Source organism: Pinus tabuliformis, chromosome 8 (assembly GCF_031772625.1).
Source record: "Pinus tabuliformis cultivar Carrire ecotype Pingquan chromosome 8, CPIR1, whole genome shotgun sequence".
In the NCBI taxonomy this organism is placed as follows: Eukaryota; Viridiplantae; Streptophyta; class Pinopsida; order Pinales; family Pinaceae; genus Pinus; species Pinus tabuliformis.
This window is the reverse complement of record NC_142294.1, coordinates 1,306,322,353-1,306,394,441: the sequence shown is the minus strand read 5'-3', so window position 1 is coordinate 1,306,394,441 and position 72,089 is coordinate 1,306,322,353. Positions and strand designations below refer to the sequence as shown.

General features: G+C 37.3%; 1 protein-coding gene and 3 long non-coding RNA genes across 10 annotated transcripts; 3 read left to right on the top strand and 1 right to left on the bottom strand.

The window, feature by feature from the left end:
• The first annotated feature begins 10,920 nt into the window (after positions 1-10,920).
• On the top strand, positions 10,921-11,602 carry LOC149240271 (uncharacterized). Its single transcript, XM_089370123.1, has 2 exons — positions 10,921-11,103; positions 11,226-11,602. The coding sequence occupies exons 1-2, from the start codon at positions 10,921-10,923 to the stop codon at positions 11,427-11,429; spliced, it is 387 nt and encodes a 128-aa protein (XP_089226249.1). The 3' UTR covers positions 11,430-11,602.
• Positions 11,603-21,975: 10,373 nt separating this feature from the next.
• Positions 21,976-39,516, top strand: LOC149240270 (uncharacterized). The gene is made up of 13 exons (XR_016246512.1): positions 21,976-22,183; positions 22,490-22,578; positions 22,803-23,421; positions 23,631-23,729; positions 24,013-24,099; positions 24,188-24,277; positions 24,468-24,540; positions 24,727-24,812; positions 24,988-25,059; positions 25,492-25,574; positions 25,663-25,769; positions 26,005-26,393; positions 38,469-39,516. It is a non-coding gene; the product is annotated as an uncharacterized LOC149240270 (long non-coding RNA).
• Positions 39,517-40,520: 1,004 nt separating this feature from the next.
• Positions 40,521-50,579, top strand: LOC149240269 (uncharacterized). 7 transcript variants are annotated; one of them, XR_016246507.1, is made up of 9 exons: positions 40,521-40,666; positions 42,486-43,840; positions 43,982-44,067; positions 44,194-44,585; positions 47,041-47,486; positions 47,589-47,881; positions 47,994-48,273; positions 48,940-49,252; positions 49,455-50,579. It is a non-coding gene; the product is annotated as an uncharacterized LOC149240269 (long non-coding RNA). The 7 variants fall into 7 exon arrangements; XR_016246506.1 differs by lacking the exon at positions 40,521-40,666 and adding an exon at positions 48,403-48,837 and having other exon boundaries at positions 40,682-43,840; XR_016246508.1 differs by lacking the exon at positions 40,521-40,666 and adding an exon at positions 48,403-48,844 and having other exon boundaries at positions 40,682-43,840.
• Positions 50,580-55,982: 5,403 nt separating this feature from the next.
• Positions 55,983-56,677, bottom strand: LOC149240268 (uncharacterized). The gene is made up of 2 exons (XR_016245514.1): positions 56,144-56,677; positions 55,983-56,033 (listed from the first exon to the last, which is right to left on the bottom strand). It is a non-coding gene; the product is annotated as an uncharacterized LOC149240268 (long non-coding RNA).
• Positions 56,678-72,089: the final 15,412 nt, after the last annotated feature.

Sequence of the window (72,089 nt, the reverse complement as noted above, 5' to 3'; positions counted from 1 at the left end):
TAGAGAGTGCTTGCTAGGGCATTATTTTCTAGCCTCCTTGAAGAAGATTTTGGCTAGATTTCGAATCACATAGACTCCATAGCCCAAGGTCAAGGCACTGATCCGAGAAATCTTTGCGATCACCCTCGTTTTCTTTTTCTTCTTCTCCTTTTTCTAAATTTCGCCCCTAACTCTGTATGGCTAGCTAGGGCTTGATGTGAGTTGCTTTGGAAGGGTGACTTTGGAAAACCATATGTATAGATAACTACATTGTTGTTTCCCCTCTTGATCCTTCAAATTTGAGTCCGTTCCCACAGTCGGACTGGGAGAGAATCAAGCCCTAGTCGTATATCTAAAAATCATCTTCAACATCTTGGTTAGTGGTCTCCTTTGAGGGTTTTACACATAGTGTTCGGTTGAATAAGTCATTCTAAACCCTTTCTCTACCCACCTTGACCTAGTGAGCTCCTTGGAGGACCTCATCCCGCCATTATCCATAAACCCTAGGTCTTGTGTGGACCCAACCTAGGTCTCTCAAATTAGGCAACACATTTCCCAAAACAATTCCTTATTTCTATGAGCTTATTTGAGAGGTCCTATATCATTTGGAGATAGACTCTAGGAATTCCTAACCTTACTATAACATCATAAACTCCTAGATCTTGATTCTTGCCTTTAGCTCTTTCTTGGAGAGCCATTAAGCTTCATTGAAGCAAGAGAGCCTTATATTGAGACTCTCATTTGAATGGCACTTGGAAATCACTATAGACCACATCATTGGTCCATCATCCTAAGTGATTTCCTTAACACTAGGATTCCTCCCATTGGTGAAAATCCAAAAAGAGAAGGGGATGCAAGATGTGGTGACAGTGTGCCTTAGTCCCAAATTCTTGTTGTGCCCTCTAGCTTTAGCCTGCAAACTGGGCCTGCTAGTTTGTTCAACAACAATGACCATCATAATTAACCCCTTGCTGCGGATTGATGACTTATTCGATCAATTGAGAGGAGTAGCGGTCTTCTCCAAAATCGATCTGAGATCAGGATATCATCAAGTGCGCATCAAGGAGGAAGATATCCATAAGATAGCTTTCGGAACAGGTACAAGTACTATGAGTTCATGGTGGTGCTCTTTGAGCTTACAAATGCCCCAACCAACTTTATGTGCCTGCAGCCTAGTGAACAACGTATTGCACCCTTATCTGTATAAATTTGTGATTGTCTTTGTTGACGACATATTGGTGTATTCAAGAACTAAGGAGGGACATGAAGAACACTTAGTAGCAGTACTACAACTACTAAGGGAACATAAGCTCTATACAAATTTGAGCAGGTGTGATTTCTTTGAATCCCAGATCCATTATTTGGGACACAGTCTCCATGGATGGGATAACAGTGGATCCAAAAAAGATCAAAGCCATAATGGAGTGGCCAGCACCAAGAAATGTAGCCGAGGTAAGATCATTCATGGGAGTGGTTTTTTACTATAGGCAGTTTATTAAAAATTTCTCCAAGATTGGTCATCCAATCACGTCTTACAAAAATAGGGGAAGAAGTTTGAGTGGACAACTGAATGTGCAACCAATTTTGATCAGTTGAAATGATTGCTCACCAATGCACTGGTCTTAAGGATTGCTAATCTAGACAAAGACTTTGTAGTTTGCACTGATGCCTGCAAAGGATTCGGTGGGGTCTTAATGTAGGATGGACAAGTGGTTTGCTACGAGTCACAAAGGCTGAATGAACATGAGCTAAATTATGTGATGCATGACTTGGAGCTAGCCGCTATTATCTATGCATTAAAAATGTGGAGACATTACCTCCTCAACATAAGATTTACGTTAATGACTGATCATGGAGGAATGAAATACTTGTTTGACCAACCTAAATTGAATGCGAGAAAGGCTAGGTGGCTGGCAATACTTAGTGAATTTGACTTTGAGATCCAATATATAAAGGAAAGGAGAACATGGTCACTGATACGCTTAGCAGAAAAGTGCAAATAAACCACCTAACTGATCATTAGCTCTTATGGAAGTAACCTTGGAGAACGAATTATAGATGCAAGACAATATGATGAGCAATACCAATAGATAAAGAAAGAGTTGCAACAAGCGGACAAGGGAGAGAAGAGTGAGGAATATGACCTCACAAAAGAGGGTTTGATCAAATTCAGAAATAGGATCTATGTGCCAAATAACAGTGAATTAAGGAGGGACATACTCAAGGAGTTCCATGCCAACCATATTTTGGCTATCAAGGATATCAGAAGGCCCTCACAACCATCAATTTTTTTTATTACTGGCCTAATTTGCAGAAAGAGGTAGCAGACTTTGTTGCAAAATGTATGTAATACCAATAGGTAAAGGCTAAATGCAAACACCCATCAGGATTATTATGGACTATTCCCATTCAAGAATGGAAATGGAAAGTGATATCCAAGGATTTTATTGCAGGATTGCAAGAACATCCTGGCAACATGACGCAATCATGGAGGTAATTGACAAATTGAGCAAGGTGGCTCACTTTTTAGTTGTCAAATTCCTGAATTCAGCGAACAAAATAACCCAAATCTTCATCTGGGAAATTGTGAGACCACGCGATTCCCAAGAAAACCATTTCTAATAGAGACACTAAGTTCACCTCAAGATTTTGGAAGGAACTATTCGTAGGCTAGGGACAAAATTGGTCTTCAACACAACTTATCATCCGAAACAGATGGACAAACATAAAGAACAAACAAGATCCTAGAAGATATGTTGAGGATGTGTGTGATGCCTTAGCCAAAGAAATGGGAAGAATACCTCCCACTCATAGGGTTCGCATACAATAATGGGTATCAGGAATTTCTGAAGATGAGGCCCTTCGGGGCATTATACGAGAGGTGTTGTAACACTCCTATTAGCTGGACTGACCTAGTAAACAAGCTCTTAATTGGACCTAAAATGTTGAGGGAATTGGAACGAGAAATGCAGGCCATTAAGAAAAATTTGAATGTGACACATGATTGACAAAAGAGTTACGCGGATCAACATAGAGTGCATAAGGAATTCCAAGTTGGGGAACGTCTATATTTGCGCATTAGACCCAAAAAGAGCTCACTAAAGATTGGGTTGAGGACCTTTTGAAGTACTAGAAAGGATTGGGCCGGTGGCTTACAAATTGGCCTTACCTCCTTCAGTAAAAATTCGTGATACCTTACATGAATCCTTGGTTAAGAAATATGTGCATGATCCTAATCATGTCATTGATTGGTTTGTTCTACAGGTGGAGCCAGAGGGGGAATTCCATCCAGAACCGTTACACATCCTAGAACAGAGGAAGTTCACGCTCCGAAACCGAGCAATGGAGCAGGTTAAAGTACAGTGGAGACACTTTGGGCCTGAAGAAGCTACACTGAGACCAAATAAACCCATATATGCTTATAGGCATTGATGTTCGTATGGTAAGTGAATATGTAAGTACTCAAGGATCCCTCAAACACATTCGTAGATATTTACGAGATTATTAGCACATGATTGAGGAGATTTTTCTTCACACCTTGCTGATTCTAGAAAAGGCTCTGGGAGGTTGGCAAATGGCAGGAAATGAATTGGCCTACAAAACTCAGTTGTAGTGATAGGGGCACACCTTTGGGTGGTCTAGAGGGGTTAGGCCTTAACCAACCAAGGGGAGTGTTTGGACGGTAGAAAAGAAGGATAGATCAAACCAGGATGTGACACGAGAATACACAAAGAACTAGAAGATTTGAACAATGGAAGCGCAGTAAGAGAGGAAAAGAAGAAAACAATAGCAGGAAAAAAAAGGAGAGAAGGTCAATATTGAATAAGCATCTAAAGAGCATAATTCAGGGCATTCATTGTCAAGGAAGGAGAGGCACGAGTTTGGAATTGGGTGGTCGACTTGATGAGGGCAACAGGGGGAACCTGCAACACTGGAGGTTAGTCACGGTGAACCCGCGGAGAATTATGTGATATTACTGTTTTTGTACCTGAATGCAAGGGTTTATTTTAGCAGACAATATTTTGTTTGAAACTAGGTTAGCCGAGGTATCTATTGTGAATAGTTTAGTGTCTAGAGGCTAGTGTGTATTCTAGGAGACTGCTTTGTTTGAAACTAGGTTAACTGAGAAACAGGTAGTGAATAACACGACTTAAGCTATCAGAGTGATGTCATCCCTTATTGCTATTTTATTCCCTGATGTAACTTGGTTATAGGGTATTCATACCTGCGTACACACTTTGTTAAAATGATTGTTTGATTGTCCTTATCCTTTAGAGGGCGAAAACCCTGTAGTTAACTCCTTTTTGCAAGTAGACTAGTATTAATGCTACTGCTTGACTGTCATTACCATTGAGGGAGCAAAGACTTATAGTCATGTCCATTTGACCTAACTAATTTCTAGCTGGTTTGGTGGGAAAACAATTGGGTCAACTTTTATGCCTCATGACTTTACACTGTTGACTTAAATTCCTTATTTCTGTCGATGGAATTATTGTTTAAATTCTCTGGGGTACTTGAATTGACTGAGGGTGGAGATCTCCATCTTTTGAGTCCCTCGTAGCTAAAGGGCGGAGGCCTTTGGCTGCCCTAGGCTGGTTTCCTTGTTGAATGCTGAAAATTAGCACACTTTGGATTCCCAACATCCCTAAAATAATCCCTGGAATCCCTAAAATAAGTGAGGTGTGGGGATTTTCGTCTCTAGAGTCCCTCATTGGTTGATGGGTGAAGGAGAATTACATTTGGAATCCCTGTACAAGCATACAACTGAACACCTATATGTACGGTCGAGGTGGGACATGTTGATTTTTGTAGCTTGGGAGGTACTCCAAGCCTTGAGGATCGAGGGTTTGGAGGAAGGAGCTCCACAAGTGGCCTTGTGGGCTTGAAACCAAAGCCTGGGGTTTTGCACCCAAAGTTGTTGGGCCAAAACCGTGATGAGTTTGCGACATGTGATGGATGAGGATGATAATAGATGATGAGATGAATCCAACGCATAGAGAATCGTCCAATTCCGAGTTGTCGTTGAAGATAAATTAATTTTTGAAGTTTACATGTGGGTTTGGGCACCATAATACAAGTCAACATTGTTGTTGGAGAGCCCAAGAGTGGGCTAGAGTTCCACATAACACATGTAAAAATTTAAGTCATATCTGAGGTCATTTCAGGCCATCACAAGTGCATAAAATCATCACAAGGAGCTCTTAATTATAGTGCGAGTCTGTGGCAAGAGAGGCTGAGGCAGGTAGTCGAGTTTTTGTGGAGATCATTTTCTGTTTTGGGTGTGAGTTTCTTAGGAGGAGCCGCAGCTCTAAGGCAACTAGTATGGAGGCTTGAGGGAAGTTTTGTGACCACAATGGTGCAATCCTACCTTGCAGATCATATCAAAAAATTTAAGTGAGCTATGTGACTGTTTTGTCTATGTTTTTGGGTGTGTATATCTCTGTTTACATGGCCGTAGTGAGGGGCTGCTACAACAACAGTTGGGAGGTGAAGTAGGGCCGAAAGGCTCTTCTAACCAGGCCGTAGTCTCCTCTAAGGGCAGCGAAGGAAAACATGGGTATTCTCCTATTGTATTGGGCTTGTTTGCAGAGTTGGAGTAGGTATATTAGTTGTGGTCTAAGCTGTGTATTGTAGGAGGCCTTGTGGAGGTGCCCAAGGCCCACAACTACACCTTCGATACCTTGCGACCAATAGCTGAAGGAAATAGCCTGATTGGAGAAGTTTAGGGCTGTTAGCGTGCCCAAACCAGTTTGGTACATGCATAGAACCCTAGGCAAGAGAGCAATAGCATGAGGTTGTAGATGGTCTCTTGGTGATGATTGGATGCTAGGTGGATGGGGGTCCTAGGAGAGGACTGATTGGTGGAGTCTATAGGCAGCCAAGAGGAGGGGTTTCCTAGATGATTGGATGCCCTAACTAGGAGCAGATGCTACAATAGGATTGGTCACTCGTTGTCTGTTCGAGGGCAGCGTGTGAGAGGACCAAGTGTGGACGCGGATTGGGCATTTATGGTTTGTTGGAGGACAACGTGATAGTGCCCAAGTTGGAGCCTGGTGTGCACCATCTTCATGGATTTAGATGGTTTCTAGAGTGGCAGTAGTTGTGCTCAAGGTTTGATCAACCAGTAGTAGTTTGAGTAGCCCAAGACTTGTCGTGTGGAGAAGGACATCTACAAAAGATGATGGGCAGTCCTCCTAGCCCGTGTTCATTGTGGGAGATGGACATCTTGCAGTGATTGGTGGCAACCCTCTGTTCCCTATGTTAGTCTTCATAGTGGGTTGAAGTCCCTGAGTCGCTGAGCAGTGGTCGGCAGATTGAGAGTTGTTCACAAGTGGAGCTGTGAACAACTGGACAGGAGTCTCGATGTGTTGTGCCCTTGATGGACTAAGTCACAACTAGTGAGCAGATTGATAGCCGAGGTTCAGTGGCCAAATGGACTTGGATCGTTGATGGAGGCAGTGTTGCAGATCGAGAGTCGAAGGATTGGGCAGGTACAAGGTACGATCGAGGGAAGCTGTGAAGTCAACTACATCAGCCAGATGGTCAGAGTATCTTGTTGAGGGTAGATTGGTTGTCGATGGATTGACACCAAGCCTAGTTTTGTATTCTTGTACTAGTGGATGTACGAGAGCCATTATCCCTGGTACAAGAGCCCTAGACTGTTGTATTATATGTTGATTAATATAACGAAGTTGGGTTGAAAATTGTTAAAAGTTGTACATATTTTGCGCACTAGTAGATTCACTGCTGTTTACATTCCGTTGTGATCTTTGGTTTGGTAGCGTCAGTGATTTATGATTCTATCCCAGACACCAAGATCGTCAAAAAACAACAGGACAAACCTCTGGAATCCCTGGTCTGGTAATTGGGATAGTTTTCGCAAGCTAAGGGGTAGCAGCTGCATTGTTGGTAGTGTGTCAATGGTTGGGAGGAAAATTATGAACTTTATCCCAATGCCCGTTATGAGGTACCTTATTGACTGTAGTTGTTTGAACGATTCACCATATATTAGGTTTACAAGATTGCAGTGCTTCCTAAATCGTATGGTAGGAGGTAATCAATGGATCTTGTAGTCATGGATAATGCTATACCTTTAGGTACTGTTATTAACCCATATGCCAAAGGTACTTCCATAAGCTGGATGGTTTACTCAACCTTTGGGACATTATGCTTCTTAGGGAACGTTAACATGATGCAAGACCTCAGGTCTCCTTAAGATTGAGCCATCGGGTACCACGATTTGGCACTCTGAAAGACCTCATAATGTCATGGTGGAGTTTCCCTAGTAGCCTGAAATACAATTCATGAGGTTCATATGAAGAATGCCCAGTGTATCGAAGTCATCTAGAGTGACATTGCTTGTCTTATGCACAAATTTGACATATACTATTGATAGTGGATTATTATAGTTCTGTTCCTGGTATTTCCTTGTATATGCTATGTTGACCTATACTATGGCTGTGGCTTATTATAAGTATGCTTCTGGTGTTTCCTTGTATAAGTTATGCTATTACTACCACTGTCCCTAGAGATTATGCTATCATTGTTCCTAGAAATTATGCTATGCCCTCTTTAAGGACGACGCAACTGATAATTTGCTTTGTTACTTTGTTCTATCTATGTACGCTTTTCTAAGGACATTGCAGTGGTTAGTTTTCTCTTGCATATGTGTACAACAGAGTAGAGAAGACCATACCAAATTAGCGTTTGTAGCTATACTTGACTGTCTTACATAGACAACAAGAGAAACTCAAAACTATGCAATTTTTGTAGCCTCAAAGTGCATTGCCATATAGCCTTGGCAGACCTAGACAATGGTTCCAAAGGCCATGCTTGAGGGTTTTAGTGCAACTGCATAAAGCATAAACACACCAGAAAACAAATTATCCTTCACATAGATTTCAGAGCAGTCCCCATGAAATCATATAAAAAATGGGTTTCAAAGGGTTGGAAAGAAGGGTTTGAAGGAGAAGGCAAAGTGTGTGGGAGGTCTGCTAAGGGTTGGAAAGAGGGGTTTGAAGGACAAATTTGCTCAGTGTCCATAGACTTAAAATGCTTAACACATCTAGTCCTTCAAGGGATGGTGTTACAAGGCTCATGAGACATATCAATGAGAAGGACTTCATTGTGCGTGAAGGTTAAAAGGATGTAGCCATAGAGAAACCAAATCTAGAGGTCGAGTAGGGTTGGAAAAGAAGCCAAGGTCTATCCATGAAAGAGGCCAAGGGTTTCTATAGTAAGGACCATGTGTCTTCTGTGCAAGGGAAGGTGGATCCATGGATGAAAGTAGAGGTAGGCCGCAACAAAGTTCAAGATCCTAGCCGCAATTTACAAAGGGCCTGTCTTGTAGCAAAAAGGGGCAAAATGGGTCTAGCTGCGGATGACAAGGGACTTGATTCGAGGCAGTAAATGAAGGGCCAAGACCTACATGACGTAGATCTGTAGGTTGATCTTAAAATTTGGTAGCGTAGGGATGAATTTCTCCTAGAAGAAATTATATCTTTTAGTTTTGTTTGAACCACCTATAATAAAATTTCATATCTGACAATTCTAATATGACTTTCCAAAAGGAGTCACATCTCAATTTGGAAATGACTTTCCAAAAATATAAAGTCATGTCTAAATGATCAAGGATGATCTTGACACAAGGAATCCATTTTAAAATCAAATCGATCATGATTATACTATTCAAGAATTAATATTTTTATCCTTACTAGTATTATTATTATTATGATACTATTATTTATAAAATAGTCTAAAGTCATACACCTTTAATGGATTAATAAAAACGAATTCTCTCATGGAATAAGTAAATTGAATTGAGAATTTCTAACTTGGCAAATCAAATCTCTTTTGGAATAAAATAGTAACTCCACACTTAAGAGAATGTAACTCTCCCTCACTAATTCAATGTTTTTCAAAAGTGTAACTCCTCCTCATTAAATGCACTTGTAACTCCCTCATTTAATTCGATTTGTAACTCCCTCATTTAATTCGATTTGTAACTCTCACAAATATTCTCTCATGTCTAAGTGTAACTCTCTCTCTCCCTAATTCAAATTCTAACTCCTCAAGACAAGCGTACTTTTCTTTCTACTCTTGGGATGAGTTACACTTCTCCTCAAGTAACTTTGCCCTCATGGAATTCGATTCTCCTATTATTGGTTCAAGGAATGAATTCGTTTTGTAACTTCTCTCATTTCTCATCTATTTAAGCAAGAGCAAGTGAGCGTTGAGAGTAGCATGTTCATTGTGAAGAAGGAGAGCTAATGTTGAGTGCGTGCAAGAGAAGTGTGAGAGAAAGTGAAGAGTAAGAGCAAGGGAGATCTTCAAGCAAAGAACAAGAACACTCGATTAAAAGTTGATAAGACATTTGCGACATCATTCATTCTCTCTCTCTCTCTTTGTATTCTGTTGAACAATTGAAGTAATGTAATAGAAGAAGAATCATTTGGGGTTTACCCTTTGTGGGTTTTGCCTAGCTCATGGGACCTAACTCTCAGCATCTCATATTTGTGCTTGGTTGTTTTGATATGATCCTTAACTATATGTTCTATCTACAATTGCTGATTTGAAAAGTTGTGAAGAAGAAATCTGCATTCTAAGTAATCGTAACAACATAGAACAATCCATTTTTTGCAAAGTACAATTAAATTTCTGCAAAGTACATTCAATTTTCTGTAAAGTACATTAAGCTTTCTACAATGTACATTCAGTTCCATTCAATTTTCTGCTAAGTACATTCAATTTTCTGCAAGTACATTCAGTTTTGTATATAGAACTTTCAAGTTTATGCAAAGACTTTTTAAATTTATGCATAGAACTTTAAGATTTTAACAGTTGAGACCTACATCAGGTGTTGAGCACTAGAAAGAGGGGTCTATTGGTTAAGCCGAGGACCTAAGAGAATACAGGGAGAAGGCAATGTCTGTGGGAGGTCTACTAAGGGATGGAACAAAGGGTTTTAAGGACAAATTCGAGGAGTCACAGCTAGTAAGAACATGGCTGAGGTGTGAATGGTAGTAAAGGGCTTGTTCAAGAATGTAATGGAGCCCAAAAGTAAAGCTGAGGCTTGAACAATCCAAGAAAAGTCTACTCGTAGCCTAAATAGTGGTAGATTTGTGAAGGTCAAGGCCTAGAGTTGAAGGTCAAACAAAGTGGGTGCAATCCAAGAGTGGTAAAGGAAGACTATAGTGAGAACAAGGGCAAGGACAAAGTTTGTTGAGATATGTTATGTGCTAGTCTTGTTGAGGAGCTTGCTAAAAAGACTTGTGAGATTGCTAGCTTATGAGGTCTCTCGAAAGTTTGATCAACTCTAGATGTGGAAGACATTAATAGGTAGCAAGAGATCTATGGGCAGAAGGGTTTAGCCCATGTCTAAGAATGCTACCAGGAGAAGTTTAGAAGGATGCTGAGCTTTTCCTAAAGTTTGTTCACAAATGAAGTTGAGAATAGAGTGCATTTCGATGGCTAGTATGCAGTGGGTTGATGGACAATATCTACTGTGAGCAGGGTTGCAGGAATCGCCCCCCCCCCCCCCCCCCCCCCCCAACCCGCGACCCGTGCGGAAGCGTTCCGGAATCGACAGAGGAATCGCGATTCCGATTTTTAGGTTGCGCGCTTCCGCATTTTTGAAACGACTCCTGCCAAATGAGGTTGCGGCCCCCCGGAATCGCGCTTCGGCATGCGGTTCGGGCATGAGGTGGCGCCACGCAACCTGCCCGGAAGCGCACGCCACCCGCACGCCACCCGGGCGCAACCCGCACGCAACCCGCGGATATCAAATTTTTTTTTTAATTTCATTTAAAATCTAACTTAACTAAGCATGAGGGGGTGGGTTAGGGGTGGGTTAGGGTCACTTTAGGGTCACAGGTGGTAAACACTTCTTCTGCAGAGAGGTGTTGGAGCTCTTATTCTTTCATCCACAGTGTTAAAAGGAACATGTTGAATTTAGACCGGGCAGAGAGCTTGGTTTATGTTCATTACAACTTGCGATTGTTGTCCCATTACTGTGAAGATGCAAAGTCTAATAAAGACTTGTTGACTTGGGACAAGAATCCAGAGGAGCCCAATTTGGAGGATGGAGTGTTGCGACTAGAGCAATTAGAGGATTCTCTTATCCAGGTATGTCCATTGTGGTATGAATTTTCCAATTTTCCCTTATAAAGCATTTCTCTAATTCATGTTTTTAATTTTTTTGTTAACTAGTGTTTTTTTTTTTGCATGAATTTTTTGAGCGATTCTAGGATGATGACACGGGTGTTGATATGCCACAACCCCCACCCCCATCTGGTCCCTTGGTTTCTAGGTTCCATGGTTCAACACCAACGGCAGGGGGTTCTTCTTCATCAGTTCCAGTGCCACGACTTACACAGGGACCATCTTCTTCATTGCCACCACGTGGAGGCCCGCCATCACGTTCTATTCGTGGTGGAAGGAGGAGAGATTAGTAGATATATTCACAATCTACTTCTTTTTGTCATAGATTACTCATTAGACTTGTAGACTTGTGAATTTGAATTTTGAACCTTTTTGGCTTGGCGGTGACCAAGTGACATATTTTGTAAACATTATTATTTGAATTTTGGACATGACAAATGTTGACAGTTGCTCACTTGCTAGATAAATCATAATATGCTCTATGTTTTATGTTTTATAATATGCTTAAATGTTTTATGTTTTATAATATGCTTAAAAATTTTATGTATGTTTGTAATAGCTAGAATATAGATGATTGTTGTACATACTAGTAACTACAATGGAATCATGGATGCCATATCTATCTTGATTTATGCAAAAATATGCATGTTTTCATGTCTTCTACAATTAATTTGGTATTTGGGATGTTTGTTTTGAGTATAAATGCAAAAAAATATAAAAAAATATATATATATAGCAGACGCTTTCGCGGACGCTTCGCTTCCTAGATTTTTGGAAAATGACGCTTCCGCGCTCCGCGCTTCCGCTTCGTGCTTCCGCTTCGCTCCCGCTTCGTGCAACATTGACTGTGAGTAAGTTGATTGTTGGAGGGCTAATATTCAGTGATATGAAGGGCAAATCCACTTTGAGTAGAAGAGATATTATGGGTTAATACATAGTCCATTTGATGAATCAAGCTACTATGAGCAGTTGTGTGTAACACAAGGTAATGTGGACCGAAAGTATTGAAGGAGAAAGGATTCTCCAACAAGTAAGTCAGTCAGATTGTTTATCCTTGTACGTTTTGTGGGCATATTGTAGATATGAAGCAACAGATATTCAAGTTGTACTAGCGATCGAGGGCCATGATCCCGGGCATGGGAGCCCCATAATTCTTTTATTGATGGATTAATAAAATAATCGAGCTTTGGGTTCAAATCTCTGTGTACTAAATTGATTTCATTGTTGAAGATTTCCACTATGCAAAGTCCTAGAATGTTGTGTGTTTATAGTGTGTTTGTGTGCGTGATTATCCTCATACCAGATCTAGGGCCTAAGGAAAATTCAACACTCTTCCCCCCTGTACTAATGTTAGTAATTAGCTCCATTCCTTTAACCTAGTAGAATTGATGCTTGCCCTAATACGTTGTCCTCCTACTTTTGTAGACTTAAAATATCTCTTTTCCCTCCTTTGATATCTTTTGATATATTTGCTCCCCTTCATTGACAATTAATGAACACATATGTAGGATACTCAAAGATATTTTCTTTAAGGTTTTCCAATTGTCTTAAAGCTCTCCTCCACATTCTCATACCTCCTTGATATAGGCCTTATATCCTTTCTAACTTTTCTAAAGGTTCATCCCTGGTGTTGAAGATGGACTTGAGAAAGACATCTTTCCCCTCCTCTAAATAGTCCACTAGTTATTCCTTAATTACATCCTCCCCTTTTTGATAATATAATGCACTCCATGCTAATAATTTTCATGAGATTTTTGGTGTATTTCAAATATTTCTCAAAAGATTTTTTAGTTTTGTTTTTGTTTAGTGGATAAGGAAATTAGTGCAGACTCGAACAACTTAGTCGAAGCAGATTTCTCAAGTGAAGGCTAAGGATAAGGTATGTATGATTAATTTATCTCATTTTATTCTACATAATTACATAATGTGTTATTTTTTAAAATTTAGAGGCAATGTAGGGCATTGGAAAGTGGTGTTTTTTTTTTTTTACATTTAGAGGCAATGTAGGTAATGGAAAGTGTAGGAACACTATTGAATCTTTGTGTAAGAGGGTGCCAAAGGGTGAGTTCTCTTTTGTTGCACAATCCATGTAATCCTCCCCATTTCAAATGCAATGGCGCTACTCCCTTCTTACTTTTGCATAAGATTTTTGGTTTGCCATTAAAAATTTCTTAGAATCTTATAGTATATTATAATCTGTTTAATATTTCTCATAAGAATTTTAATATGTTTTAAATATTTCTCATGAGATTTTTATTTTGCTTTTTCGTTAGATTTAAAAGTTGGAGGAATCAAGGTTGGGTGCTAGCATCTGTAAGGGAATGTGGAGGATTAGTGATGAATCTACTAGGTTTGTGCGAGAGAGATCGTAGTAAAGTGTAGAGTTTGAGGAAGAGGTGAGTTCTTTTGGTGCCAATTCCATGTTATGATCAATTGTGTCAACCTCCTTGTTTCAAATACAATGGCTCCCCTCCCTTTTTATGTAGTTAGGGTTTATGATTTTTGATGTTTTTATAAGATGTATTTACTTCTGTATAAGATTGATTATAGAATTTTGGTCTCTATTTAAAATTTCTTGTAGGATAATCTGAGCTCTGTTTCATATTTATTTCAAGATACTTCGTGTGTATTTAGTATTTTGTAGAATTTCCACGAAATCCTGCAACTGCTATGATGACAAATTTGAAACTAATTTTGTTGCATGAAGACACAAGATTTCTCTACGATAGATAAGTAGCGGAATAAAAGAATCACAACGATAAAGAACATAGTCACACAATAACACAATATTTTTCTAGGGAACCCAACAGGGAAAACCCTCTCCTTGCCAATAAATTTTATTGAGAAAAAATGAGCAAACAGAACTCTTTACAAGGCAATATGTTTCAACAGAAAACAAAGCTACTCTTATTGCTAATACTTAGCTCAAAACCTCCCTGAAAGAACTCGACCCAACTCCTATTTGCTTGCGTTGTCTGGCTACTATTTCCTAGCCCTGGAAATCCATATTTCTTAGTGCTTATGTTAATTTTAGGTATGTTCTATGCTTAGAGCAATTTATTTCAATTTTCACAGTTATCTCAATATCTTTTCCAGATTAGCAATCACATCAGCATTAAAGTAAGCTGTAGATAGAACATAAACATAAATCGCAGAAGACAAGCCAAGACAAGAAGACACAAGATGTGGCGCTAGCTAGGGACAAACCCCAATGTGGGGAAACCCTTGATCAATTCTTCTTATATGTTCTTCAATAGTTCAACACACAGAGAGAGAGAGAGAGAGAGAGAGAGAGAGAGAGAGAGTACATTTACAACAGAAGTCAACACTTTGACTTATCTAGATAATAGCATAGATCATCTCTAAGAATATGATACATGAGATCAGTTGAAGACATGCTGCTTCAATTGATTCTCCAAGGTGACTCCTTCACCTATCATCATGCTGCATCTCGTCATCATGCTGCACCTCACCGTGTTGCACCATGCTGCACCCATCATCACAACGCTGGACCTCATGACTGCTGCACCCAATGCTGCAATGCTGTCCCATGTGCCATGGTTGAACTATGTTGTCATACAACATGTCTCATGTGCTTTCCACAACTATCCATGTTGTCCATGCTTGCCATGCTGTCCAAGCTTGCCATGTTGCACCATGCTGTCCGTGCTTGTTGTTCCATTGTGCTACTACTGCACAATGACACGACAGTCCCATCATTGTTTTGTCTCATCATGTTGTTGTCCCATTGAACATTGTGGCACGATATCATTGCTGCTAGTACTGCTCTCCCATCATGGCTTGTTATCTCAATATACTTACAACAACCCAACATTGCTGTTGTCCCTACAACAACATAACATACTTACGCTGGTACCATTGCCTAGATGTCCCAGTTGTACTACTACACTGTTGTACCTAATAGTCATGCCCAAAACACTGCTGTTATGGGCATATGGCAACTTGTTGTCTCGCTGTCCATGCATCATGGTTCCACCATGCTCCATTGCCTAACTGTCCACAACACTGTTGTTCCAATACTGCCTTCACTGCTGCTTATGTGGTGACTGGTTAGGCCATTTGGCAGCCCTTACACACCCAGCCAAATAGCCCCTAAAATCTGCCCACATTTGCCGTTAATTAATGCGGTTGTCCTCCAAGGGAAGGCTGCCCCCTTCGCTATAATTCTAGGCAGCCTTCTAGCCCTTAATAATGGCTCTGCCCTCCTCTCATTATAGTGGCATCCTATAGCCCTTAGAACAGGCCTGCGACAACCTTTCTAGAGGACCGTTCCACCCTCTACGAGCCCTCAAACAACTCCCTTTCTCCTCGGCCTCCTTTCATCCCTTCAGTCTTCTTAAAATGACTTCAGAACAACCCTATTTCACCCACGCTGAATTTCCTCTTCTTGTTGCGGCCCTAGGCTTCAAACTTCGGCCTTTCTCCCTACAAGAGCACCCAAACAACCTCTCTTTCCCACACTATCTAGGGCAACCTCTTTCTTGGCTGCGTATAGGCTAGGGCTTCTTCTTGATAGCGTAGATACTAGGGCTGTCGTCCTTGTAGCGTTAGGGCTTCTCACTTGACTGCGTCCTCTAGATTAGGGCATCGTTCTTCTTCTTGACTGCGGCTAGGGCAACCTCAATCCTCCAACATTTAGGGCTTCCACTCCTAGATTTCCCTTCCACTAAAACCCAAGACAAGTGGAGAGAAATCAAGAGAGAAGTGTGTGTAGAAATGACTATCAAGTCATCTCCTTTTATACTAAAACGTTAAGCACATGTGGGGTATATTTGGTTGCTGGCTGACCTTGACGAATTGTCTTATAACACAAATAAATTCATAACTCCATGAATACTTATCGAAATTGGATGATCTTTAGATCAATCCTACACCTCTCAATGAGAGGGATCCAAGAAAAATATCAGCTGCCATAAATAAGATGACCCACATGGAGTTTGGCCCTAGTTACCAATTTTAACAACTGAGCCCCTATTTCTTAGGAATTTCTACATAAATCCTAGCGCATATCACAAGGAAAATTCTCTCCAAACTACATACAAGCTGCTCCTTAATCGCTTTGCTAGCAAGAATTCTTTCTCACACAAACTCGTGCTCACTATCCCTTTCTGTACATAATCTCTGAGATGATGATACCTGATCTTGATATGCTTTGAGCGATCATGAAACACTGGGTTCTCAAAGAGCTTGATGCAACGCTGATTATCATAGCCTATCACAATAGGCTCCATCCTCCTTCTCAAAAGTCCCACAAGCAAATTCCTCATGCAAATAGCCTCACATGCTACCAAATTGGAAGCCATGTACTCGACATCTGTTGAACTGAGTGCAACTAATCTTTGCTTCCTGCTGTACTAGGAAACAATTGTTGACCCAATGCTGAAGACGCCACCTAAAGTACTCTTCTAATCTGTGGACCTCCTTGCCCAATTTGCATCTGTGAAGCCCTTATGACTCACTCCATCAACCTCTCTATACCACAATCCATAATCCAATGTGCTTTTGAGATACCTCAAAACATGCTTAGCAGCAACCCAGTGAACTTAGGTTGGTTTTGTCATGAACTGACTTCGCTGGCTGAGTGTAAATAAAATATCAAGTCGTGTGTTGACCAATTACATCAACGACCCGATGAGTTGCGTGTATGCTGTGGCATCCACTTTCTCTGCTCTACTAACATCCACCTTCCCCCAGTTTGTGACTAGAGGTGTGGCCATGGGCCTGCAATCCCGCATATGAAATCTCTAGAGAATCTGTGTAGTGTACTTCCCCTTCCCCATGAAGATCTCACCATCACCTTGCCAAACCTCCAATCCAAGGAAATAGTGCATAAGCCCCATATCCTTCATCTCAAACTCCCTTGCAATCCTAGATCAAGTTGTCTACTCCATTCAATATAAGGTCGTCAACATAGAGCACTGGAATGAGCGAAAGCCCTTCAACCATGATGTAGTATAGGTTGGCATCTGCCTCACTCTTAGTGAAGCCCAATCCTCGAAGGTAGCTGTCAATACAAGTGTAGCATGCTCTTGGAGCTTGCTTGAGCCCATAAAGAGCTCTCTTCAGCTTGCACACGTGTGTCTTTACTGAACTGCTCAAACCCCTTTGGTTGCTCCATATAAATCTCCTCCTTAGCCACTCCATAGAGGAATGTTGTCTTCACGTCCATCTGGTGGATCTTCCACCCCATCTATGCTGTAAGTGCCCAAATAGTCTTGATGGATGAATACAATGATACTGTGGCAAAGGTCTCATCTGTTCCATGCTTCACCTTGTACACCTAGCATGAGCGAACTACTGATTTTCCCTTAGGTCGTGGCACAATCTCCCAAAAATCGTTCTTCATGATGGAGGAATATTCCTCTACCTGCCAAACCTACTGCCAAACTTGTTGAGAAGCAACCTCCTTATAACTAGAAGGCTCAGTGGCCTCCACCTCTGTCATCGGTGCCATATAACCTGTGTACCTCTGTGTCTGCTTGCTTTGCCTGAACATGGTGCGAGGAGCTTCATCTAGCTCTTGGGCCTCTTGAATCAACTTCTCGACCCACTTGGATTTCTTCCTCCTTGTGCTAGGAGTCTCTAAGTACCTGTCTGCTCTCGTCCTAGTTTCTTCTCCTCATCATCTTGCTTTGCACCTTGTTGTGGGTTCTGTTGTGCAGGCCTCTTGCCAGTTGGATGAGGCTCCTCCTTAGGAGCGAGTAGCTCCTCCATCTTAGGTACTACAGCCTGCGCTTGCTCTAAGGACCCCCAGAGAGCTCTGGACTACTCAAACTTCACATCCCACCTGAGAATTGTTTTCTTGAGTCTTGGTAGATACACTTTGTATGCTTGAGTTGTCTCACTATATCCCACGAAAATGCCCTTTTCTGTTGTGGGCTCCAACTTCTTTCTGTTGTGTTTGGACACAAGGCAATAGAATTTTGTGCCAAAGATACGAAAGTGTGAAACATCAAGCTTCTTGCCTATGAAAGCCTCCTTCTGTGTAACTCAACCAATAACCTTGTGTGGACTCCTGTTCTGCAGAAATATTGTAGTGTTGCATGCCTCTGCCCACAAGAACATAGGCAGTCCCTGATCATGCAACATGGCCTTGGCTACTCCAACAATACTATGGCTCTACTTCTCAACCACCCCATTCTGCTGAGGGTTATGTGGTGCTATTAGCTCTCTGTGAATGCCCTCCTTTACACATAGATCCTCTAAGGCATTGGAGACATATTCTCCACCATTGTCACTTCTCACTGCCTTGATCTTCATCTTGGTCTAGTTTTATACCAAGGCCTTAAAATCCATGAACTTGGTAAAGACCTCATCTTTTTTTTTCATAAAAAATATCCAAGTTTTTTGAGAATAATCATCAATGAAAGTAACATAATACCTGTCTCATAAGCGACGAAGAAGAGAAGGGCATGCATACATCTAAATTCACTAGCTCCAAAATCCTGTTGGCTCTACTGCCTTGGCCCTGAAAGGAAGTCTTGGCATACTTTCCTATTGTGCACCCCTTGCACGCATAATGCTAGTCAAAACTGCATGTTGGTAATCCTGTGGCTATTTGTTGAAGAATCTTCAACACCCCATGATGCAAGTGTGCCAAAGTTATCCAACATCTCTACTCTGCTCACCACCACCTGCCTTGCTGCTCAAGGCTGCACATGTCTCAACCTGCGACCTATAAAGGTTCTTCACCCTCAGACCTATCTGCTTCACTGCTTCAGAAGCTAAGTACCTGGGGTATGCCTTACCTCTGCTGAAGATGACATCATCTCCCTTGACCTCAAGGGTTGCTACTGAAACAAGGTTCTTCTTCTGTCTTAGAACATAGATGACATCTCTGAGATGGTGAAGGCTCCCAGACTCCCTCTCAAAGCTAACAATACCAACTCCCTTAGATGTGTACTTGCCATCATCTCCCAGCTCGATCTGAAACTGTGTGTACTTCCCCTTCAACTGCCTGAAATACTTCGTGTTCTCGATCATGTGGTAGGAGGCTCCAGAATCAATATATCACATGCTGCTCCCTTTTGAGCTTGCCATGCAAGCTATCATTAAGAAATCTTTCTCGAACTGAGAAGCAAACACATCACCTCAACTGATGCAACCACATTATTCTTCCTGGACGTTGGACCCCTTATTCCAATTAGGACAATTAGTAGCATAGTGCCCAAACTCATGGTAATGGAAGAATTTGATCTTAATAAGATCCTTCTTCTTCTTCTCGTCCTTTTGACTAGACTCCACCTCCCCTTTTTCGTTCTTGCCCTTGGCTTTGCTTGCCAGAGCAAAGTTCTCCTCGTCCTTTGTTTTCGCTGATCTACCATCTCGGGTCCCACTCTAGATCTCTTCTTGAACGCAGTCAGTCCATAACCTTTCTCGATTGGGAAAATTCTCTCTGCCATTGATAATATCCTGGAAACCATACCAAGACTTGTGAAGTCCTAGTAAAGCAAAAGTGACAAGGTCTTGCTTAGGTCCAGTGACATCCATACCACCTAGCTCATCTCAAACCTGAGTGAACTTCAAAAGTTACGTGACGATGGGCTCTCCTTGTCTCATTCGAATACTCCTTAAGAGCAATCTTCCTGGCATCACTGGTATTCTAATATAGATATAAAATAGTTTTGAACATCTCAAAGGTTGTCTTCTTCTCATGGATATGAGGAACTATATGATCTTTGACCCTTTCTAAAATAATCCTCCTGGTCTTGATATCATTCTTAGTATGTTGGGTCAACTTTGGGGATTTTGTGGTGGTGGTATAACGTTCTTGGTGAAGTCTCCCACCCCATTAGCCTCCAACAATATCATTATCCTCCCTTTCCAAGAGACGAAGTTAGAGGCTCCCTCTAGACAATGTTTTGATTTCAATCCTGGGAACGCCATCCTGCTTACCCAGAGAGCGCTCCTTCACAATCTAGCGCTAACCTTCATGATTGATCTGTGTTGGTCACAAACTCATCTCAGTGCCGATCTTTATATTGATTTCTGCTCTGATACCTTGTGGAATTTCCACGAAATCCTGCAACTGCTATGATGACAAATCTGGAACTAATTTTGTTGCACCAAGACATAATATTTCTTTATGATAGGTAAGCAACGAAATAAAAGAAACACAATCACACAATAACACAATATTTTTCTAGGGATCCCAACTGGGAAAACCGTCTCCTTGCAAATAGATTTTATTCAGAAAAATTGAGCAAACATAATTATTTACAAGGCAAATTGTTTCAACATAAAACAAATCTACTCTCACTTCTAATGCTTAACCCAAAACTTCCCTGCAAGGACTCGATGCAACTCATATTTCCTTGTGCTTTTTGGCTCCCATTTGCTAGCGCTAGAAAGCCTATTTCCTAGTGCAAATCCAAGCCCCTATTTCTAAGGAGTTTCTCCCTAAATCCTAACGCGCATCACAAGGAAAATTCTCTCTCAAACTGTGTATACGCTACTCCTTACACGCTTTGCTAGCAAGAACTCTTTCTCACACAAACTCGTGCTCAATGCTAATGGTTTATGGATGTGCCTTCGACCTCCTTTTAGGCTTTTTGACTCATGCTAAATCTGGCAAGTTAATTTTTAGAACCTGGACTTGTGATTGATTTGTTAACTCAGTCGAATTGACTCTTCTAAGTTTCTAACTCGTCCTAGCCTCAATTAGACTCTGAGACTCTCACTTGTCCTTTGCTAAATACAAACTCGCACTTGGAGACAAACAAAATTGAGCCTCCAAATTTTGCGCATGAGTTAACTGTTCCATGACTCGTCCTTGAACTGGTGCATTCTAAAGAAGGACTGATCAAGGTCTTCCTTTACTAAGGCACAAGTCAAGAAGACCTTTCTCGCTACTATTTTCAACATATTTCTCATAAGATTGTTTGGTCTCTTTTACTTTAATTTGTGCTATGCAAGGTGTTCTTTGTTCGCATGTGGATGCATTTTGGGGTTGCAAAGTAGAGTTTGTCTTTACCGTTTCTCTCTATTTGTTCCTTTTTGTTTTTTCTCTTGTTTTTTGCTATTGTTGTTTGTATCTTTCACTATTGTTGTTGTTGTTGTTGTTTAAATTTAAACATTTCTGAGCATGACTAATTTGTTTAAATTTAGATGTTATGTAGTGTAGGTATAGGAAGATGGAGGATTTTGACGACTCTTGAAATATCTTTGTGAGAGAGATGTGGGCTAGTGCAACAAAGGTAAGGCAGATGGTGAGTTCTTATTTGGTGGAAAGCCCATGTATGTTATGCTATGAAATTGTTCTTATTTCAAATAAAAGGTTCTCCTCCCTTGGCTATTTAGGGCTTGTGATTTTGGTCTTTGAATAAAATGTAATTAATTTTGAATAATTTTTTTGTTCTATTTTGTGTCTTTTCAAGATTTCTCATAAGATATTTGATCTTTATTTAATATTTTATGGTTTGATTTTGATTTTTGTTTGTTTAAATTAGAAGCATTTTACATTATTGGTAATTTGTTTAATTATGAGTGCAACTACTGAAAAAGTGGATCACTAACGAAACTACTAAAATATTTTCATTGAGAGAGACATTATAGTGGAGTGCAGATACAAATGTGGAGGTAAGTTTTCTTTTGTTGCAAAATCCATTCATAATCTGCTACAAAATCGTCTTGAAGCAAACACTAGTTCTTTTCGCTCTTTACTTATTTAGGGTTTATGACTTGGTTTTTGAATAAGATATATCTTTTGGTGCATAAGATTATTCATAAGATATTTGGTATTTTTTTCAAATTAATATTCTCTTGTCTCTATTTAATACTGCTCTATTTTTTTATGTGCAGGGTTTCCTTGGTTGGCCATGGATACATTTTGGGGTTGTAAAACATACTCTTGTTTGTGTTTTTATGGTTTTTCTTGTTATTTTTGTTTTTTGTTTTAATTGTTGGTGATATTTTTTGCTATTGTTGATTTTTCTTTTTTTTAGTGTAGGTATAGGAAGATGGAGGATTTTGATGAGACTCTTGAAATATCTTTGTGAGAGAGATGTGGGCAAGTGCAACAAAGGTAAGGTAGATGGTGAGTTCTTATTTGGTGGAAAGCCCATGTATGTTATGCTATGAAACTGTTCATATTTCAAATAAAATGTTCTCCTCCCTAGGCTATTTAGGGTTTGTGATTTTGGTCTTTGAATAAAATGTAATTAATTTTGCATAATATTTTTGTTCTATTTTGTGTCTTTTCAAGATTTCTCATAAGATATTTTGATCTTTATTTAATATTTTATGGTTTGATTTTGATTTTTGTTTGTTTAAATTAGAAGCATTTTACATTATTGGTAATTTGTTTAATTATGAGTGCAATGCAATGTAGGTAAAAGAATGCAGTGGATCACTAACGAGACTACTGAAATATCTTCATTGAGAGAGACATTATAGTGGAGTGCAGATACAAGCGTGGAGGTAAGTTTTCTTTTGGTGCAAAATCCATTCATAATCTGCGACAAAATCTTCTTGAAGCAAACACTAGTTCTTTTCACTCTTTACTTATTTAGGGTTTATGATTTTTGGTTTTTGAATAAGATATATCTTTTAGTGCATAAGGTTATTCATAAGATATTTGGTCTTTGTTTCAGATTGATATTTTCTTGTCTCTATTTAATACTGCTCTATTTTTTGATGTGCAGGGTTTCCTTGGTTGGCCATGGACACTTTTTGGGGTTGTAAAACATACTCTTGTTTGTCTTTTTATGATTTTCTTGTTATTTTTGTTTTTGATTTTAATTGTTGGTGATATTTTTTGCTATTGTTGTTTTCTTTTTTTAGTTTTTGTTGTTGTTGTGGCTGTTATATCTTTGACTTTCTGAGCATGGCCATGCTAATTTGTGGTTTAGTATTTTGTTTTTCTTATGTCTTTTGATTTACTTTTCTCTTTTTTTAATTCAATGCGTGGAGAAATCAAAAAATACCTTAACAACCCACAATGTGGGTGTAGGGTTGATGTGGAGTCCACAAGTGTAGAGGGCAAAGGTGAAGAGGTATGTAATTGGGGAGTTTACTTGTTTATGGGAAAAGGCAAAAAAGGTATGTATAATGGGAATTCACTTGTTTGCTACTACATAATTATGTTGTTTCATGCCCATTTTAATTTAATTGATTTGTTGCTTCATCCTTATATCATGTGTTTGTTGAAATTTAAATGCAATGCTGAGTAAGAAAGGTGAATGAGTACTAATGATACTATTTAATATCTTTGTGTGAGAGAGATGTGGAACACAATAGCAAAAGTAGAAGCAAAGGTAGAGGGTAAGTTATCTTTTAGTGCAAGGCTCATGTAGCATGTATGTTCTACTCTAAAATCCTCTTAGATGTTGGTTTTGATACCATGGTTTTCCACCCTTCTTTCCAATTTGGGATTTTAAAATTTTCGTAGCATAAGATGAACTTCTATTTAAATTATATGCATATTATATTATTTGGAATTCTCTTATTTATTGGATGTAGTGCAAATGTAGTTAAAGGAAGGTGGCCAAGCAAATGTGGAGGAAGAATGTTGAAACTTCAGAATTTTTTTTGTGTAAGAGAGACTTGGAGTAGTGTAGGAGAGTGCAAAGGTAGAGGGTCAATTCTCTTTTGGTTCCAATATGCTTATCTTCTCATTTTCACTACAATGGTTCTCCTCCCTCATTATTTATTTAGGGTTTATGATTTTTGGTCATTGAATAAAATGTACTTTTGTATAATATTATTGATAATTTTTTTGGTCTTGGCTTATGAATAATTTATTATAATATTTTTCAACCTTTGTTTAATATTTCTTATAAGATTTTTGTTGTTTGTCTAAGAAATTTTTGGTTTTCATTTAATATTTAATGGTTTGGTTTTTGCTGCATTTAGGAAGTGGAGATATAGAGGCAGGTCCTAGGAATGGTGTAGATTGCATAAGTGCATTTGGTGAAGGGGAGGACTAAGCAGGAGGAGGAGGTGGGTATGGTTTCATTTGTCTGTTTAAATTAAATGCATTGTATATTATTTGAGATTTATTTGTATGGTGAGTGCAATGCAAATCTAGGTAAAGGAAGGTGGAGGAACACTAATGAAACTACTTAAATCTTTGTGTGAGAGAGACTTGGAGAGGTATTGGAGAGTGCAAAGGTACAAGGTGAGTTCTCTTTTAGTTCCAACATGGATATTTTCTCTTTTCAATATAAGTGTCGTCAGACTGCTTCACATTTCTCACAGGATATTTTGTGTAGTTGATATTTCAGTGTTTGCATCTTATTTCTCACAAAATATCTTGTGTGGTTGATATCTCTTTTTTGTTATTCAATGGATGGGAAAATTAATGGAAGACCTAGCAGCTCATATTGTGGGATTACAGTTGATGCAAATTCCACACATGTAGAGGAAAAAGGTAAGGGGAAGGTATGTATCACTTGCTTTTATCTACTTAATTTTAATTCCATGGTATTTTAAATTAACTCAGTTGTTGCTTCAAAATTATATTATGTGTGTTTATTTAAATTTAGAGGCAATGCATGTAAAGTAAGGCTGAATGCTAATGAAACTTTTGAATATCCTTTTCTGAAAGAGACGTGGGATGCACTATAGATGAGGCAAAAGTAGAGGTAGAGGAGTTATGGTCCAAGACCCATGTACGTTTTGTGTAGATGGTTCTCATCACTTATTAATTTAAGGTTTACAATTTTTGGCCTTACATAAGATGTTCTTAGTTTCGCATATGATTATTCATAAGAGTTTTGTTGTTTTTTTAACATTTCTCATACTTTATTTTAGTTTCTTTTGAATATCTCTCATAAGATTTTTTACTCTATATTTGATATTTTTTAGTTTGATTTTTGTTGGTTTTAGCCGATGGAAAAATAAAGACAAGTTTGAAGGCTCAAGGTGCTTTCAATAAAGAACATGACTCAAGATGAGGAGGTATGCATGGTTCCACATGTATTTGATTAATTTAAACGCATCACATATCATTTGCGATTTATTTATCTATGAATACGATGAAATGCTTGTAAAGTAAGGTTGAACGCTAATGAAACTATTGAATATCTTTTTGTGAGAGACATGGGATGCATTATAGATGAGGCAAAAGTAGAGGTAGAGTAGTTATGTTATGGTGCAAGACCCATGTATGTTTTGCATAGATGGTTCTCCTCCATACTTATCTATTTAGGGTTTACGATTTTTGGCCTCTACATAAGATTTGCTTTTGCATATGATTATTCATAAGGGTTTTGTTGTTTGTTTAAGATATCTCATACTTTGTTACCTTGTTTCAGTTTCTAGTTAATATCTCTCGGAATATTTTTTGCTTTCTATTTGATATCTTCTAGTTTGGTTTTTGTTGGTTTTAAGCAATGGAGAAATAAAGACAAGTCACAAGGTTGTTGTAGATTCTATTTGTGCTTTCAATGAAGAACACAACTTAAGATGAGGAGGTATGTATGATTCGATGTGTGTTTGTTTAATATAGAGGTATCACATATCATTTGTGATTTATTTATTTACGAATGCAATGGAATGCAGATAAACAAAAGAGCAGCAAAATTGGAAGTGCACTAAGAAATGAGCGAAATATTTTCATGCGAGGAAGATGGTGGCAATGAAGGAGAGTGTAGAGGCGAAGGTGGATGGTGAGTTATTTTTTGATTCATGAAACTATTGAATTATTTATGTAGCAACACTATATTATAGTGAAGAGGAAGTAGTAAAGGTGAGTTCTCTTTTGGTGCAAAATCCGTGCTATGCTATGAAATCCTCATGTTGGTCTTTGTTTTATATTTCTCCAAAAATATTTGGTATATATTTAATATTTGTCATAATATTTTATGGTCTCTATTTAATACTCTTCTATTTTTTAATGTGCAGGATGTTCTTGATTGGTTGTAAACACTTTTTGGGATTGTAAAGAAGAGTTTGTCTACTATTTCTCTTTGTTTGTTTTGTTTTTGTTATTTTCATTTTCTTTTTGCTATTGTTTCTGCTATATTTTTCTATTCCTTTGTTTTTGTACAACTACTGTTATTTTTTTACATTTGTGAGCATGGCCATGCTAAATTGTGCTTTAGTATTTTTTATTTTCATGTTTGTGTTTTTTTTTGTCTTTTTTTGTGTGTGTTTTTTTTTTAATATACGTTTGTTCATGGTTTTTGTTTTGGGTTCTATGAGTGTAGAAATTAAGGCAACCCTTAACAATACATATTGTGGAATTAGGGCTGATGGAAATTCAACAAATGTAATGGGCGAAGATGAAAGAGGTATGTATGAGGGAATTCACTAGTTATTTGCTACGTAATTTAATGGGTTTTTGTTTTAATTGAACTCTTTTGTTGCTACTTATATCATGTGTGCTCATGTAAATTTATTATAGGCAATATGGGTAAATTTATTATAGGAAATATGGGTACAAGAAGGTAATTGGAATCTTCAAGCATAAGCAACACTTTCTTCTTGTTGAGTAGAGTTTGTAGATATGGATGAAACAAAATAGAATTTTCAACCCAAGTTATGACATACTAGTTTTCATCTACATTTGGGAGGGGTACTAAGCACTTTGTGCAATCCAAGTTATGACATAGTAGTTTTCATCTACATCTACACTTTGGGAAGGGGGTACTAAGCACTTTGTGCCACTAGAGAGTGTAGGCTTTTTAGTATTTACATGTGTGTTTCAATCTCAACATTTTCATTCAAACATGAGACATAGGAAATATTGGTAAACCAAGGTAATTGGAATATTCAAGCATAAGCATAAGTTTGTTCTAATTGAGTAGAGTTTGTAGATATGTATGAAACAAAACAAAAATTTTAACCCGAGTTATGACATACTAGTTTTCATCTACATTTGGGAGGTGTACTAAGCATTTTGTGCAATCCAAGTTATGACATACTAGTTTTCATCTATACTTGGGAGGGGTACTAAGCATACTAGTTTTCATCTACATTTGGGAGGGGTACTAAGCACACTAGTTTTCATCTACATTTGGGAGGGGTACTAAGCACTTATTGGAGAGTGTAGGTTTTTAATCTCAACATTTTCATTAAAACATGAGACGTTTGTCCTTTTAGCCCCATAATAATATCTACAATTTTCTATGTTGTTGCTTCAAGAAAACTTGCTTCTAATTAAGTAGAGTGTTTGTAGATATGGATGAAACAAAGCAAAATTTCCAATCCAAATATGTTAGGAGGGGTGCTAAGAACTTTGTGCCATTGGAGAGTGTGGACTTCTTACGTGTGGATTTCAATTTCAACATTATCATTGAAGCATGATGCATTTGTCCTTTTAGCCCCATAATATCTACAACTTTGTATATGGTTGCTTCATGCTTTTATGAAGGAGCCAAAAGCATCATGGAATTCTTCCATCATTCTATCATAGAGGAATGCATCTTTGACAAGAACTTATCACAGTTAGGAAATATAAAGAACATAACAATTTTAGCTTCCTAGAAGGCTAGGAAAGAGTGCATCCAACTTTGACGTCACTTTGACAACTACCTTTAGCCCTTATCCTACATACATTCTTCTTCCATTCTTCAATGAACTTTAGTTGGGCCTTAATTCACATACTAACCTATCTTGAGACGAAGGCTCAGGCTTCATCCTACATATATTTTTCCATTCCTAAATCAACTTTCATTGGGCCTCAAGTCCACACACTAACTTGTCTTGAGACCAAGCCTCAGAAAATGTAGGAACATAGACTAGCTAGAACTAAATAGGGTTTCTAACTAGACAAAAAGGTGATGAGATCAAGCCTTAAAAGAAACAAATGCATTAGAAGATCGATGACATGTCTTTCTCTTCATTCTCAACACCTTATTTACTTGGCACTTCCTAGGATTCTTCCATCTTTCCAATCCACACGATATTGTGACTTTTGTAGAGGGTGAAACAATTTCTAAGCCTTCTCTTGGGGTTAACATCCATCATTGTCATACCATGAAGTTGCATGGTTCTTCACCCTACTTTGTCATGTTTGTTTGAGGTGGAGGTCCTGTTACCCACCACTTGTGGGTAGTATGCATATGAGAAAAGTTTTCTCCTAGATGGTCCTTAGCTTGCAGCGAGCAGTCCCTTGCAACCACCAGATAGCTTGATGTGCCATTGTCTTCGCTACCTGAGCTAGGCCTGTGTTCCCTCGCTTATTTGTTATGATCGTATGTTTGAAGGTGGGCCTCCCGACCCCAAAGGTATGGCTTTTTGTTGGTATAGTTGAGTTGTTTTCCTTACTTATCATGGACACTTTTGGGCATGGATTGGTGGGGGGATTCGACAGAAAGAGTGGGCTAGGTTTTTACTCTTGTCTCCTATGCTTGATTCGGTGGTTAGCCTTGTATCCTTGTCTTGTGGGATCTCCTTTATTGACCACTAGTTCTAGGGCTAGCCCTACATGGGAAACTCCAATTTTGGTTGCATGGTCCCGCTTTCTGACACCATATACATCACTCCCTTCCACTCATTTTAACCCCATTCATCACTTTCCCATCTGGGTCTACATGTGTCCACTGGGTCCACACAGAGTTTGCCTCCCCTTCCCCTTGTCCACACTTTGGGTTAGTCTTGTTATGATGCCCAGAAGTTGGTGTAGCTAAAATGAAAAGAAAAAGCATAATTTGGCCACTCTCAACAAGAAATGTACTACAAAATGCAAAAGATGGTCGAGACATACAAATTTAGCACGTGGGAAAAATCCAAACATGAGCTCTACCCCTTATTTATGGCCATCACCCTGTTTCCTATGGGCCCTAGATGAGCCCCCTTCACATTAAGGAACCCATGATTGTCCCAACCCCTGGTGGGCAATGAAATGCCCCATGTTAAAAGGGGGTACCTATTGGTACATTCTATACATCATACTCTCATCCCTTCGAGCCCCGAGCAGTTATGAAGAAAAATCAATAAAAGGAAAAAGTCATTTGAAGAAGGGTGGAAAACCAAAGGTTGACATAACTCATGTACCACGATATGCTCCATTTGTTGAAAAAATGTATCTAGGTTCGATCTTCATAATGACATATGTAATCATGATTTTATGTATTTAATGAAATAGAAAAATAAATTTATTATTATGAGTCTTCAGACATGGGTTTCATGCTCAAAAGAATTTATTTTTATAGGTCAAAGCGCCCATTGAGTGCTTCTAGGTTTGTCCTAAAGTCATTATGTCGTTTTCATGTATGAATGACCCATTTGGGCATGTTACATATTGTAAAAAGAAATTTATGAGTCATTGTGAGAGTCAAAAGACCCTTCAAGACATCGTCACTAGTGCTCAACAAGTCGGATTTCATAAAGGAGCTATAGACCTATCTAGAAGGAGATGTTGGCCTAGACATGATGACAAGTCGACCTAATTACATGGGTGAAAAGACTATATAAAGGAGTACTCGGCTACACTTGAAGAGACATCAATCAAGCATCCTCGAAGAAGAAAGAAGTGCGAGTAGGGAAGGGAGAAAGTCTCTTGAAGGAATGAAGAAAAAGAGAAGAAGATCGAAGTCTTTTAGCCTTGTTTTTGGGCATGTTACATATTGTAAAAAGAAATTTATTTCAGTCAGTGTAAGAGTCAAAAGACCCTCCAAGACCTCGTCACTAGTGCTCAACAAGTCTGCTTTCACAAAGGAGCTATAGACCTATCTAGAAGGAGACGTCGACCTAGACATGATGACAAGTCGACCTAATTACATAGGTGAAATGACTATATAAAGGAGTACTCGGCTACACTTGAAGACACATCAATCAAGCATCCTCGAAGAAGAAAAAAGTGTGAGTAGGGAAGGGAGAAAGTCTCTTGAAGGAACGAAGAAAAAGAGAAGAAGATCGAAGTCTTTTAGCCTTGTTTTTGAGCCCCCCCACTCACATGTGTGACTGCAACTAGGGTTTTTGCGGTAGGGTTTCAACAGTCCTTGAAGAAGCCAAAATAAAGGTCATGAAAAGAGCATTCTTGCTAGCCGAGGTCTCGAGAAGAAATGTTCAGGTCAAGCGAAGGAAAAGAGCCTCACCAATCTGCCCCATTCAGCTCACACATGCAGAATTTCAGTGATTACAAGTAGGCCGAAAATTGTAGGCCTATAGTGAGAGACCAAACCTTGAAAATAAGATGAATCTGTGTTATGGCAGTCAGTTTGACCAGCGTTGACTTAAAGGAAGAAGAGCTATTCAAGGAAGAATTGTGACTTGGTTTTGTAGAGTTTCTTGGTCAAGGGTTTAGGTCTTGGAATTCGTCAATTGAAGATTCTATAAGAAGAAGAGGGTTTTCCTCTCAAGATTAGAGGTTTTGGACCTGGTTGATTGCCTATTTTTTGTGTCCTTTGTCTCATTGTTCATTATGTTTTAGTAGTTGTTTGATGAAGAAAACACAATAATAATCAAGCTAAAGAAGAATCTAATCAAGGAAAAAAAATCTCCACAAGTAGTTATCATAAGTAAGAGAAATCACCTAGACTATTGCCCCTAGATTTCTCAACATGGTATGAGAGCTAAGGTGACAAGTCAAGTAAGGGCATCTTAACAAAGGACATTCAAGGACCGAAGTTCTAGAAGATTATAAAAGGCATCAAATCATCAAGAAGATCCTCTCATGTCGAAGGCATTTTGAGAACAAAGATTACATCATCATCTTGGAGGAAGTCAATAAAAGCATATCTCAAAAACCCTAGTTCGTACACTTGAAGCATTCTTGGGTACCTCGTTCCTTCATCATCTCAAGAAGAAGAGATCAGAATTAATTTTTCTGCGTTGTAATTCCTCTCATTCGTGGAGAATCTAGGGTATCTACCATAAAAGTAGCACCGAATTTCAGTCAAGATGTAGAGTCAAAATATGGAATAAAAATAAGTTAAGTTGCGAGCCAAGATTTTGAAAGAAAAGAAGTCTAGATTATTTGCACCGTTGTATGAAGACTATTCTACAAACAACCACAAATCTGAGATTCTGAGGTAAATATGATTATCTTAAAGTTTCCATTCAAGAACTGAGATTGTGCAAAAGATTGATAAAAAGAAACTCCAAAAGGCAACATCAATCCAAATTCATTAAGGTCCTCTTTTAGGCTTACAGTTTATCTTTGTCAAGAATTATAAACTTGCCAAAAGTTTGAAGCATAGATCTTTCTATCTCCGTGATATCATAGATCTCTTCTTCAAAGACGTGTCCTTGTGACACTGCTACTCTAGTCTTCTTACAAAGTTCAGATTCTGTGGTGACTGAGTACATGTGGCAGTCACCAATCTCATATATATCTGATCACTGTACTGAAGTTTGAAAGATCCAAGGGAACAAACCTGAAGTAATCTAGTCATCAAACAAATGTCGAAGCTATAAAGAAACAATTAACATGCTTATATCTGTCAATTTTACATAAGGACCCGTGAAGCTATAAGGACATCAATCCAAGGCCAGTGGCAATCATATACATGGAAGAATCAACAGATGAGTACAGTAAAGAATATCTCACTCCCGAAAACAGATTGATGAAGATGGCATCTGGAAATGTAAGTCATCTCGACAAAGGTAAGTGACCATAAGATATGTATGATATATTTTAAAGATATTTTTGGGTTGAAGATAAGATTTTAGGGTTTGTTAGTATTTTAGGGAAAAAGATGAACCCTAGTATAACATAAAGAGGGGATAGAATCTGATCTAGCGTTTGAACTTTAGAAGCCCTAGAATGACCTCTTGATTGCATCTAAACCCTAAAAATCTTAGCGCCCTGTTTTGGTATTGCATACTTTGCTTGGGGTGCTTGTCAATAAATATTGCCGTTACAAGAAGTAAAGATGGATGGGCTGAACCTTTGTTCTAAGAAACATGATGGAAGAAGGAATTTGTATAACTATGGATGTTTGGATCTCAGCAAGGTGAAGAATAGGGCAAAGAATGCCTCCACCAGCGCAGTCAAGAAGAAAAACATTATTACAAGATGCATCGTTTAAGGGACGACATCATAAATGCATACGATAGAAACAAGAGCTCATGACATCATCATAATAAGCTTGAAAGATAGCTGAAGTAAAGGTCTATGGCAGTCATCAATATAAGGAATTAGCTCTTGGTAACCTCATTTGAAGCACAAGTAGTATTTATGGGTGAAAGAGAGTCATCTAATAGGAAGCTCATCATACATCATTAGGAAGGAGCATCTACAAGATGATGATAATCAGGATCCTCTACTAGAATATTCATTGGAAGGTTCATCTCTTGAAAGATGTCTCCCTAAGAATTCCACTTTGGATGGGATTCATTGTTTGAAAAATGATGGTATGATGACAAAGGAATGCAACATGTAGAGATGATTGAAGCAAGGATAGGAAGCTGTTGAAGGAAGTCTAGATGACCAAAGAAGAAAAGAGGTATGTATGCATATGTTTAGTGAGTTAAGTCATGTCATTATATAGTTGCAGATAATAAGGATGCATGCTCCATCACATGAGCATGATCAAGGGAAAAGGATCTCTTTCGTTAAAAGGATGTATGAAGGAATGGTTCACATATTAACTAGATGAAATCAACATAATATGTCCTCGTATGGAATATGAGGTGGTTGACAAAGATGAAGGGACTATGATTGGAAGCTCTTGAGAAGCAATGTGTGAATAAAGAAAGGAAGAGATCATGAAAGTTGCAATATGGAGAAGGTAATCAACATCTAATGACTAAAATATTTGACTATGATATCTCCATGGGAAAGATATGAAGACCCTGATGAAGTCTAGAAAAGAAGGAGACCCTTGACATTATATATCTTGGAGATGTGTCAAATATATGTCCGGGATGTTAATATTGCAAGCAAATAGATGTCATGATGAAAGACCATCATAAAAGGTAACTTTGATTTAATGTCCATTTTGATTTTTGAAAAACATCTGGTTGGGTTGATAAAGGGCTACTGAAAGAGAGTTGTAGATGTTACCTACAACTAAGCACTCATGTGGTCGGATGAAAGATCCTAGAGGGAACATGACGTGGAAAAGGTAGTTGTATAAAGAAAAAGCCAGATGGGGACTAAAAGATTACTTTCCAATAGAAAGAGGGATGACATGACCAATGTGGCTTGTGAAGGAAAGTGATGGATGGCTGATGCCTTACAAAGATGAAGGCTCCATAATATCAAAGATGAAATTCATGACATTGAATGGAGGAGCGCTACAAGCAGCTGAAGGTCCCATGATCTCCACCAATGAATAAAGAGTTACTGCTAGAAACAGGTCCTGAGTTAAGAGGGAGCTTGGAAACCAGTTTCTAAATTGGTAGAAACTTGGAAGCCAGGCCCTAAGCTAAGAGGGAGCTTGGGCATATTCCTTTTATAGGAATGGGTATAACTTCCCTAGTTGAGAAGGGAGAGATAGACACATCATTCTTATCTTCGCTTGGGAAGAAAGAATGGAGGATTGGGTAAGAATCTGGCATTTGATACTCTTTGAGGATGTGGTAGGGCATCCAAGATAAGAGTAGTTGTAGAAGAATGATATTCTTTGAGGACTGGGAATCCAAGATAAGAATAGTCTTGGTGGAACACACCTTGAGAACCCGGGTGGGGTATGTTCCAAGAGGGACAATGATGAAAGTGTGTATAAATCATTGGTCTCGCCAATATTGTGCTCTGATCTTGTGGAGAGATAGAGCTATTAGTCAAGGCCTTGTTATGTGACAATGTTGGATGATATGATGCTATACAAACGGGTTACCAATCAGACTCTTCTTATGAGAATTCTTTAGATTGAGAATTGTTCAAAAGTGTAGTTAGGTTCGGTCTTCATAATGACATATATAAATGTGATTTTATGTAATTGATGCAAAGAAAAATAAAATTATTTTTGTAATGCTAGTCTCATGAAAGGAATTTTATTTTTAGTGATGGCTCCCATTGTGAGCCTTTAGGATTGGTCATAAAGTCAAAGAGAGTCAATGTCATGTATGAAGGACCCTTCTTGGGCATGTTGCATTTTGTATGAGTCATTAGATAAATATAAATAGTCCTCCAAGACCAAGCAAAGTCTCCTACAAGTTGGCTTTGAAGGATAATAATATCTTCATAAAAGGACACATCGGTTCACCACATGTCATGTTGGCCAATTAACATGGGCGACAATTATAAATAGGGTAGCTCGACCCTATTTCATAGATAGAATTTCAAGGACAATTCGGTCAAGGTCTGAAGCCAAAAAAAGAAAGTGCGAGGTTAATCAAGAAGGCAACCTATCGCCAAGAGAAGGAAGGGAGAACATAACTGAGGTTATTTCTGATCTGTTTTGGGTGGATACTCTTCACACGTGCAAGGTATATGGATTGCAGAAGAAGATGAGCTATTACAGGTCAACCACAGAGAAAGTTAGGGTGATACTTAAGCTATATTACCATAATAGAAGTCTCCATCTAGAGCGATGGAATTCAGAACATATAACCGAGTTAAGAGGTGAAGCTAACTCTGAAATATTACAGTTCTGTTTCAAGAAGTCCAGAAAGGAATTTGAGATCTGAAGGGAATGCGAGAAAGGAATCTGAGTTCTGAAGGAAGTCGAGAATTGTAGGAAGTTGAAGTCTAAGGAGCAACCAAGAAGGAAAGAAACCAAAAGTTTGACAATCACTGACTCAAGGAAGGAAAGGGTCAAGCTTAGAAGCTTTGTGTCTTGGTCTTGGGGAGGCAAATAGGTCAAGGGTCTTGGTCTTGGTATTTGTCAATTGGAATCTCTATAAGAAGAAGAATTTTTTCGGGTTTTCCTCTCAAAGAGGGAGAGGTTTTGGCCTTGGCTGATAGCCTATATTTTGTGTCTCTTGTCTCTTTATGGTTTATGCATTGGTCGCTGTTTAATGAAGAAGAACACTAATAACCTATGTAAAAGAAGATCCTAATCTAAAGAAGTAAAAAGCACTCACAATCAGTTACTAAAAGAAGAGAAATCACTTAATTGCTATGCCCTAGATTTTTCAACATGGTATAAGAGCTAAGGTGACTAAGTCAAGGAAGGGCATCTCATCAAGGGAAACTCAAGGATCAAATCTCAAGGAAGGCATCAAAGCAAAGATCATCTTGAAGTCAAAGGAAGCATGATAACCCTAGATCAAAGAAGTCTACAAAGTAGTATTGGGATCATCATCAAGAGGGAGAAGGACAAAACCCTACATCTACTCAAGTTAAAGTGTTTTGAAGACTATTCATCCAAAGGAAGCTGGATCAGAAGGCAATGTCATATCACTGTCTGTGGGATCAATGATTATTCTTGAAGAAAATTACCTTCATCAAGGAGAAGTTTTCTATCCTCTATATCATCATCAACAACAAAAAGGAAGTAGCAAGAAGAAGGAACATCCTATCAAGTAAGTATATTTATGTCCACATCCGACTCTGTCAAAATGTCTTTTTGCAAGGAAAGCAACAAATTGGTTGGGGCTTCAAACTATCTTGCATGGAAGAAAAGGACAAATTTGAATCTCATTGAAAATGAGGTTATGGAACATGTCAAAGGTTCTATCACTAAACCAAGAAAGGAAGGTGCTCAAGCTCTTGCCAAATGTATGAAAGGGGAAGTTAGGGCTCAAAGGATTCTCATAGAATCCATCAAAGATCCCCTCATCCCATATGTATCTAAATTCGAAACTTCAAAAGATATCTATGACAAATTGGTAGAGTAATGGGAAAGCAATTTTCTTTCTCGTGAATACATTAATACAATGTTCCACCAAGGTTCCGGGACGAGGAAGCGAGGATACACGGGAGCGGCCTGTGCAGATAAACATCTGCACATCTCTTGCAGCTGTCACCAAGTCTGATATCCACTGAATCTTGCTAATGTCCTTCAGTGCATTATTGAGTTTATGCACACAACAAGGAGTCCAAAAAATATGTTGATACCTGCTTTGAATCAATAACCCAACTGATCTACAAACTGCTGCTGCATCTGTCACAACCTGCACGACACTATCAGGCCCAACATCCTCTATAGCTTCTCGAAGAAGCTCAAATTGGAAAGATGTATCGTTGTGCTTTCCAGAACAGTCAACAAGTATAAGAAAGAATGGACCTTCTTAAGATGTCACTATGATGTTGATTAGTGGGTGTTTTCGGATGTCAATCTATTCATCCATAACAATAGAGCAACCAAAGCTCAACCATGTTTGTCTCATTCTCTCTTTTTGCATATTAATTTTGGACACTTGTTTATTTAAAATTGTTGTTCGTAGCTTATGTTCTTTGGGTGGTACATATGAAGGCCCTATTCTTGCAATTGCTTGGACCATTTCCTTGTAATAAGGAGAACGAACAACATGGAAGGGAATTCCATTGGCAAAAGGAAATTTGCCAATTGCATCATCTGTGTCATCTCGATCTAGAATGTTGTACATCCCAGACATTGTAGCACCCATTGCACAAGAATGAGATGCACCAGCAGAAACCTTTGTCTTTTTGGATGAAGCAATGGATGGAGGAATATTTGTGGATGGATCAACATGTCTGCTAGAAAAAAATCCTTTTCCAGTGGTTGCCCTTTCTGCCCTCCAAAGTTGCTCTGTTTAAGCTGAATTCAGGTTCTTTGAGGCACACATATTGACTCCTTTACCTGTAATAGCCAAAATGTGTTGCTTCACCTTGGTATAGCTGCCAGCAAAGTGATGCCCACAAATATTGTAGACCCAATCACGTGAGCCACCACCAACTTTTGGATTTTTTTTCGGCAGTCTGGTTGCATAGATTAGAAGTGGTTTTAGAGGATTAAATGCCTCCCTTTGCAAAATTTTCCAGTTTTCTTGGTGGGCCTCCAGAATTTACACCATGCAAAGGCCTATTCTGATTTCTAGTTCCTGCCCTCCTATGACTACTTACAATTTCTATTTTTTTTTTTTGTAAAACAGTAAATTTTATTTTATTTTTCTAGCTATTCGAATTTCAAACTTTCAGTGTTGTTGACTGTGTAAAACACTAAAATGATTTTAGCATTTTACACAGTCAACAACACTCTGAAATTCGAAAGTTAAAAAATAAAATGAAAATGATAAAATTTTAACATTTATTCACTGTTTCAGTGTTTTACAAAAAAAATTAAGAAAAAATAAAAAAAATACAGTGACAGACAACCTACAGCCTAAGCTAACAGGTAATAATAAATTTTTTTATTTTTTTAATTTACAAATAAAATAAAAAACTAAAAAAAATACAGTGAGGTTGTAACTTGTTAGCCGCACTCACTGTGGTGATTCTGGAACAACGACTATGAAGTTATGAATAGCGGCACGATGCAGGCTTCAACTCCAGCAAAGATGGCGACAGTGGGCACGGTGCGGGCTTCGAACTCCAGCAAAGATGGCGGAAGTGGGCACGGTGCGAGCTTCGAACTCCAGCACGAATGGTGGAAGTGGGCACAGTGCGGGCTTCAAATTTTAGTAGAGATGGAGGCACGGTGCAGGCACAATGGAACAACAACACGGTGCGACTGGTCACTAAATTGAAGGGCTCGTTTGATGGTAGACGACTACGGTGACTCTCAATGGTTTGACATCCAACAACAATGAAACATAAATATAAACCTAAACCGGCGGAACCTGAATCATATTATATAACTAATATTTTAATTTTATCATTTATCATTTTTTTTGTTTAAATTGATTTTTTGGAGTGGAAATGACCTCAACTGTCCCCGATTTGTGGATTCGTCCCCTTTTTTTCAGGAAATGACCTCTTTGGAGACTCCTCGCGTACCTTGTTTTTTGGGAGCATGGGGAAACAACCCCATGTCATCCCCAAGTCCCCAGAGCGCGGGGGAACTCCGATACTCGACCCTTAGGTAGGGGGACGTGACCCCGTGGAACACTGCATAAATATTAGGCATTCTATCAAATTCATCGACCTTAAGGCAAGACACATTTTGGAAGGTCAAACCTCTTTTTAAGGTTTCTCAATTATTTTAAATATTAAAGTTTGTCATCCCAGTTTGAAGCAAACATGAAAAATTGATCCATGTTTAATTTTCTAAATTCATATTTATTTTCAATTAACAAGTCACCATTCTTATTATTTTTAGCACATTGATGTCAACATTTTTAGCAGGGGATGGAGTGGTATTATTTTCACCACATTGATATTAACATATTTGTTTAGAAGTCGGATGGAGATCAGAGTAGACTGAATTTATAAAACATTATAAAGCATTCAAGAAGATATTAACTAATATCTATATAATTTTTTTTGGTTTGTGGGCTCAACTTTCACATTTTTAAGTCTTTTTTTTGGTTCAATTTAGTATATTGTTGGGGATGCATATTGTGATCAGTCCAAATGTTGTATTCAATACAACTTTTTGATGATTAGTTATATGGACTTCCTTGTGTAGACTATTGCGACTGCATGTATGTTCCTTTCTGGTAAGGTAGAAGAAACTTATGTGCTTCCTTGAGATGTCACAATGCTGGCTTTCGGCAAAAGAGGAACCCAACTGCTGCTGAATGTAGTAGAGAAAAGGTATGGTTTAGAACAGTGTAGAACTTAAAGTTGCAGCATGTTTTGCCTCTTTTTGCTAATGAACTTCAAGGAGCTAACATTTTGGATGTATTTTATGGATTCAATGTTTTTGTAGCATTTTCAGTTGTATTTATGCAATATGCTTTATGATATTTAAATCTGGTTTTCTAGAGTGCTATGGATAACAGAAATTGGCGGTACTAATGGCATAGTAGGTTCTTCTTTCCACACTGGCCTTCGCTTTTATTGCGCAACATCCATAAAAATATCTTGTTTCTGCATTCAAGAGTTTTAATGTTGCAGAAAATTCTTTAGCACAAGTAACATGGAATTTTGTAAATAATGGGTAAGTGTTCTAGTCCCTTATCCTTGTTCTTCAATATTTTATGCTTTTTGGATTGCATGTAGCTCTAGATTTTCAACAAGATTAGAAAATTGCTTTGTGTTATAGGGATTACAACTCTCTACCTCCAGTGCAGGCCTTGACATATCACTGTTGGAGCTATCTCTCTTGCAGTTAAGTTTTTGAAGGTTAAACAACCAATAGATGGAGAGAGGACTTGGTGGGGGGATTTTGATGCGACTCCTCACCAGCGTGAGGGTCTGTGATATAATTTGGTGTTTTTGCAGATTTTTTAGATTTATAATATGCTCAAACTTTGCATAATGTCATCACATCTAAAAATGTTCTTTGATTGCGCATACACAGTAATTGTTGTTAGGTGAGATATATCTAGAAATAGGGTATTGGCTATTGTAAGTGATTTGTCAATTTGTGACATGTAGGCATCTACCCACTACAATTTTTAATTTCTGTGCTAATTTTTGTGCAACCGAATGCTGAATCTATGTGAAGAAACCAATTCAACATCCACTTCAAATGACATCAACTCTCCTCAACGTGTAGATAATAAATTAAACTCTTTATATAAGAATATAAGAATATTATACAAGTTTAGTTGTGTGAAAAGACCATATATGAAGAAACCAATTTAACATCCACTTCAAATGACTTCAAGTCTCCTCATGGTGTGGATAATAAATTAAACTCTTCATATAAGAATATTATACAAGTTTAGTTGTGTGAAAAGACCATATCAAAAGCGATTATTGCAGTAAACACCCACCATTTATTTAATAGAACTATTTTCTCCACCCCGAGTTTGATGATATTGCAGGTTAAACACCAAATATAAGTCCATGTAATGTCAAGGCTGCAGGTGATACTATGCTTGGGCATGTAAATCAAGGTTCACCAATTCCAATATCTGTTACAAACTGATAAAAAAATAGCACATTTGAAACAATAAAGGACTCACCTCAGCTATTGAGAGTGAACTAACATCAATTGTAAGTTCAGGTAAAAGGAGAAATATGGATATACAAGAGCATTTTGTCAATACAAATTCTGGTCTTATTTGTGTTCATTTAAATTAGAGGCATCTTAATTTATTTGTTGTTTATTTAAATATTGATTGCAATGAAATGTAGGGAAAGTGACATGGAGGATTATTGATGAAACAATTGAATATCTATTTGAGAAACACTATATTATAGTGGAGAGGTAAAAATCCTCTTTTGGTGCAAAATCCATGCTATCTGCTATGAAATCCTCATGTTGGTCTTTGTTTTATATTTTTCTTAAGATTTTATGGTTTCTATTTAATACTCTTCTATTTTTTTGATGTGCAGGATGCCCTTGATTGGGTATGGAATTTTTTTGGGATTACAGAGAAGTGTCTACTATTTCTCTTTCTTTGTTTTTTTATTATTTTCAACTTTTTTGCTATTTTTGTTTGTATCTTTTGCTATTGCTTGTTGTTCCTTTGTTTTTTTTTGACATTTGTGAGCATGGCCATGCTAATTGTAGTTTGGATTTTTTTTTTGTTTTTTTTGTTTTTTTTTATATTATATATATATATATATATATATATATATATATATTTTACCTTTGTTCATTATTTTTATTTTGGGTTCCGTGAGTGGGGAAATTAAGGCAAGCCTTTAACAACACATATTGTGGGTTTAGGGCTGATGAAGATTCAACAGATGTAATGGGCAAAAATGGAGGTATGTATGAGAGAATTCACTAGTTTGTTGCTACGTAATTTAATGGTTCCACTTTGTTTTAATTGAACTATTGCTGCTTCTTATATCATATGTGTTAATGTGAATTTATTATAGGCAATATTGTTTAAGGAAGGTAATTGGAATCTTTAAGCATAAGCAAAATTTGCTTTTCTAATTGAGTAGAGTTTGTATATATGGATGAAATAAAACAAAATTTTAAATCCATGTTATGACCATACTAGTTTTCATCTACAATTGGGGTGGCGGGGGGTACTAAGCAGTTTGTGAGTTTGTAGATATGCATGAAAGAAAACAAAAGTTTAAATCCATGTTATGACCATGGTCCATACTAGTTTTCACCTACAATTGTTAGGGGTTACTAAGCAGTTTGTGAGTTTGTAGATATGGATGAAAGAGAACAAAAGTTTAAATCCATGTTATGACCATACTAGTTTTCATCTACAATTGGAAGGGGTACTAAGCAGTTTGTGATTTTGTAGATATGGATGAAAGAAAACAAAAGTTTAAATCCATGTTATGACCATACTAGTTTTCATCTCCAATTGTTAGGGGTACTAAGTAGTTTGTGAGTTTGTAGATATGCATGAAAGAAAACAAAAGTTTAAATCCATGTTATGACCATGGTCCATACTAGTTTTCACCTACAATTGTTAGGGGTTACTAAGCAGTTTGTGAGTTTGTAGATATGGATGAAAGAGAACAAAAGTTTAAATCCATGTTATGACCATACTAGTTTTCATCTATCATATGTGTTAATGTGAATTTATTATAGGCAATATTGTTTAAGGAAGGTTATTGGAATCTTTAAGCATAAGCAAAATTTGCTTTTATAATTGAGTAGAGTTTGTATATATGGATGAAATAAAACAAAAGTTTAAATCCATGTTATGACCATACTAGTTTTCATCTCCAATTGTTAGGGGTAGTAAGTAGTTTGTGAGTTTGTAGATATGGATCTAAGAGAACAAAAGTTTAAATCCATGTTATGACCATACTAGTTTTCATCTACATACAATTGGAAGGGGGTACTAAGCAGTTTGTAGATATGGATGAAAGAAAACAAAAGTTTAAATCCATGTTATGACCATACTAGTTTTCATCTAGGACAAACTATTTAGTACTTTTTTCCTGTTCTTGTCTCGCAATTTGTTTTTCAATTTTTTTTGGGTTTTTTGCAACTCTGTAAAACGTGTTTTGCATCATGATTTGTTAACTAGGACATGGCTGAACTATATTTTTGATGGGAAAGCAATTTTTTTTTTCGTGAATACATTAACTTTAGGCATTCTATCAAACTCATCGACCTTAAGGCAAGACGTATTTTGGAAGGTCAAACCTCTTTTAAAGGTTTCTTCAATTATTTTAAATATTCAAGTTTGTCATCCCCGTTTGAAGCAAACATGAAAAATTGACACATGTTTAATTTTCTAAATTCCTATTTATTTTCAATTCACAAGTCACCATTCTTATTATTTTCAGCACGTTGATGTCAACATTTTTAGGAGGGGATGGAGTGGTATTATTTTCACCACATTGATATTAACATATTTTTTTAGAAGTGGATGGATATCGGAGTAGACTGAATTTAGAAAACATTATAAAGCATTCAAGAAGATATTAGCTAATATCTATATAATTCATTTTTGGTTTGTGGGCTAAACTTTCACATTTGTAAGTCTTTGTTTTTTTTGTTCAATTTGGTATATTGTTGGGGATGCATATTGTGATCAGTCCAAATGTTGTATCTAATACAAGTTACAACCTTTTGATGATTAGTTATATGTACTTCCTTGTGTAGACTATTGCGACTGCATGTATGTTGCTTTTTGGCAAGGTAGAAGAAACTTATGTGCTTCCTTGAGATGTCACAATGCTGGCGTAGGACATTCAGTAAAAGAGGAACCCAACTGCTGCTGAATGTAGTAGAGAAAAGGTACGGTTTAGAACAGTGTAGAACTTAATGTTTCAGCATGTTTTGTCTTCTTTTGTTAATGAAATTTAAGGAGCTAACATTTTGGATGTATTTCATGGATTCATTGTTTGTGTATCATTCTTAGTTGTGTTTATGCAACTTGCTTTATGATATTTAAATTTGGTTTTCTAGAGTGCTATGGATAATAGCAATTGGTGGTACTAATGGCATAGTAGGTGGTTCTTTCCACACTGGCCTTTGCTTTTATTGCACAACATACATACAAATATCTTGTTTATGCAATCAAGAGTTTTAATGTTGCAGAAAATTCTTTAGTACAAGTAACATGGAATTTTGTGAATAATGGGTGAGTGTTCTAGTCCCTTATCCTTGTTCTTCAATATTTTATGCTTTTTGGATTGCATGTAGCTCTGGATTTTCAACAAGACTAGAAAATTGCTTTATGTGTTATAGGGGTTACAACTCTCTACCTCCAGTGCAGGCCTTTACATATTGCTGTTGGAGCTATCTCTCTTGCTGTTAACTTTTTGAAGGTTAAACAACCATTAGATGGAGAGAGGCCTTTGTGGGAGGATTTTGATGTGACTCCTCACCAGCGTGAGGGTTAGCATATTTTCTTTGATATAATTTGGTGTTTTTGCAGATTGTTCAGATTTATAATATGCTCAAACTTTGCATAATGTCATCATATTTAAAAATGTTCTTTGATTGCGCATACACAGTAATTGTTGTTAGGCGAGATATATTTGGAAACAGGGGATTGGAAATTGTAAGTGACATGTAGGCATCTACCCACTACAATTGTTAATTTCTGTGCTAATTTTTGTGCAACCGAATGCTGGATCTATATGAACAAACCAATTCAACATCCACTTCAAATGACATCAACTCTCCTCAAGGTGTGGATAATAAATTAAACTCTTCATATAAGAATATTATACAAGTTTAGTTGTGTGAAAAGACCATATCAAAAGCGATTATTGCAGTAAACATCCACCATTTATTTAATAGAGATATTTTCTCCACCTCGAGTTTGATGATATTGCAGGTTAGACACCAAATATAAGTCCATGTAATGTCAAGGCTGCAGGTGATACTATGCTTGGGCATGTAAATCAAGGTTCACCAATTCCAATATCTGTTACAAACTGATAAAAAAATAGCACATTTGAAACAATAAAGGACTCAACTCAGCTACTGAGAGTGAACTAAAATCAATGGTAAGTTCAGGTAAAAGGAGAAATATGGATATACAAGAGCATTTTGTCAATACAAATTCTGGTCTTATTTGTGTTCATTTAAATTAAAGGCATCTGAATTTATTTGTTGTTTATTTAATAATTAAGTGCAATGAAATGTAGGGAAAGTGACATGGAGGATTATTGATGAAACAATTGAAATATCTATTTGAGAAACACTATATTATAGTGGAGAGGTAGTGGTAGAGGTAAGTTCTCTTTTGGTGCAAAATCCATGCTATCTGCTATGAAATCCTCATGTTGGTCTTTGTTTTATATTTTTCATAAAATTTTATGGTCTCTATTTAATACTATTCTATTTTTTTGATGTGCAGGATGCCCTTGATTGGCTATGGATTTTTTTTGGGATTACAAAGAAGTGTCTACTATTTCTCTCTCTTTGTTTTTTTTTTTATTATTTTCAAATTTTTTTGCTATTTTTTTTTGTATCTTTTGCTATTGCTTGTTCCTTTGTTTTTTTATTTTTTTTTATTTTACAGCTATGGCTGTTATTTTTTTACATTTGTGAGCATGGCCATGCTAAATTGTAGTTTGGATTTTTGCTTTTCATTTTTTTTTGGTTTATATATATATATATTTTTTTAACCTTTGTTCATGATTTTTGTTTTGGGTTTCGTGAGTGGGGAAATTAAGGCAAGCCTTAACAACACATATTGTGGGTTTAGGGCTGATGAAGATTCAACAGATGTAATGGGCAAAGATGGAGGTATGTATGAGAGAATTCACTAGTTTGTTGCTACATAATTTAATTGTTCTACTTTGTTTTAATTGAACTCTTGCTGCTTCTTATATCATGTGTTAATGTGAATTTATTATAGGCAATATAGGTAAAGGAAGGTATTTGGAATCTTTAAGCACAAGCAAAACTTGCTTTTCTAATTGATTAGAGTTTGTATATATGGATGAAATAAAACAAAAGTTTAAATCCATGTCATGACCATACTAGTTTTCATCTACAATTGGGAGGGGTACTAAGCAATTTGTGAGTTTGTAGATATGGATGAAAGAAACAAAAGTCATCTACAATTGGGAGGGGTACTAAGCAATTTGTGAGTTTGTAGATATGGATGAAAGAAAACAAAAGTTTAAATCCGTGTTGTGACCATACTGTTTTCCTCCACAATTGTTAGGGGTATGAAGCAGTTTGTGAGTTTGTAGATATAGATGAAAGAGAACAAAAGTTTAAATCCATGTTATGACCATACTAGTTTTCATCTACAATTGGGAGGGTTACTAAGCAGTTTGTGAGTTTGTAGATATGGATGAAAGAGACAAAGTTTAAATCTATGTTCTGACCATACTAGTTTTCATCTACAATTGACAGGGGTACTAGCAGTTTGTGAGTTTGTAGATATGGATGAAAGAGAACAAAAGTTTGAGTCCATGTTATGACCATACTAGTTTTCATCTACAATTGGAAGGGGTACTAAGCAGTTTGTAGATATGGATGAAAGAAAAAAAAAGGTTAAATCCATGTTATGGCCATACTAGTTTTCATCCACAATTGGGAGGGGTACTAACTTTTAAACAGTTTGTCTCACTAGAGAGTGTGGGTTTCTTACGTGTATTCCAATCTCAACATTTTCATTACATCATGACACGTTTTTCTTCTCAGCTCCATAATATCTACAACTTTCTATATGGTTGCTTCATGTTTTTAGGAAGGAGCCAAGAGCATCATGGACTTCTTACATCATTCTATCATAGAGAAATGCACGTTTGACAGAAATTTACCATGGCTAGGCAATATAACGAACATAAAAATATTGGCCTCCTAAAAGGCTAGGAAAGAGTGCATTCAACTTTGGTACATGTAGGGTTTGTGGAGGGGTCTGGTTTCAACCTCACGCCAACAGCTCCCTTTAGCCTTATCCTACATTTAGTTTTCTGCCATTCTTCAATCAACTTTAGTTGGGCCTTAATTCACACACTAACCTATTTGGAGACGAAGCCTCATTCCTCATTCTAAATACATGTTTTTGCCATTCTTCAATCAACTCTAGTTGGGCCTTAACTCCACACTTAGTTTTCTGCCATTCTTCAATCAACTTGTTGGGGCGTAATTCACACACTATCCTATTTTGGACGAAGCCTCATGCCTCATTCTAAATACATGTTTTTTCCATTTTTCAATCAACTTTCGTTGGGCCTTAACTCCACACACTAACATAGAAAACCTAGCCTCATAAAACCTAGGAACATAGACCAGCTAAAACTAAATAGGGTTTTGATAGACTCCTATGAAGAAGTGGTCCAAACAGGCCAAAGAAACCTTCTTCAGCATATATTTTGTTCCCCCAAGGACAATGGACTCAAGTGGGTCTTATTAGCAAACAATGGCCGATCTTGAAGGAAACCAAATGGAAACCAAATGCTAATTGTTTTTATTCTAAAGGGAATTAAGTTATTAACCAAAAAGTTTTTTGAGAGTGGTGCCCTTATGCTTGCTCGTTGTCTTTCTTACAATATTAGGCTTGAAGGGAATTTAGATTCCTTAAAAACTTCAGTACTCCATCATATTATCACATGCACATAGAAAAAATCAAAATGCATTTCCCCAATGTCATATAATGCTCTAGTCTATTGTAAACCGAACAAAATATTTGATGCCCTTCTGATTTACTTCTATAAGAAAGACATTGATTTCTATTATATGAATGCTTCCCATGTTTTTTTTTAAGAATGTTCATTTTAATTATATGCTCCAATTCACTATGTTATATCACCAATTGGTGAAATATGAGAATCCAAATATGATTTTCAAGGATATGGGAGCTTTTATAAGAACTAAATGGAAAGCAATGGAAAGCATTGACCATAGAAAACAAATCATGTGAAGAGAAACAAGATGAAAAGAAAGCACACACTGGTGGTAAACTATGGAACTGTGAAGACTTTATTCACTATGTTCTATATTTTTACATTAGGTTTCAAGGGCTCGCAAATTAGACTTTTGAAGATTTTGGGGCTACATAAACATGAGACTATAGAACTGAAGCTTCTCTAAAACTAACAGAAACACAGGTCCACATTTAAGCTTTTGGAACAATATATGTGCTTTCTCTTCCTGTAAAGACTTAAAAATATAAATGAATATTGTCATTTGATGCAATTATTTTTGAAAATAGAAATGAATTATTGTTATATCTTGCCATGTGTAGGATGAGGATTTGTTCTGTAGCAACCAATGCTTTGTCCAAACTTTTATTGCTTGGAGGATTGGGGCCTTGGTTCCTTGGACCGTAAATGTTCCACTGCATGCAGTTCGGGCAGGAGATCAAAGACAGGGATGCTACGTACCTCACCTCTTGCCATCATTGGTCACCCTCCCCATATACCACTGCTATCTTTAGCCCTGTCCATTTATCATACTCATTGTGCCTTTGTATCTCTGGATTCATTGAAGCAGCAATAAAGGGCAACCTGACAAGCGAATTGAAACATGTTAAATGTATGATCTCTTCCGTTTCGGTGCTGATCTAACTATACTGGGAAATCTAAGCCCCAGGTTTTGCCTCAATTTTGTATGGCAGCAAGCATTTGTGACTCTTATTTTGGTTGCTAAGCTTTGTACATTTCAGAAGTTATATTTATCCATGATACCAAGGTTTGTGCTAAGCTAGCCCACTTGTTTATTTTTTTACCATTGTTAGTTTGTTTGCTTTCATATATTTATGTTTCTGAGTTTTCACTTATTCATGGTGCACAGGCTGTCAACAATTTGATGGGAATGGAGTTGCAGACAGTTGTGCCAGGGCAGCATGGAAACTTTGACAAAATGGAGACCTGTAGAAAAACAACAGTCAATGATTTTCTACAATCAACGAGGCAAAGTAAGATAAGTGGTAGGAACAAGAGTCGGGATGGTGCAGTAAAACGACCACTGCAAGGCCATGAGCGAGGTTGTGCCTCAAGAAGGAAGAAATAAATTTGCAGTGAACATGAAATACATAGATTGGATGCTAAATACACAAGTTTCTGTTAGCATATCTACATTCAAAGGTAGTAATTACAGACCTATTTTTGTATGGTGACATTTTTTATTTGTTTATGGTTAGTTTAATTCTTTTCATATATTTATTTTTCCAAGTTTGTGCTTGTTCATTGCGCACAGGTTGTTGCTATTAGGCAATTTGATTGGAATAGAGGGCAAGGAAACAGAGAATTGTGCCAGAACATCATGGAAATGCATGGGAACTTTGACAAACTCAAGACTTGAAAATGACAATCAATGATGCAAATTAAGATGAGTGGTAGGAAGAAGAGTTGGGACTGTGCAGTAAACCGTCACTGCAAGTCCTCGCAAATTAGACTTTTGAAGAGGGCCATGGAAACATGATACTAAAGCCCTGAAGGCTGAAGCTTCTCTAAAACTAACAGAAGCACAAGCAAAGGTCAACAATTAAGCTTTTGGAACAATATATGTGCTTTATGTTCCTGTTAAGATATAAAAATATATTGTCATTTGTTGCAATTATTTTTGAAAAGAGAAATGAATTATTGTTATATCTTGCCATGTGTAGGACCAGGCTTTGTTCTTGTCCTAACCAATGCTTTGTCCAAACTTTAATTGCTTTGGAGGCTTTGGGCCTTAGTTCCTTATATCTTGTTCCTTTGACCGTAAATGTTCCACTGCCTGCATGTCAGGCAGGAGATCAAAGACAGGGATACTACCTACTTCACCTCTCCCCATCATTGGTCACCCTCCCCATATACCATTGCTATCTTTAGCCCCGTCTATTGGTCATACTCACTCTACCTTTGTATTTCTGGATTCATTGAATCGATACTAAAGGGCAACCTGACAAGCAAATTGAACCATGTTGAACGTATGACCTCTTCAATTTCGGGCTGATCTAACTATATCGGGGATTCTAAGCCCCCAAGTTTGCCTCAATTTTGTGTGTGGTTGCTAAGCTTTGTACTTCTCAGAAGTTATATTTATCCATGATACTAAGGTTTGTGGTAAGCTATCCCAGTGTTTTATATTTTTACCCTTGTTAGTTTAATTGCTTTTATATATTTATGTTTGTAAATTTGTGCGTATTCATTGTGTACAGGCTGTCGACAACTTGACGGGAATGGAGTTGCAGAGAGTTGTACCAGGGCAGCGTGGAAACTTTGGAAACTTTGACAAACTCGATACCTGTAGAAAAAAAAACCAACAATGACGCAAACTAAGATAAGTGGTGGGAAGAGGAGTTAGGATGGTGCAGTAAAACCATCACTGGACATGATCAAGGTTGATCCTCAAGAAAGAAGAAAGAAAATTTGCAGTGAACTTGAAATACACATGGTAAAAGGGCTGAGAGGAAAAAATGGATTGGATGCTAAATACAAATAAAGCTTTTGCTAGCATATCTCCATTCAAAGGTAGTAATTACAAACCTATTTTTCTATGGTGACATTTTTTATTTGTTTAGGATTTTTTGGTTGGCTGACCCTCGAGGATTTGAACATTGTTTACATAATACTTCTATGGCGATAGGCAATTGATCTGAGCTATTGTTTATGGTTAGTTTAGTTCTTTTCATATATTTATTTTTCCAAGTTTGTGCTTATTCATTATGCACAGGCTGTCGCTATTAAGCAACTTGATGGGAATGGAGGGCAAGGAAACACAGAGAATTGTTCCAGAGCAGCATGGAAATGGATTGGAACTTTGACAAACTCAAGACTTGTAGAAAAACAACAATCAATGATGGGAATGGAGGGCAAGGGAACACAGAATTGTTCCAAAGCAGCATGTTGCTTAATGGGAATGGAGGGCAAGGAAACACAGAGAATTGTTCCAGAGCAGCATGGAATGGATTGGAACTTCGACAAACTCAAGACTAGTAGAAAAACAACAATCAATGATGGGAATGGAGGGCAAGGGAACACAGAGAATTGTTCCAAAGCAGCATGGGAATGGATGGGAACTTTGACAGACTCAAGACTTGTAGTAAAACAACTATCAATGATGCAAATTAAGATAAGTGGTAGGAAGAGGAGTTGGGACGGTGCAGTAAACTGTCACTGCAAGGCCATGATCAAGGTCGAGCCTCAAGAAAGAAAAAGCCATGATTAAGGTTGATCCTCAAGAAAGAAAATTTGCTCTGAAGCATGAAATACACCGATAGACTGACTAAAAGTGTTGGGAGGAAAAGTGTCTGTTATCTTATTATCTCCATTCAAAAGTAATACTTGGTAAGTGTTGTCTGCCACAATAGTCCAAAACACTAATATAGGCGTGAATTAAGCAAAGGAGCTTTAAAAAGATGGCATAGATGTCTTTTTGGGCTGTTCTTAGAAATCGAAGGACATCATAGTACAGGGTTATCATCAATCACAAACTCTGGGGATTCTCAGTCTTCACATCCCTCATTCAGTTCTAGTGGCATCATCATATTCAGGTCTAATGATTCAACTTAAGTCAGAAATCGAAGGACATCAGGTCTAATGATTCAACTTAAGTCAGAAATCGAAGGACATCATAGCAATGTTTTTTGGGCTGTTCCTATCAAATCAGATTTGCAAGCCCACGTCATTGCAAGCCCACTTCAGAAATTGAAGGACATAGCAGAAGTTTATCATCAATCACAAACAAACTCTGAGGATCCTCATCGTCTTCCCATCTCTCATTCGGTTCTAGTGGCATCAACATATTCAAGTGTAACAATTCTTATTCAAGTCTAACAGTTCTTGGATCCAATGTTTAGCCTGTAAATACAATATTGCCCCCCAATAGACTGGTTTTCTTTCCCAATTAGTTTTTATGTTGGACAGCAATTTGGATATTGTAAATTGCACCATAAACCACATATTTATTTTGGGCCCAGCACTGTGTACCCTTTGTGATAATACAAGTAATGTTCCTGTACTTTGAAATTAGTTTCTATACTGGTCAGCAATTTGGATATTATAAATTGCACCATAAACCACATATTTATGTTGGGCCCAGCACTGTGCCCTTCGTGCTAATACAAATGTTGGGCCCAGGACTGTTTGCCCTTTGTGCTAATACAAGTAATGTTCCTGTACTTCAAAATCAGTTTCTATGCTGGTCAGGAATTTGGATATTGTAAATTGCACCATAAACCATATATTTATGTTGGGCCCAGCACTGTGTGCCCTTCGTGCTAACACAAATATAGCAAATAATGTTTCTGTACTACAAAATTAATACATTGAGCAAATAATGTTTCTGTACTTTAAAATTAATACATTGTGCCATAAATGAACCAATAATAGCCCTACAGTGGACTTCTTTAACAAGTTTTGGTTCGTAACTTAATATTTTTTGTAAACAATAACCCTTTAATTTTCCTGATTGCACCCGCAGCCTTGTGAGACAGCCAGTTGTAAGAAGACCCTGAGAAGTATTGCCTCTTTCAATGTGCATTTGTATTTATAGCTAGATTTCCATTGATTTCTTTCATTGTTCTTGAACTATGAATCCAAGATGATGAATGCATTCTTCTGATTTCAAACTTGCCCCCTTCAATGGCACATAGGTCATTTGTATTGCAAAGTTTGGAAGTCCTAATCTGCCAATTGAGACATTTGTTGTAGTCAAAGTAAAATGAAATTGAAAGTGTCTCAATCTGACTAACTACAAATTCCACAGTATCCTGGTCTTTGTGCTCTTTTTAATGTGTGCTTGTAGTTATAGGTAGATTTTCATTGATTTTTTCCATTGTTCCTGGACTATGAAATCAAGATGACGAATACTTTCCTCTGATTTCAAACCGCCCCGTCAATGGTACAAATGTCATTTGTATCAATAATAGTAGTTTCAGAGTCTGGAAGTCCTAACCTTCCAATGGAAGCATTTGTTGTAGTTAAAGTAAAATGAAATGCCAATTTCACTCTTGAATGGTACAAATGTCATTTGTATCAATGAGATAGTAATTGCAAAGTCTGGAAGTCCTAATCTGACAATGGAAGCATTTGTTGTAGTCAAAGTAAAACGAAATGCCAATCTCACTCTTGAAAGTAGTGTAGTCTGATTAATTACAAATTCCACATTATCCAGTCTTTGCGCTCTTTCATGGGTCTCGAAGTATCACTGTATTTGTTGTTGTATTCCTTTTACAAATTCCACATTAAGCGACACTAATTCATGGCTAACTAGCTCATTCTACTACTAAGATAAATTCTCTAAGACAATCTCGACCGAAGTCACCACTTTTTACCTCTGAAAATGTTTGATTCCTCTTAGATTGAAATAAAGAAAACTGAACTGAGCACCACTTGAATTACTGTGAATGTTAACCATTTGTATCAACTAGATAACCTCATACTACTACTATTGATTGTACAACTAGGAACTACATCAGACATAGCAACAAAGACAAAAGATCAGTCATGTTGCCTAGTCCCATTTACTCATTGATTACCATTTCTATTCTGACCTTTGTTGACAATTATTTGATTCCCTTCTCAACTCGCTAATAATAAAAATCTACCATGCCATGTAAATGAAGTTTATATATCTACCATGTCTCACAAATGAAGTCTATATCTCTCTTCGGTTGAATGGGAATACTTAACAAACTAAGAAACTCAATATGATCTTAAAACTTTTTATTTAAGAACTTGGGGAGGTTGTGGTTGACAGACTTGATGTTGTACTCAATGGTTGAGGGAAAGTGCTCAGGAACCAGATAAGGGCAGTGGAGTGGTTTACTATAATGGACAAAGTGATAGAAAAACAATGGTAGGAAATCCAGTTTTTGTAGGAATAACTAGCGACACAAAGGGCAGTGTCACAAGAAAAAAAATTGGATAGTGGCAATGAAGGAGAAATTGTTGGGATAGACAATTTGGTTGTTGCAAGATCAACTAATAGCACAGAGAATCCAACTATTGCAAGACCAACTATTGGCACTGAGGGAAGCTTTTGACTAGCAAATTTTGGGTTTGGCTAGTCAAAATTTTGACCTGAGGATGAATTGGAATCCCCTTCAGCAATAGATAATATGGCGTGCAAAAGATGAAAGTATGGAAAGTGATTCAAGTTAAAGAGAGAATAGAGTTGCCTCTAGTGAAACTCAAAGGGACGTCAATCTTTATTTTGGCTATTAAAGGTGTTTTTTGGCTTATAACAGTGTGTTTTTTTACTTATATGTTGGTCTAGTAGAGGAAAACACTATGTCCATATATATTCTAGAAATAGGATGCAGGAAAATAGGATTAGTGGAAATGACTTGAATATGTAATCATAAGGGCTGCAGGAAAATAGGATTAATGGAAATGACATGAATATGTATTCATATTTTCATAATTGGAACACTGTTTTTATGTATTTTTAATTTGAATATTAACATTGTATATACAATTATTATTGATTTTTCATTTAAAAAATTTAAATTGATGAGTTGGTAGATGAATTTAGATTTTTGTAATTAAAATGATTTTTTTTTTAAGATGTTAGATTGATTGATGGGTTTGGTAGATTAATGAATTTTTTACTTTTTAGGATTTGATATTTGTAAGGTTAAAATGGATTATGGATTTATTGTAATTTAAACTGGAACAAACTTTAAAGTAGCTTAGACCAAAAAAAAAATTAAAAGTAATTTAAACTGGAAAAAAAATCATTTCTTTATAATTCAAGGATGGATCTGTATTGTGGAAAAAAAAATCATTTCATTTGTAGTAGAATGATTTAACTACAACATATATTCATACTTATAAGGTTTTTTTCTTGAACCGAACCACAATGTTGACTACATTGTAATCTATGATTCAATATATGTGTGTGTGCGCGCGCAATTTGATTCAATTGTAATCTGCAATTATTTTCCACTTCAAAATAAATGTATTCATTCATAATACTCTAATTACAATTCTGAGAAAATTGTAAGATTTTAGCACTCGGGAGTACAACTATGTATAAATTTTAGAGAGACAAATAAAATCATTCAATAAAGAATTTATCATGTCACAACTTTTCAATCCAAAGCAAAAGCATTTATTCATAATACTTAAAAGTTTGATCACAATTATCAGAGAAATGTAAGATTGTGAAACTAGAGGATAGTGTTTATGTATAAGTCAATCAGTGTATCATGTGGAATTTCTTATCCAAAGCAAAGGCATTCATTCATAATACCCAAAATTTCTATCACAATTCTAAAAAAATGTATAATTTTGGATAAAACCTGAACTTTAAAACACAGGTTATCATGTGGAATTTGTGATATATTAAACCATTGACATAAGACAACCACAATGCATGCATTCATACTACCTATAATACCTGAAATGTCGATGACCGAGAGGCAGTACCATGCATAAGTCAATTATATAATAATTTAAGGCAAAAACTAAAGCCTTTCAAAATAAAGTTTATCATGCAATATTTGCAATATGTTAAATCTCTAAGAAAACATGATTACAATTTACAAATTGTATCAATTAATTCATCTATCAATCATATTTAAAAAGAGTCTATTTTAATATGTTTTTCTTTATTGGCATTTTTTTATGTAATTAGTTTATTAGAAAGTGAGTCTTTCTACCCATATATAGTTGAAACTAATTATTTAATCTATATAATAAACTTTCTCATTTGCAACATGCCTTGGGTGAATTGTTCAATTAAGTAAACTCTTTCCATATTTCTCAACACGCACAAGCATTGATACATGAAAGTCATTCGTGCACATTCATAAAATTTTCATATTTGTGGAAAATAAGTCATTATATATATATTATCATTTCAATTTTTCAAAGTTTAAAATTCAACATTTGATGTGTTACTAAATTTTATATATATCTTCTTCATATACACTTTCAAACTTATCATGCATATATCTTGAATTATTCATCTAAATAAAATGATTTTCATGCTTTGAACATCTTTCCGTTTCTTCCATGTTTTTAGTGTGCAACCCTAGCATATTGCTTGTTTAGCATAGTATTATAATTTTTTTTCCTAAATAATTTAACTCCAAATTCTAATTACCCTTGAGTGGTGGTTTCACCAACAATAACATAAATAACATAATATTATAGTTTATTTTTCCCTAAATGATTTAACGCAAAATTTAATTATCCTTAAGTGGTGGTTTCACCAACAATAACAACAAAATAAATTGAAAACTAGAGTTTAAACTATCTTTATGAGCACTATTATATTGGAACAATTTGGATCAATAATGTGAACATGCAAAGTTTATTCATAGAAAATTTTAGATGGTGATGTTATTGTTCAACATGTTTTAAATGTTTAAGCTTAGCATATTGTTTGTTTAACATGGTATTATAGTTATTTTTAAATATTAACAAGAAACGAATGAAAATTAAAAATTTCTTATAGTTAAAATATTTTATTAGTTTGTTATTCAAAATCTACATAAATCTATTTTAATTCTAAATCTATCAAGAGCAAAAAAAAAATCAAATCTCATGGGCACAAAAGTTTCATCAAATTTTATAAATAAATTTACACATCTCTTGATAGAGCTACATTTAAAATTGATCTATAAATATACTAATTTAAAAATAAATTTCATATTTTAACTATTCTTATTTTAATTATTAAAAAATATTTCTAAATCAAAATTCTAATTTTGTAAAAAAAAAAAAAAATTAAATTTCTACAACCAATCATAATATTGTTTTTTCCCTTTTTTTTTTTCCCGAAAACTTGTTCTCCTGGTATTTGCTTCTTGAAAAGAAGCAATATGTTATCCAGTATACACCACTTTCATATTAGCAAGTCGTTGGAGCATAAATACATATTTTATATTCCCAAAAAACTAAATAAATAAAGAGAAATTGTATGTTTCTAGTGATGTGCAAACACCAATTCATGATTGTCCCAGCAACCTGAGACACAGCGACTGATCATAATTTCGCTGATTTCATGGTATAAATTTATAAATACAGGAGGAATATTTTCTAAAAATTTGAAGCTGCATGTGGCTCTAAACGCAACCTTTTCATTCTGTATTTAATCCTCACAACATTACCCACGTTTATGCAAAATCTTAAACAGCGACTGCCAGGGCCCTTTTAGAGTCTGAAAGCTCCTCACATTGAAAATAGCCGCTCTTTGCCTTTGAGAATGGCGACTGAAAACTGCACACCTTTTGGTGTGAACGTCAACGACTGAATCTGGACTTCAAATCGCCTTTTCCGCCTGAAAATGAGAAACAAGAAGCTGCACACCGATGCGTATCATGTTTAATGTTATGTAAAACCCTTCGGAGGAAACTAAATTTCTTTTCAAGGTAAAAGTAGAGAAATTTTCTACAAACGCTAAATTCTGACCATCCAAATCCTGACTAACGCGACTGAATCTGGACATCAGATAGCCTTTTGCGCCTGAAAATGGGAAATAAGAAACGAGAAGTTGCACACTATTTTTAATGTTATGAAAAACTCTCTTGAATTTCTTTTGAAGGTAAAAATAAAGATTTTCTGTAAATGCTCCTGTATGAATGTGAAGAATTATGTACAAGTGATCGAGCGTTGGGAGAAGATGGCACTCGGCACCGATCAATCAAGAGCGCGTCGGTTTCGATTTTGGATATAACCCACATTCAACCACCGACATGCTAAATATCAGTATTTCAGTATTTGTAAAAGAAAACAGAGAAAGATCCAACCGCATGCGAAGTGGTGGCCTTTGAGCGCCCAGATCGCGCCAAGTGACAGCCTTTCAGTGACCAGATCTGGGTCGTCCAGAATGCGGCAAGTGGCAGCTTCGTAGCGGTAGATCTAGGTCGTCCAGATTGTGCCAAGTGGCAGACGTCCATCCAATTGCATTTAATCATGACAAGTGGCAGGCATCCAATGGCGAGAACTGGGCCGGTTTAGATCGCACAAGTGGCAGGCCATCCAGATCGGGCCAAGTGGCAGCCTCTCAGTCGCCAGATCTAGGCCATCCAGATCATGCCAAGTGGCAGATTCTTAGCTGCATATCTGGGCCGTCCAAATCGCGACAAGTGGCAGCCTCTAAGACGCCAGATCTGCGTCGTCCAAATCGTGACAAGTGGCAGCATATGATGCACAGATCTGGGCCGTCCAAATTGTGACAAGTGGCAACCTCTCAGAGGCAGATCTGGGCCGTCCAGATCGTGACAAGTGGAATCATCTAATGTCCAGATCGTGACAAGTGGAATCATCTAATGTCCAGATCCGCACCGTTCAGATAGCGACAAGTGGCAGCCTCTCAGAGCCTAGGTCTGGGCCGTTCGGATCGCGACAAGTGGCAGCCTCTCAGAGCCTAGGTCTGGGCCGTTCGGATCGCGACAAGTGGCAGCCTCTCAGAGCCTAGATCTGGGCCGTTCAAATCGCGACAAGTGGCAGCCTCTCGGAAGACCAGATCCGCACCGTTCAGATAACGACAAGTGGCAGCCTCTCAGAGCCTAGATCTGGGCCGTTCAGATCGCGACAAGTGGCAGCCTCTCAGAGCCTAGATCTGGGCCGTTGGGCCGTTCAAATCGCAACAAGTAGCAGCCTCTCAGAAGACCAGATCCGGGCCGTTCAAATAGCGACAAGTGGCAGCCTCGCAGAGCCTAGATCTGGGCCATTCAGATAGCGACAAGTGGAAGCAGGGAACACAAGCAGAGGTTCTGGTGGCCGAAGGGCGGAGATTAAATTTTAATCTTTTCAGATGCCAGATCTTTGGCGTTTAGATCGTGACAAGTGGAAGCAGACCAGATCTGGGGTGTCAGGTGGCGCCAAGTGGCAGTCTCTCAGAGGTCATACCTGAGAAGTCCAAATCGCGCCAAGTGGCAGACATTGGGTGGATAAATGCCATATTCTAAAATTGTGACTCATTGGCATTATGAAGCCGGAAATTCTGTAGGATACTTCTGTTGAAAGTTGGGCACAACGGCCTCCATGACAGACAGCGAATGCGATTGGCAGGACGACCTCCTCCCCTATGAAACGCAATGAAACAGAGTTGATTGCAATGACACAGATCAGAGTTTTTCCGCATCGAAGGACTTTTGGAGGTGAGGTCGTTCCATGGTGACCCACGCTTCGTTCCATGGCGAAGCATAGCTGCGCGCTGGACCATTCATATTTTATGTACAGTATATCCATCTGATAAAGGTAAATTACAACGTATAACAAATGAAAACATACATACTTCTCCGGAGAGTCGAATCCGATTTTTCAAAATGATCCGCTGGCAAAGAAGTATCAGCAGATCATGGGCACTCCGGCGCATAAATCCATGCGTATGTGCATAATATATATATGCATAAATCCAGTGGAGTTCCATCGGTTGATTGAATGTTATGTATTAAAAAAAATTGGGAGAGTCAACCTAATATCTAATCTAAACCTAAAATTCCTAAGGTAAAAAATCGTGTTTATTATTTCACTCTTCACAACTTTTAGTGTCTTTGAGGGAGAATAAAATTTGATGACATACATTCATTGATTATAATATAATGTTAATATGCGGCTAAAGAGTTGTTTGATTTTATAGAAATCGTGTTGTTTGATTTTATAGAAATCGTGTAATAGTGTAAGAAGTGGATAAATTTTAAACCAACAAAAAAACATGGATTTTCTGTTTTCATATTTACATGGATCTCATTTTATTTTTGAACGTTAAATTAGGGAATTTGGAAACTTGTAAGCTCTCTAAGTGTGAAAATGTATTTGGAAACTTGTAAATTTTCTAAATGTGAAAATGTGTACTGCATACCTTGTTTTCAAAAAGATACTCCAAATTCTGTCTTAACTTAGATGTTGAAATATGGCAACAAGAATATTCCAATTTAATTTGCCCTTGAATTAAATTGTGAATTAAAATCAAATTTAGTCTTAACAGCTACTTGGAAATAATTAATTAATTAATTTTAAATTAATTAGTTGGAGAAATTCAAATTAGAAGTCTTTCTGTACTCATGCAAGAAGATTGAGTTATATTTGAGTTGTAATTAGTTAACTCAGTTTACTAAGTTAAGTCCAGTTAAATTAGTTCCAAACTGTTTGAGGAACTAATAGAGAGTTAACAGAGAGCTGATGCATGCATGCACTCAACTAGTGCTACCCCAGTTAACTGAAGATTCCCTCATCAGAAACTCATGCATTTCTATTATGAGAAAGTCCCAGTTGAGATTAAAGTCAATGACAGAGTACTATCAGTTGCATGTATTTTCTCATGGAGAAAACTCATGCATACAGTCAAGGATCTAATCCTTGAGGATTGCACAATTTTGGAGGAGATCATCCACTTGGTAACAGGAGAATCATCCACAAGGAATAGTGCAAGGAAATAGGAGCTTGGAGGGCAAGAGGAAGGCTGGAGAGAAGCCAAGAGTGAGCATCTGTGAGGATTGTACTGAGAGCTGGCTAGCTGTGAGAATTAAGGTGTTGTATAATTCCTATGTATTTCCACCATGTATGATAATACAATAACCTTTCCCCAAAGTATTTTCATGTGTATTGTGCCCTTGATTCTTCTTCTTCTGGTTATATTGTTCAGCTCGATCTTTAAGCTTCCACAAATTGATAGTAGTAGGTTATAGTATTTTGCTTTGATTTATATTGCATTATCGGGTTAAACTACAACCATATTTTTTACATTAAAAATCTCAAATTTCCATATTTAACAAAGGAAATGGTTCAAACGAAGAACAAAATAGTGGGATTAAGATTCCCCAAATATATGAACTCAATATCTATAACTTTCTAACTCAATCAATAAATTCCTTTCCAACATAGAGTGGATTTTATTTTTAAATAATATCTAATACCATGAAATGAGGAGGAGATATGAATAAAGTGGCTAATTACTCCATGGGATCAATGAAATTGGAGTACATGGAGCCATTACTAAATTGGGACTAAGTTTAGATTATGGTAAGTAATTCACATTATTGATAAATAGAGATTTGTTGATAACATTCACAAAAATCTAAACTTGATTTCTCCTCCTCTTATAAAAGTAGACAATGTTGATTAACATCTATTTGCATTTCCTACATAAAGGTTTATAGCTCGCTAAAAAAATTGCTGGTGAATTAACCTTAGTTACTTGGTTCAATTTCCTTTCCTAATTTATGATCAAAACTAATCTAGTACTTGAGTGAAGTACCCTAATTGTTTAGAACCATATATTACATTAACAAGACTTTAAGATCCGAATTAACCTTCTGGCTTACCCTTTCTTCTCACCCTTTTATTTCTTAGTTTGGTCCTAAAACTGAGTGGAAACTCCATTCTCATCTTCCCCTATTTAGTAGTTTGCACACTTGGGTCCTATTCCATTCCTACCCTAAAAATTCATGTGGTAGAAAAATCCATTCATTCTCTATATTTTGGCAACTCCTCTTGGGAGTCCATATCAACTCTTCCATATCTCAAGTGAAGGCTCACTCTTCTTCTTTCATTTCCATCACTCAATCCCAACATAAGGGTGTTGTACCTTTTTTCTTTGTGGGAGGAAATGTCCTTATACTCCCTTTCTCACTTTCTTTGCATGAATATTTCTCTAAGTATCACCCCCCCAACCCACATCAAAGGACTCTATCTCTCTAGAATGGGAGTTTTTCTAGGCTAACACCATTAACATGGTTGTTTATGTTAATGCCTATGATCCCCCTTCCTAGCATTACAATTTGACAGAGGGGAGGATTCCCCAAAACTCAAAATGAGGAGAGATATCTCACTCGCCATCTAAGGATTTTTTTTCTCTCAATCGTAGTTATGCTCCCCCCTTTAGAAATACTTTTGATGATAATTAAGCCACCTTTCCTTCTCTCTTGCAAGCAATCACCATTTAATACTTTATCCTAAGAAATGTCTTCACCTAGTAGCAAGGGTCCAAAGCAATTGTGGATGCCTCACCCAACCACCTCCTTATCCTTGGTTTCCCTAAGCGTTAACATTGTAACAAAAACGTATGCATACTTACTTTATCTAGACAAGTACACATACAACTATATCACTACCAAGTCAACACTCATTAAACTTTCAAAAATGAAATACCAACTTCCTTCAAAAACTTTCAATAATATCCCTTCCTTGCACAAGTGTGCATGCAACAATACCTTCAAACATGAGCCAACCTCTTATGACAACCGCCACATAACCTGTAAGGTGAGTGCACATCCCAACATATCCTTTAAAACAAATACACATTCTAGCAATTCTCCAATGACAACTTTACATTCCGACACACACCTAATTATGGGTAAAATCTTATATATCAACAATTTCACAATATCCAAGTGTTCACCTTAATGGAAACACCATCTCAAGCCTCTTTTCTGTAATTATTTGAATAAGTATACATGCCAACTATGTTACAAATTTTAGTTGACACACATCAATTCAAAAATAATATTCAATTCTTCAATTCAAACACTTCTCTCAATCAATTATACAAAGTTTGGATAAGGTATCCGTTTCTAACAATAATACTTCCCCCTTAGAGAATACCCCAGTTAAGAGCTAAATCATGGTAGGAGGTGTATGAAAATACATTCTTCTTTTGATTAAATATCTAAACAATCTTCTTGCCCTATATTTTACAAACACAACTTCCTCCATATCTATCAAAATTACCCAAATTTGGGGGGGACATTAAAGAAAACCCTTGGCATCACTTGGATACTTTAACCATGGCTTGCTCCAAGTTCATCAATAAGAACAATATCTCAACTAAAGTTTTTCCATAATATATAATAGGTAACTCCCTTGTTTGTTCCATCACCTCTATGAGGCATTGATACAAAACCTATACCTATTATTAGAATAGTTCATTCAACACTTTGACATGCCTAGATTGGATGGTTGTGGTATGTTTACTCTCGTTGGCCTATATCTCCTTCAACTTTCATACGCCAATGGCATAAGGATCTACATGATTTCACTTTAGAGATAATCGAGGAAATCAGTTCTGAAATTTTGAAATGGACACTCGACCAATTAAATAGAGTCAAAGTGTTTCATGAAACCCCAAAACAATAAAATATACAATCAACCATCTAGTGTGAATGAAGAACACCTGCGTTGAGGTTGTTGTGGGAAAAACAAAATCCAAATAAAATAAAAACCAAATCTCCAATAGAAATGCTAACACATGATGGAGTGACAAGCACCCACAACTAAAATCGACACTCTAACCATATTCCACACTAAGGAGGAGAAATACAACCTTTCCACCTCAACCACTAGTATGTGGAGCAAATATGGCAAGTGGGACATAGACAATACCAAATATTGGTGAATATTCAAGTAACTAAATGAAGAGAAACGCCAAACAAATCACACTACCAAACCCAAAACAATGGTTGTAGAAGAATTTAATGTTAAACTTGAAATAGACAAGGTACCCATTCCATAGTTTTTCTTCCAAATATTTTATGAAAAATAGTTTTAATCTAAGGAAGAAGAGGCTTAAACTCCCTCCCTTGAGGAAAAGGATAAAGTTAATGTTGATCCCTCTATTATCTAACCTCTTAATATCATATAAAGAATCCACATGATGTAGAAGTTATTAAGAAAACCAACACCCACTACTTATTAGATCAAAGTTATGATTGCTTCATATCCTAAGAAGGAATTCCCTCCATAGGATTCCTCCCTAACCCCATTGACCTTGACACCAATCTCCTAATTCATCAGGCAAACGTCTCTCCAAACCAACCCATACATGATCCCCCTCTTATCTTATCTTGATTGATGTCAAAGGCACCTTTCCCTCTCATTAGAGTCAATCAATTTCCAAAAGTCGACATAAAACATCTGACCCTCCTCTCCTCTCTCATCCTACAATGGTTCACACCATAGCTTCCTGAAATCCCTCCTGGTCCCTTTGTCTAAGTCCTCTCTTCTCACTTGTCCCAAAGGAAATTTATAAATGTCCTCATAATTGAATCCCTAATCAAAAGCCCTAATCAAAATGACCTCATAATTGAATCCATCTTTGAGTTATCCCCTAAGATTTCTTTGGAATATGCCCAATTCCTTTCCTTTAACCTTCCCAACCTACCCTTTTTCAATAAATGAAAGGTTAATGTAGTGAATTTGTTCTTTGTTGAGATTTGCTACAATGACTTCAAGATCAAATGAGGCACTGTAATGTCATAACAACTCATGTATGTCATTCCCTTAGCACTATGCATCTTTCAACCACTACTTGGACAATCTAAAGTTTTAAAAATATAAGACAAGACCTCTCAAAGTCATTGAAATTCCCTAATCCCTTGGCGTCAAGATAATGAATACACATTTCTCATTTCTCCCATGAGACTTGAAGTAAAACATCCTCCATGGCCACCCTTCCAATTTTCATTTCTCCCATGAGATTTGAAGTATAACAACCTCCATGGCGACCCTTGGATGCAATGACAATGATTATATATACCTTTAAGGAAGAGAACTTGTTTTTTCATGAGGGGACGACTTATTTTGTTTTTATTATCTCATTCCCTTTTCTCACCTTCCAAATATCACTTCCAAGGCCTATCCCTTGTCTCTTTAGTCTAGTATCCTATCTTCTTTGAAGTTTGCTTCCTCTCCTTATTACTCAAAAGTTTGCATGACTAGGTTAGACTTATCAAGCCTTACTTTTATTTTTATTTCAATACATGATTATCCTTAAGAAAACTCCCCATGGGCTTCCCACTTTGTCACATCTGTGTTCTTCTCAACTAGCTTGGGGATCTTTAACTCTCCATCTCCTATCCCTCATTCCCTTATCATCTAAACACTTGAGGTAGGTCTCTCCCCTATCATCAATATTTCACCAATGCCCTAATACAATTTTTCTTATCTGCAAGTGCCTTCAATAAGGATATAACAAGTCAAATTAAACCTTGACTTGAATAAGACCTTTATAAGGCCAACTCTACCCTCTAGTATCTAATATTAATGGCTATATTAAGGGTTGATGGTGTTGTACTTCTCCTATGCTTCCCTTGTTACTCTCCTTGACAACTCGATCCTGCTCAAGATAATCTATTTTCCTTCCATCTCTCCAAATTCTTGGTCATTTTTCTACTTTTTTCATTTGGTTGGTCTCCTCATGGATCATTATCTTGAGTAGGGCCAAATTAAGAAGATATAATCCTAGTCAAAAACCATGCTTCTCCTGTAAGACATTGAGTCTTAAGTGGTCAATTGTATCTACATGGCCACTTTTTGGATCATACTAATAAAAACTTTTACTCTCTCTGCTCTTTTGTCCTCACTAGTCTAGCCTAGAATAGTCACCTCTCTTCTCTTCACTCAATAAGGCCACCCTAGTGGTTCCACCTCCCTTCTCTTTCCATTTATACATCTAATCGATCATATTCACCTTCTGCGTCCTTGATTACTAATATGTGCCTATCTAGAATAGGGAGTGCATTATGTGGTTCAACCCCATACTAGATTCATGTGTAACTTGCCCAATGACAAAATAATACCTCTCAATTATTACATTAATGTGATGAACATTTCCTTGTAATACCCTTCACATTATCATAAATGTGGGGCCTTGTTAGGATCTCTAACATTTAGGTGGGGTCCTTGGATTCTTTTTATCCCTTGTTCACCAAGTTTGACTCATTTTGGACACTTTCCTAAGTAATTTCTACATTTATGGATCTAACTATGGGTGCAAACCTCCTATTAGACCATAGTTACTTAGAATACCTCATTTTGGTCTCATGGAAATCCAAATATATTTTGGAGTTTGGTTCTACTATGTAAATTCTTTTTATGTGAAAAATAATACCACATTGGTTGAGAGATCACATCAACGATAAAAACATTAATACATACCATGATCTTTCTACACTAAAAAGTGGCATGGGAATAACCGTAAGGTAGTGTTTCCTTTTACTAACATAAATTGATTGAGATGTGACTATGCTTTTCAAGACTTTAAACTTCAAAGAAAATTTTAATATATAATTTAAAATTTATACTTTTTGTTTCTACACGACAAACTATTAAACATTAAATAACCCTATCATAAATATTAATAACCTATAATTTGATATTATGTAGAATTCTAAACACAATAGTAAACCCACTGCGCCCTAAGGTGAGTGGCTTATATGCCATATGTGATCTTAGGATATGCCGTTTGCTCATGATTTTACTGCGAGACTAATTTATTACTAAAAAAATGGTTAGTTTATTAGTTCAAGAAGATTAAAAGATAACATACCAAATCCAATTCATGGTAGAGTGATCGTTTTTGTGGTGAATTATGTTGATGGTCGTGTCTAAACTATTACGACAAGAAAGCTATAGGACAAGTTGAATTCCAACAGAGACGTGAGACTCATAAATGTATTAGGTATTCCTCCACTAAAATGATTTTCATTGAGCTCGGGTCTTCAATCACATCAAATTCCCCAGCAAAAGAGGTATTGGTGCTGAGATTATTTTGACTTAAGAGGGTATCGCTCCACTCAGTGAATTGTGTGACACAAACAGTTGTTGCATACAATGTTGATCACCTACTTTCAAAGGTATTGAGCCCCTAAATTTGTTTCGAGACAAGTCCACCATCTCTAAATTCTCGCTCTTTATGGAGAATACTGCAACTCTAGGCCCCATGAGGTGATTTAAATGGTGGTCTAGACGTGAGACTCATAAATGTATTAGGTATTCCTCCACTAAAATGATTTTCATTGAGCTCGAGTCTTCAATCACATCAAATTCCCTAGCAAAAGAGGTATTGGTGCTGAGATTATTTTGACTTAAGAGGGTATCGCTCCACTCAGTGAATTGTGTGACACAACCAGTTGTTGCATACAGTGGCAATCACCTGCTTTCAAAGGTATTGAGCCCCTAAATTTGTTTCGAGACAAGTCCACCATCTCTAAATTCCCGTTCTTTATGGAGAATACTGCAACTCTAGGCCCCGTGAGGTGATTTAAATGGTGGTCTACATTGTTGAGGTTTTGTAAGTTGTGCGTCTCCTCTGGTGACCACAATGAATTCCTCCCACATACAGTAAAATTAAATCATACCGAGCCTTTATAAACCTCATAAACACTCATTCCTACAAAATTACTAAACGACGCCTCTAACTAGCAAAGTTCCCACATTGCAACAAATCACATATCGAGTCACTGACCAATTTACGACTCTAGGGATGCCATGTGCCAACCAACTTATACACATCAATTGTCAACCTACTTCCAAGTGGCACGAGATCCACTTCCCAGATCAAGGGCTCAAGCTCGGGGAAAATTTGGTCGTTCTACACAATCTCAGTGGTTTGATTAAAGCAATCTTGACCATCAAATATGAGAAATTGTGCCCATCCAATTTGATCTTGGTCCTCTAATTTGGACAATCTCAGTCATTTGATCAAAATGATCTTTGATCGTAAAATCTGAGATCTTGACCCTCCAATCTAGACAATCTCGGGCATTCAATCAAAGCAATCGTGACCGTCAAATCTAAAAAATTGAAGCCATTCGATTTAATAAATTGTGGCCCTTAGATTTGGGCAATCTTGACCCTCGAATCTAGAAAACCTTAGTAGTTCGACAAAGCAATTTGGACCGTCAGATTTGGGAAATTGCAGTTGTTGGATTTGAGTGATCTTGGCCATCTAATAAAGAGAATCATGGTCATTCGATTAAAGCAATCTTGACTGTCAGATATGGGCGATGTTGCTCGTCGAATCTCGGTTGTTCAATCAAAGAAATTTAGACTGTCAAATATGACAAATCTTGGCCATCCAATCTGGTAAAGTGTGGCTGTTAGATCTCAGCGATATCGGCTGTCTAATTTGAGAAATTGTAGCCGTCGGATCTGGGCCATTCGACCCATCCAACCTAAGCAATCATGGTCGTCATATCTGGTATGTTAGTCGTCCAATTTGAGCGACCACGCCCGTCAAATATGACAAATCGTGGTTGTTACATCTGAGAGATCTTGGCCATCTGATTTGAGAAATTGTACCCATCGGATCTGGGCCATTCTAGCCATCAGATCTGGGCCATTCTAGCCATCTAATTTGCACAATCATGGCCATCAAATATGAGTGATCATAGTGGTCAGATCTTGTAGATCTTGGTCGTCTGATCTGGGAAATCATGGTTGTAGATATGGGCGATCTTAGCTATCAGATTTGAGAAATTGTAGCCGTCAAATCTAGGCCATTTTGGTCATCCAATCTAGGAAATCATGGTCGTCAAATCTGGTAAACCTTGGTTGTCCAATTTGAGCAATCAAAACGATTAGATCTAGTATATCTTGGCCATCCGATTTGAGGAATTATAGCCATCAGATTTGGGCCATTATGGCCGCCTGATCTAGGAAATTGTGACCATGAAATTTGGTAGATATTGGCCATACAAATTAAGCGATCACAACTATCAAATCTAGAAAATCTTGGCCGTCCGATCTAGTAAATCGTGGCCATTAGATCTGTACAATCTTGGTCGTTTGATTTGAGAAATTGTCACCACCAGATCTAGCCATCCAATTTGGGCAATCATGGTTGTCAAATTTTGTAAATCTTGTTTGTCCAATTTGAGAGATCACAACTGTCAAATCTGGTAGATGTTGGTCATCTGATCTAGAAAATTTTGGCCGTAAGATCTAGATCTTTCTGGCCATCCGATCTCAGAAAATCGTGGTTGTGAGATTTAGTAGATATTGGTCACCTGAACTGGGTGGTTTTTGTTGACACCTAATCCGAAACGGATGAGGTGAAGCTGGACAGTCATCTAGAAGATGAACTGATCCGTTTTGTGTATGTATAAATATAGTTGTCTAAAGAATAAAATTAATCAGTTGTTTCTTGCGCTCATTAATTGCTGGAGTTACCCTGGCCTGACATGGTATCAGAGCTCAGGTCCCAGTCCCTAAAATAGTAGTAACTCCTATCCTGCTCTGGCTTGATTCCCTGGCTCTGCCTCTGTCTTTGCCTGAATTCGTTGCGCTCTCTGACTGCCAGAGACTGCGCCTCTGGAGACTGCGCCCTCAGACCTTGAGTACTGTGCCCTGAGTTGATGCGTTCATTCCCTGGAAAGCTGCGTTGTGCTTCGTTACCTATGCGTTGAAAACTGAGGTATACGTTGATGCGTTTCAGCTGTTGGTAAAAAAAAAAAAAACCTGTCTCATTCCATTCAAACAAAACCGATGGTGACTGCGTTTTTCTTATGACTGCGTTGTTGTATTGAGGCTGTCATAACCATGACTGTATGTTAATAAAGACTGCGTTTGTATAGAAAAAAAATGCGAATGTGTTCCTTGTAATGGTGGCTGAGTTCTTATGAAGACTGCGTTTTTTTTTTGTAATGCTGGCTGCGTGCGTCCTTATTTTAATGACCACTGCGTTTTGATGCCATCTTAATGACTGCGTTAATGGTGCCTCCACGTGCCTTCTTCATGACTGCGTTTTGATGCCACCTTCATGACTGCGTTAATGGTGCGTTAATGGTGACTGCGTTTCTAATGAAAGACTGCGCTTTTAATGGTGACTGCGTTTTGAATCTCAGAAAGGTTTTGTGCCAAGCCATGGTCCGTGAGTTGATTATACACAATGAGATGCACTCTGCCTGTATACGTTCCACAGATTCACAAAACTAAGCCATGTAAAAACTGTGCCTAGGGTACATGCACTTTTGGGGATAAATGCAACTTTGCACATGGTACTTTATTATGTTTTGTTTTAGGGGCATAATCACCATTAAAGTATGTAGACTTCTTTAAAGAGAAGTGCAGTATATTTGCGCAGTTGGTTGATGCATATTTGTGGCCTTTTGAGAACTTTTCTTTTTTCTCAAGGCATGGTTCTCTTGATTGAAGTCGCTCTGTAATATATGAATCCCTTAAGTTTGAGAATGCCAAGAGATGATTTTAATGGCGGTTCTGGCATAAAGTTGTGCTGTTAATTTTTCAAATGATGGCAGTTTTGAGTATTGAATAGGAAGCAGTTTTCAAAGCAGTCACAGTGTGTGTTTATAACAGTGAGAGTGTTTTTTTATATCAAAGCATCTATAGTATTGCATGATATATATTGAAGTGATCCATGAGATTTTTTATATAAGAAATGCTGATATGTTGATGCAAATGTTAGTGCATAAGGCAGTGGCATAAGATTTTTTTTCAGCAGAAGTCTTTTATCAACATAAGTTTTTTTTTTAGCAGAGATATTTTTACAGAATGCATTCAATCATTTCTATGGTCGGAATAGTTCTCACTGGCAAGGAGAACTATTTTGAATGGTCTCGGATGGTAAAACACACCCTTATCTACAATGAGCTGTGGAAAGGAGTGTGTGTCGGAGAAGAAGACAAAGACCCTGTGCAACCCACATCAGACAAAGAACTCGCCATTTGGGAAAATAAGAACAGCAAAGCCTTTGCATTGATCGCAACATCTGTAAATGAGGAAGTAAGTCGTCATATTTCATCCTATTCCACTGCCTTTGAAGCTTTACAAAAGCTGAAAGAACTCTATGATACACATTCTGCACTTGAAGTTGTTCAGCTCATGATTAAACTCTTCACTCTTGAACTGAAAAATAATGATCCTCTTACTCTTGCATCTGAAATAAAGTCTATAGTGCATGATATTAAATCCACTAAGGTTGAGCTGGATATCTCTCTTATTGCCTTTCTCAAAGCACTCTATCCTACCTACTCTAACTATCTTGAGTCTTTACAAGCAAATGGAAATCTTAAAGATATAACCTTTGACACTCTTGTGAAAAAGTTTGCTGAAAGAGAGAAAGCCTTTGGAAAGAAAACAATCCCTGAATCTTCTGAAGAGACTGTTTGCCTTGCTCATAAAGAAAAGCATCCTGCTCAAGATTCTACAAGAGGAAGAGGTGGACGAAGAGGAAGAGGAAGATACTTCAGAGGCAGGGGGGGCAGACATCCTCAAGCAGAAAAGGCAGATTTGCATTGCATTCGCTGCAAACGAAATGGATCACATGATGCTTCTACATGCAAGCTACCATGGGACAAAGTTGAGCAGAGAAGAAATCAGCAGAAAGGTAAAACTGATGACACAGAAAAAGGTAAAGCACCTGAATCCGCTCACTATATTGAGGCACAATGTAACATTGGAGTAAATGAAGATTTGTTTAATGCTTCACTTGCTTCTTCGAAAAATGACTGGTTGCTTGATTCAGGAGCAACCTGTCATATGACTCATAGGAGAGATTTCTTTGAAGATTTCACTGACAATGTTGATGGAGCAGTATACTTTGCAGATCAGTCAAAAATCAAGCCATCAGGGCTTGGCACAATCAGGCTTAAACTGCCTGGTCTTCCAGACTTTCTTCTGGATCATGTTCTATATCTCCCACAGCTGAAGAGAAACTTGCTGTCCCTGGTCCACATCCGCCAGCAAGGTCACTCAATTCACATGTTTGATGACAAGCTTGAGGTAAGAAAGGCATCTGACCACTCACTTGTCATGAGGGGTATAGAAGAAGAAAGACTCCTTAAACTGCAAGGAACCTCTGCTCATGCACAACATTTCTCATATATTTCTCATCATGAAGAAGGTGCACTTTCATCAAGTTTACTATGGCATGCTAGATTTGGACATTTAAACTATGATAGTCTCCGCTTGTTGAAGAAAAATGGTGTTGCTGGTTTGCCTACAATTCCTAGAAAACATAAACAATGTGATGCTTGCATTCTAGGAAAGCACAACAAAAAGTCTTTTCATGATTCACATTCAAGAGCACATAGGAAGCTTGAACTTATTCATTCAGATTTATGTGGTCCAATGCCTGTTTCTTCTGCAAATGGAAATAAATATATCATGACATTCATTGATGATTACACCAGAATGTGTTGGGTTTACTTATTGAAGAACAAATCTGATGCTTTTCAAACATTCAAGAATTTTCATAAGTGGATTGAAAATGATGCACAATCTCATATTGGGTCTATTCGCACTGATAATGGAAAAGAATATACATCAAATGAATTTGAACACTATCTTCGCCAACATGGGATTAAACATCAAACAACTGTGCCTTATAATCCTCAACAGAATGGTGTAGCTGAAAGAATGAACAGAACAATTTTGAATATGGTACGATCCATGCTTTTCTTCAAAAATGTAAAGACAATGTTTTGGGCTGATGCTGTTCTATGTGCTCCATATATAAAGAATAGTTGTCCATCTAGTGCTATAAGAAACAAGACTCCTTATGAATTGTGGTATGGACATGTTCCTTCGGTAAAACATCTCAGGATATTTGGTTCCACCTGTTATGCTTTAATACCAAAGGTACATAGAAACAAACTTGGTGCTAGAAGTTGTAAGTGTATCTTCCTAGGGTATTCAAACACATCTAAAGCATACCGCCTTTATGATGAAGTAAATAAAAAGTTTGTTTTATCTAGAGATGTCATTTTTCTTGAATCATCCAAATCTGACAGTGTTGTTGAGTGGCAACTTGATCGCTTGGATAGATTCACAAAACCGAAATCATTCCAAGAGTTTGATAATCAGATTCCACATCTTGAAGGGGGGATTCCTATACTAGATCAACATGTGGAATCTCCTTCTGAAGAACAATCTCCCCTGCATGACACTCCAACAACGAATGATGCTTTAAGTGATGTAATTGATAGAATTGGGAGACTCAATCTTGATTCAGACCCAACTCAATCAACAGAACAACCTGGACCATCTCAGAAAGGTCCCCCAAAGTGGCTGACAAAGACACTTGAAAGTGTTCATCCTGATGAAATTGGAAAAACAGGAACCAGAAATTCAAACCGACAAGATGGAGGTGATGTAGATAACTCTAATTCACCTGTTGATATGGATGTTACTTATGATTGTGAATTGAACTTGTCTACAGATTTTGAACCAACTTCCTTCAAAGAAGCTGCTTCTCATGATGAATGGAAAGAAGCGATGCAGAAGGAGTATGATGCCCTCATAAAGAATGACACTTGGAAGCTGGTTGATCCTCCATTTGGAACCAAACCAATTGGCTGCAAGTGGGTCTACAAGAACAAGTACAAAGCTGATGGCTCACTTGACAAGCACAAAGCTAGGCTTGTGGCAAAAGGTTTTGCACAGAAGGAAGGGGTCGATTATGAGGAAACTTTTGCTCCCACAACAAAATGGGCCACCATCCGGACACTCTTTGCACTAGCTGCTCAGAACGGTTGGAAAGTCCATCAAATGGATGTAAAAACTGCATTCTTGAATGGATATCTAAAAGAGAATGTTTTTATGTCCCAGCCTGAAGGATTTGCTGTGAAAGGACATGAACACAAAGTATGCAAACTTGTGAAGTCCTTGTATG

Excerpts from the sequence above, each read along its gene's own strand:
- LOC149240271 (XM_089370123.1), top strand. The coding sequence starts at position 10,921 with ATGTTGAATTTAGACCGGGCAGAGAGCTTGGTTTATGTTCATTACAAC. Across the intron at positions 11,104-11,225 it reads TAGAGGATTCTCTTATCCAG|GATGATGACACGGGTGTTGA; the intron begins GTATGTCCATTG and ends GAGCGATTCTAG.